This window comes from Podarcis bocagei (assembly GCF_964188305.1).
Source record: "Podarcis bocagei genome assembly, chromosome: 3".
Classification (NCBI taxonomy): Eukaryota; Metazoa; Chordata; class Lepidosauria; order Squamata; family Lacertidae; genus Podarcis; species Podarcis bocagei.
The window spans coordinates 40,206,021-40,268,391 of NC_138127.1; the positions used below are offsets into that span (position 1 = coordinate 40,206,021).

Here is a 62,371-nt window from a genome sequence, read left to right on the forward strand (position 1 = left end):
AATACACTCCATAAGAACGTGCCAAGAGAAATGCTACTCTGGAACACAGGGCACTGCCTTATACCAAATCATGCCATTGGTCCATCTAGCTCAACACTGACTGGCCACTCAGTGATACTACATAAGCCCACTGTAAAGGGGAGTAACCAGAGTGCACTTAGCCCTGGACCCTCTCTAACTAAAGGTTAACTGAGCCCCTGTTGGGTGACAGGTATGAAGGCTCGAGACAGAATTTGGGTACAAAGAAGCAACAATGACAATAATCTGCCAGGCCTCCCCAAGAGAAAATGTCTTGAGCGTTTTAGCCCCATGCCCACATTACCCACCTGCCTACCATGGCAATTTCTGATGCCTCAGATAAAAAGAGAGGAGGTGAAATCCTTACAAAAGGAGGCATGTTTGCTTAAGGCATACAGAATTGGAGAAAAGAGAGGCTTTGCAGAGTCTCACATTAACAACAACAGCAGCAAAATATTCAGCTTCTCAGCTTTATCATAGGCAGGTCAATACTTTCATATATTCACAGGAGTCGTGCTGGTAGCTTACAGCACCAGGAAAGTATGCCTGGATGAAAGCTTATACAGCATCAAGTATGCTTAACCATGCCACTGCTGTCAGTCCTTCACATTTCACAAGCGTATTGCTTCGGTAGCAGAGCTGGTGTTTCATTGCCCTTCCAATCCAGATACTAATATAACAGAAATGCTTTAACACTGCCTCGCCTCCCTGAATAGTGAAAGCATTGGAATACATGAGCAGGCTTTTCCTTTCCTTTTCGTAAAGAGCACTGGCCTCATTCATTCCCATCCTAAACACTGAGCTGTAATCAAAGTTTCAGAAAAATACAAGGTCCACTGCAAGGAGTTTGTCTTTCATGATGTTCTTCTGTAGAAACATTCCCACACTGTAAATATATGAGGCAACATAAAGCAAGTACCATAATACATTGTGTTAAGGGCAGTGTAAGCTAGGTGAGTGGTATATACAAACTCTGAAGTTTCACAGAACTTAGTTAATCTGAAGATGGTAAAAATATAGGACAACCGGGATGGTAAATGGTCTGAAAACTACAACTGCAAACATACCATATATTTCAAGTACATAACTCCCCCCAATAATCCAGGGAACTGTAGTTTGTTAAGGGTGCTGGGAATTGTACCTCTGTTCCCAGGATTCTTTGAGGGAAGCCACGAATTTTAAATATATGCAGCCACAGTTGAAAGAACTATGTATGTTTAGCTTGGAGAAGAGACAATTAAGGAGAGACATGAAGGCTGTCTTCAAATATCATTAGTAGTAGTAATAGTAGTATTTATTTCAATTTAATATCAGAAGGCTGTCGTGCATAAAACAGCACAGACTTGCTCTTTACTGTCCTCAGTGGGTGGAAATTTCAGTGAAGCATATTTGGGTTAAATATTGAGAGAAACTTCCTAATGATAACAGCATTGGGCATGCTTTGGGCAGGGTGGGTTCTCCTTCACTGGAGGTGTTTGAGCTGGGTGGTTATCTGAAATGGATGCTATAGTTGCATCTTGTGTTGTAGATGCTGCACTGAGCACAGGGATGGCCTCCAGGGATGGCCTCCAGATGTCTTAGACTTCGACTCCCATCAGCCCCAGCCAGCAAAGCCAAGGGCCAGGGATGATGGGCGTTGTAGTCCAACAGCTTCTGAAGGACCACAGGTTCCCTATCTCAGGACTAGATGACTTCCAACATTCCTTGGTTCAAGATTCTATAACTCTATTGTTTCACCTATTTTTGATATTTGTAGCCTGATAATCTACCTACTAGATAGCAACATATTTTCTAGCTGCTATTTCCCCAAAATTTTACCACATTGGAGCAGGGATGATGTAGGAACACTTGCTGATAGTTCTTGGGTGTAAGAAATGGGAGCAATGCAGTGTGACTTTATTCAAGCTATATGCTCTTGATTGATATTATTGTGGTCATACTTTTCTCTAAGGCAACCTTCTCTGGTGCTCCACAGATTTTTGAACTGCAACTCCTATCATCACTGACTATTGACTCTGCTATTTGGGGCTGATGGAAGATGGAATCTGAAGGTCATCAGGCTGGGGAAGGTAGGTGTAAACATAGGAATTTAAACAAATTTTCCTATTCTGGGGCAATAAGGCTTTCAGTAACAAGAGTTAGTTAGGCATTTTGGGGTGTTGACTGATGGCTATGGAACTGCACTGACCATGTGTTTGCTTATATACCTCCAATAACACTTCCTCAATCTGTACATATGGAAATTAATAGTTCACTACAAAGCCTTGCTTATATTTTCATTAATGAGCTCCAGCTACTGAGGGAAATGGGAGCTCTGGCAAAATGCCCTGTGTTGCCCAGAAACTTGCACAATCTAACACCAACCTAATGTGTGCCAATAGAAGATATTGTTGTACCTCTAGTCTGGGGACAATACAGCAGCCAACATTTCGTCAACATTCTTAAATGTGTCATTTTCTTCTGCTAACACAGGGTGCTATCCACAGTTAATTTAGCAAATCGTTAGCATCATTTATTTGAATTCCCTTATTCCAGAATAATTCACTGCTATGTAGGACACAACAAGAAGTCATAATTAAGGTTTAAAGCACTCTGGAATTCATGGTTTTGAATGTTCTGGTGAAACTCTGATTCTACTGGATTTTGAAGACTCCATTTGCCAAATATAAACCTTCTGCGCCATGCCATCTTCTCCACCCTCATTGTTCTACCCGGACACTGAGGTCCAGCACCGAGGGCCTTCTGGAAGTTCCCTCACTGCGAGAAGCCAAGTTACAGGGAACCAGGCAGAGGGCCTTCTCGGTAGTGGCGCCTTCCCTGTGGAACACCCTCCCACCAGATGTCAAAGAGAACAACAACTACCAGGCTTTTAGAAGACATCTGAAGGCAGCCCTGTTTCGGGAAGCTTTTAATGTTTGATGTATTATAGTATTTTAATATTCTTTTGGAAGCCGCCCAGAGTGGCTGGGGAAGCCCAGCCAGATGGGCGGGGTATAAATAATAAATTATTATTATTATTATTATTATTATTATTATTATTATTATTATTCACCATACAAACAGGCAGCAGCAGTATCAGTTCCCAACCAGATCCCAAAACCCTACTGCAATATTATAGATTTCTTCTTTCCAAAAATAAGGGTGCTCAAATGTGTTGACCAATGGTATTAAAAGGTAAAGGTAAAGGGATCCCTGAACGTTAGGTTCAGTCGCTGACAAACAATAAAATATTGATTTCTCCTAGAAAGCTAGTGACATTTTAAAAAATGAATGTTTTCATTACTATTACTAGGATTTGTATACATTCTCTTTATTATGCAAGAAGGTCCCGTCTCTATCGTTTTTAGCATTAAATTTTAAGCAGAATTTCTCATCGTCTCACAATGACTAGCTTTCCTAGGAAAATATTTTTGAGTCTTCTGTGGGTGAGCTACTGTGTCAGCGACCTACTTAAGCTATCTATGGAACGAGGGTGACACACTGTGGTCAGAATAAAACATGACTTCGCTTTAGTTCTGAATGTAGTATAAACACTGAAAACTGGGAAACACTGGCCTGTGAGCGCTCGAATTGGAGAACAGCCTTTACCAAAGGTGTCACAGATGCTCAAACTCAGGACAAAAGGGAGAAACATGCTAAGAGGAAGGCACGCTTAGCAAACCCTCACCATGATCAACTCCAGCCTGGAAACCTATGTCTCCCCTGTGGAAGGACGTGTGGATCCAGAATTGGCCTCCACAGTCACTTACGGACTCACTGTTAAGACAGTGTTCATGGAAGACAATCTGACTCGGCTATGAGTGACTGTCAAAGAAGATGGTTCTGTTCATATTCCATCCCTAGGAATGGCTAACATAAGTCAATGAGAGTTTTTGAACTGAATACAGTAGCCTCAAATAGGTTGCCCTAAGTTGATACAAATGGGCAGAATTCACCAGGAAACTCTCCCACAAATGCACCACAAAATGGATGGGAGGAATGAGCACAAATAGGCATGAGATATGGGTGGCGAATGATGTAGTTAGTGACTAATTTCTAAAATGCACTGATAATTGCCTAAACCAGAATTTTCCTCTACGCAGTGCCCAGCTGAATGATGGATTTGTTGAGGAGAAAGTTTGGTTTTTGCAGCTTAAAGGCTGTGAGCTCCCTTCCCCCAATGCAACCTGCTACACAGGGATGAGAAAATATGTGGCCCTCCAGATGCGGTTAGACTACAGCTTTAATCACCCCCAACTATTGTCCATACAACAACATTTGGAGGGCCATTTGGAGGGCCATAGACTCCCCACCCACAGCCTATTACTTTCCACCTTTCACCCAAATCTCTTGCTTTTTAAGGATATCTCTCCTGCCCATGTGAGCAAAGTGAGGCAAAGATGAACAGACAGACATACAGACTTGCAGTGGTGTGGGACATTATTATAGAAAATTTTGTCTGCAGTGCCATCTCATTGCCACGTTCTTGGTTTTATCGCCTTGAGTCTCGTCAGGGAAAAAGGCAATGAATGAATGAATAAAACAACTAGACCCATCAGAGACTTTCAGTTTATGAGAATTTTTTTCCTTACCAAGATATCAGCCAGATTCTTAAGTAACAATACAGTACAGTGGTACCTCGGGTTACATACACTTCAGGTTACAGACTCCGCTAACCCAGAAATAGTGCTTCAGGTTAAGAACTTTGCTTCAGGATGAGAACAGAAATCGTGCTTCAGCGGCGTGGCAGCAGCAGGAGGCCCCATTAGCTAAAGTGGTGCTTCAGGTTAAAAACAGTTTCAGGTTAAGAACGGACCTCCGGAAAGAATTAAGTACTTAACCCGAGGTACCACTGTAGTACAAATTAACTAGCTCAAAGGTTTCCCAAAACTTTGCTACAGACACCCTTGCTGCTGTCACATGGTGAGAAAGGAGTTCCTTACTTTTAAGGTCTTTATTGGCTTCAGAGGATAAATTTTCTCCCCTTGTCCTCTGCTCAAGTAATGTTCCTCAATCTTCTCTAGGGCCACTTTCCCCCACTCCCCTTGCAACACGCTCCTGCACCTGCAGGCTGTCAACCTCCTCTTCTAAGCAATCCCTTGGTGACACATTAAGGCAGAAAGGAAAAATGTGTAGTATTCATACTCAGGGGTCACCAAGTAAGTTAACACCCTTCCTTCCACAGGTCACAAAAATAGACAGACAGATTTTTTCCATAATATGAAACATATTAATCTCTCTGAGGATGATGTACAGCCGGTAATCTGCAATGCAACCCTACATCATAAGATGTGACATAAATTTAGCCTCTTGAAAGGCTCTTGGACTTATTATGGCATTTCCCTGGGCAGTGCTCCTCGGCAGGGACCTTAACCACATTGCATGCTCTGCTGCTCTGTAATAAACCACACACCTCACACGGTGCTTCCAGACATGGGTGATTTAGCAGCACCCATGGTTCAGGCTTTGCATTGCAAGAAATGGCTGGCTAGGGATCAGCTGTGTTGTCTGCACAGCTGGTGGGAATGCTTGAGATAGGTCTGTATGTGGCAGATTGCTAAAGATATATTTGGGAGAGATTACCATACAGGAACCACGTCTATCTTGGTTATTTTGTTTAGTTGCTAATGATGCTGTTTTGTACAGTGGTACCTCGGGTTACATACACTTCAGGTTACAGACGCTTCAGGTTACAGACTCCGCTAACCCAGAAATAGTGCTTCAGGTTAAGAACTTTGCTTCAGGATAAGAACAGAAATCATGCTCTGGCAGCGCAGCGGCAGCAGGAGGCCCCATTAGCTAAAGTGGTGCTTCAGGTTAAGAACAGTTTCAGGTTAAGAATGGACCTCCGGAATGAATTAAGTTCTTAACCCGAGCTACCACTGTATTTGGTTTTATGTTTAACAGAATATTTTACTTTTTTCATGTTGCATTAAATATGTATTTTGTATTTGACCCCTCATCTGTCATGTTTTATTTCATGTTGTTCTGGTAGCTTGTGATCCACTTTGAGATTTTAAGATTTTTGTAGTCTTAGCTATTCCCACCTGGACATTCCAGGAACTGAAATTGGGTCTTGTGTTGTACTACTGACCTATCTTCCTGACTTAATGAATAAAAGTGAACCCTCACACTTCTATCCACTGCAACTCACCTGGCCTTGGTTTCATAGCATCATACTATTGTTATAAACAATAAAAATCTGCCCTTTTCCCCTTATGTGGTATCCAAGAGCTCGTACAGAGTCCTTACGTGGGTTCCCTATTGGTAGGAGAAAATAACAGAGGCGAACCAGAGAATATTGAGAAGCAAAGCAGCTAGTAAGCCTGATCTTTGTTGATTTGTTGCAACAGGGTGCTCCCCTCACCCGCAGGAAAGGAGGAGGACCTAAAACAATGGCGTGCAAGGCCTTATATAGACATTTTAAATTCCCTCCCCCGGAGCTCAAGACCACCCCTCCATACATCATACATACATCACAGAAGGGGTGTAACCTAAGACCACGCCCCACAAACATCATACCTACATCACAGAAAAGGTGGTCTACAACAAAATTTGAATGTTGTTGTTTTTCCTGTCTGCCAGGTTATCTGATAATGCCTTATCTGATTGCCTTTCCTGATAGTCTTTTCCTGGTAGTCTGTCACCCTTTGAAATGGTGATCACTAAATTCCTGTAAGAAGGAAGGTTTTTTCCACCTCCTCCCTCCTTGCAGAGAAACATCTGGTCAGCTTGGGAGTCAAAATGGTTTCAGGACTGTCTTCCTGCACTGCTTCAGACATGTGGTTTATATATTTATGTACATGTTTGCTTGGTACATGAACATTTAATATATATCTAAGACCTTAAAATTCTTATTACACTATGACCTACTGAGTTAGCCGGCTCCACTAGCACCATCCTCCATCAATATCTGTGAGATTCAAAACCATACCTCTGTAATCATGAAACTAGCTGTGGCTGACAACCTGAGGCTGCAATCTCATGTCATGCTACTCTCAAGAATTTGTCCTACATACCAGTACTTAACTTATACCAGGCAACTCAAAAACCTGCAGTCAGAAACATCTGAAACTGGATAAGACATAGATGATGAAGCATTTTTCTTTTTTGAAAAAATGTGCTATGCAAACATAATCAATAATTCCAACAGCAGCCTCAGTGGGCTGTATGGATCCATCTTTTTCTTATAGGTCCTGCAGTTTTATTGATTTATTTTAGGGTCCTTGTACAAGACCACCCAGCTCGCAGAGGGTCAAGATAAAAGTTCCAGCTGTCTTTTGTAACAAGGAGCTGTTAGATAATTATTAACCTTTGAGTGACTATCAGCCCAAATGTTATCTTGGGGATGATTATTTTTCTTGGTTGTTTCATATGAGACTCCCTGGCTTCATTGCTACACACACACCTCTTGGTACTGGGTGGATCCCTTTCAAACTGTCACATGCAGTCTTAGCTAAAGATGCAGCACTAACCCCATTTACCTGGGAGTAAGCCCCACTGAATTCAGGAGGACTTATTTCTGAGCAGACATGGTTAGGACTTCAACCATAACCACGGGGAGTCAGCAATCTCTACCCTGGGAGCAAAATATATTTCTTTATACATATGAGCTCCTTTTTTCAGGGGACAGACTGAATTGTGGCATGCCCTTTCTTACCTACTTGTCTTATTCCCATCTTCTTCAAACCAACAAACTCTCTGGGTGTGAGCATGGGAGAAACACACAGAGTCACTCAGCAGTCTCTCATGCACCATATGTGGGGGCTAAACTCAGCAAGCTTCATGCTCATGTTTGAGATACACAGTTCAGTCATACACACTAAATGAAAATGATGGTGCTGACTTTTACACAAAACATTCTGATAGCCAGTCCAAGATTCTGTCTTTTGCACAATACATGAAATCTGGCAAAAGGGCCCAAAGGTTCCTTCCTTCCTTCCTTCCTTCCTTCCTTCCTTCCTTCCTTCCTTCCTTCCTTTCTTGTTTTTAAAAAAACTTGTTCTGATAGGCTAGCAACCAGCTTTCCACTTTTCATCATGCTTTCCACTAGGTGGCACTGTGATATGCCGCATGTTAAATTTTGGAATTGTAAACACCTTACAAATGCTGGATACTGTTTGGTCCTTTCTTTTATTGAATGCCAGGCATGCATAAAGAAAACATTCCCTGGACTCAGTGAAGTAGAAAGGGTAGTCATAAATCAGCTTTGTGCCAGGTACTAGTGGGAGTGTGCAGCCACTTATTGCTTAGTCTAGGTCTGCATTCATGAATTTCTGAACTCCTCACCTGGGCTGGCACATATTGGAATGTTTCTATTTAAATACAAGTTATATGATGCAGCAGAAGCCTGCACCATTTTTCCTGCAAGAGTGCAAATATAACGAACTGTGTCATTGCTTGAACTCCCTCTCAGACAGGTGAAGAACATTCAAATAATAGAAGGTACCTCAAAGGTCATCTTAGTCCAACTCCCTGCAATGCAGGAGTCTCACCTGCTACCTGGCTGCTTTGTCCTATGCTGCTGAGTACCTTCTAGGCTTGGGGCTCAAAAGACAGTGAGTGGACTGTCTGGCTCTTGTCTTTGTGAAACCCAAAGATGTCCAGAGAACAACCTGGATTTCCTCTGGGCTCAGGATTGGGGAGACTACAAGGATGGCAGCAGGAGAGCACATATTACACAGAAGGTCATGGTGTGTGTGTGCTGAGTCAGCATGGTTTGTCTGAATACAGGTGCAGTGCCAGCTATAATAAGAGCTTGCTGCGCCACCTTTCAACTAGCACGCCATGACAAACCATTGCTATGGACAAATGAAATGGAACACCTACAGAAAGGACACATTTCTAAATTGATAAGTGCCAAGTCAGCATGCCTCTGAATAGCAGGTGCTAGGGAACAGCCCACTTATCGTGTCCTTAATGTAGGTGTTTCATTTCACTGCACTCAGGTCCTGCTTGTGGGCGTCCCGTAGGCATTGCTCTGAGAAAAGGATATTGGACTAGACGGACCCCTGGACTGAACCAGCAGAGCTCTCCTTATGTTATTATGTGTGCTTGTTTTCAGTGGGTTGCAAATGCTCAGTGGTATATTGTTATATTACGCATCCCAGGGTTGAGAAGACATTAGATCCTGCTGGAAAGGAACAACAAAATCATTTCCTTGCAACCTTCCCTGTGAAATGTGAGGCAAGATATTAAAAGAAGCACCTCTTAAAAGCACTAAACTGGGTGTAGTTATGTTTTAAATAAGCAGTCAATATTGTCTCATTGCCTTTTCAAAGAAAGATTTCGCTGAAATGAATTGAGGAAAAAACCAAACCAAACCACAGGACCTTTAACCACATTTTATATATCCATGTAAACTGATTTGTTTTCTTTAAACACTCTTCACAATTCACTTCTAAAGCTGGAGAATTGTTTTTAACACACCACCTGAATATGTGAGTAGCATTTTTGTTTACAAAAAAAATTCACCGAAACTTGCATTTATACCTGAGCTGCTATTAAGCCGTTAAATGTTTACATCAGCCCAAGAAAGAATACCTAGAAAATGTAGTCTGGCATTTGGTGATGGCAGACTTTGCTCTCTATACAACTGTCTAGAAAGGCTCAGCAGGCCAATTCACTGTTAGAATTCTTGGGCAGAGTGGTTTGTTTTGCTTTCCCAGGCATTTTAAAACTTAAACTGATGCTGATGGCTCCTGCAGTTTAGGAGTGATTGGATGTTGTTGTTTTAGTGTTTAGGGGTTTTGTTTGTTTGCTTAGCTCTGATGAATTGGATGTCACCTTGGGAGCTTTTTAAGGTAGAATGGATGATTCATAAATTTTATAAACAAATATTTGCTGTCCAAGTCATTGTGCGATGCCTTCTGCTGGCTAGGCTGGGAAAACCTTTAGGCTTGCTGACACAGCTACTTTGACCCAGTTGGACTTGGCAGTGGACAGACGTAAGGCTGTGGGAACCTGTCAGGATTTGCACGCCCCTTGTTCCCTATTAAGAAACTTTGGAGAATGATAGCCTCCATTCATGAGGGTGCCTGTTACTGAATGTTGAACATGCCCCTAGCAAACTGCTTGCAGTTTGAGCCAGTGGAGGTTCCCTGCCCTAGGCTTGATGTCCTTTGCTCACTTAGCCCTGCCTGGTTAAGGTCACTTTAGGACTGGATCTCTTCACGGCAACCCATTTCAGAGCAAAGTTGACAGACAGCAGCCCAGCCAGCCCACTTTGCATATTCTTGATAACATTCTAGCTCCTTTGTCACATGGGATTGCTTAGGAAATGAATAGTAAAAAACAACAACACAACACCACAATCTGGGGGGTTGAAAGCTTTGCCAATGTTTCCTAAGGATCATGTAACTCCCTGCAGCAATGCTTCAGTTCCAAAAGTTCACACTGCAATAAATCACATCCAACAGTGCCATAGACTTTTTGTTGTTGTTGTCTTTGCTTAAAAAGATTAAGGAGGCTACTCCTTTGGAATCACTAATGTAGGCTGATTTAATGGCACAGTTTACCTGTAACATTAAATCAAAACATGACTTACTTAGCATGAAGCAAACATATAAGCTCCCGGAGAGATCGTGGCTGCTTTGCTCATTTTGCTGCTGTGCTGCACTGAGCTAAACCATGGTTTGGTTTAGCATGTTGTTCCAACCTGGGCTTGTGATTTAGGTCTCTCCAGGCAGACGATGAACAGAAACTGTAGGTTTTGGCTAAAGGCTTTCTTCTTGTTCACACTGAGATTTCACTATGTGATCTTGTATGGCAGAAGATGAGCTGGCTTGGCGAACTGACCCTTAAATACTTAGAGAATTTATGTGAAGAAAGTAAAAAAAAAATCCCTTGTGACTGCAAAACTCAAACTTAGTCTCTCTCTCACCCACACCCCCTCTGTCTTGCCTTGGTTTTGATAGACTCTGCCTGTTTGCAGGAACCATTCATTTAACATTGTTTTGTACATACAGGGAGAAAAATGAACACAAAAAACCCCAACAAGTTTGGCTCAAGACTGATATGTACCTTTGCAGATTACAGAAGAGCTTGTGAAAACAAGGCTGTTAAAGCTGGAACAAACTGGAAAGACAGTCACGCATGAGATACTAAACTGGTCATGAGACAGGGATTTGTTCTCACTGATGTAGAATAATAACCAAATAAAATGGTGTGTTAAGTCATCGTCAGCCATTTATTTCAGCACAGGGAAGTTCACACTGGAAACAATTGACAATGGCATGAACACTTTATACTACCAAGGGAATAATGAACATTTTGTTTATTTATTTACAACTAGTAGACTCAAAGCTGTCATTGCTCGGGAATTCTAAAAAACAACAAAAACAACCAGTGCACATTTGGAAATCAGTGGTTAAAATCAGTGCAGTTACAAAAATTTCAGTCTATCATCTTGACTCAAAATGGCTTCCAACTGTATTCAAACATCAGTGAAAACCCACTCCTTGATTTCAGGAAACATCATGCATTATTTGGTTACAAAATCTTAAGAGGCGTCCAAACACATAGTGAACAAACAACTTTGCAAAATATAAAGCAGATACTTACATCCTGCTTTATAGTCCTGAGATGCTCTCAAAGAAGCTTCCAAAAGATTCTCAAAATAAGATCACATTCAAACCTGGTACAGGAACCAAAACCACTCAGTATACATTAGGGACCAGGATTATTCAGGCAGCATTTCCTGCCCTCTTCCTTGTCCTTCCCTGATGTCAGACCAGGCAGCAGTTCCCACCAAAATCTTGAGTCAAGGGAGTATTCTTGAGCAGCTGCATCTTGCTCTGCTCATGATGGAATGGAAACAGACTCCCCCCCCCCTAGCAGTTGGCAAGCAGCAGATCCTCTGAGGCGCATGGGTGGGGAACCTGTGGCCCTCCAGATGTTGTTGGACTCCATCTTTCAGCAGCCTCAACTATCAAGGCTGATGGTCAAGGATAAGAGGGGCTGTAGTCCAGCAACATCTGGAAGGCTACAGGTCCCCCACCCGCTCCTGCTCTGAGGCAAGGAAGGGGGCTGAGCAGCTGGATCTCATTCAGCACATGATGGGACAATATGGCTCCAGAAACAAACTGATGTGCTGTTGCCCTGTATTACAACAGCAAGCAACCAAGAAATTAAACCCTGCATCCAAATCAAATATGGATAAATCTTTTCAACTTGTATATTTGGCTTCAAAAATTCCTCAGTTCAAGCAGTTGGAGCTTCGAAGGACAGCTGCTACAGGTTTGGTCCAGAGTACTGATGATTTACAGATGAATCCTAAATGTGTATGTGTGTGAGATGTCTAACACAGCCACTGCTAAACCATGGTAACACATAAGTGGAAACATGAGAGACAGAATTTATTGGTTCCCAACTTTAGAATTTTTGATCCTGCTCTCCCCCCAAACACACACACACATTGGGCTTCAGATACAAGGCTGCCTCTTACCTGCTGCTGAATGCTCTGTTTTGGGTCTGCCACTAGAACAAACATTGCAGGTGGTAGATCTAAGCCCAGCTCTGTGCACATCCCACAGCACATCCACATCACAGTGGATTCATGCCACTTTCCACAGGTGGAGCACCTTTTTGCAAGCAGAGGGGCACTTCTACCTCCTCCAGCCAGTGGCTCTGCAGGTCAGGACTGCACTCTTATGGCATTTTAGTACATAATCCATTTCTTTACAAATATACTAGATAAGCAAGAAAGAACCTAGACATGGAACTGCTAGTTTGCAAAGCAAATAAATTCCTCCAAAAGCAAATCTGCACTCACACTTGGAAACTCCCAACACTGTTTCTTGTTAGCCAGCTGCACAAACTCTGGCCTGATGTGCAGAAACAGCAGGGGAGGTGGCAAATTAATTATCATGGCATTTGGATGCTGCCCTGTAGCATAGAAGTTTTCTGGACAGTTTGTGTTAAATAAGAAAGCAACTAGAACACAAAGCAGACACAAAACCCAAAGCAACATAAATACAACCAAACAAAACCTCACCACATGCACAGATTTAAAAACTGAGCGGTCCACACTACTTCCAGTTGTTTAAAAGGCCTGGATGGTGAGAAAATATCACAAAGACAGTGCCAGGTGAACCTTCCTGGGAAGGAAGGCTGCTCTATAACTGGGTGGCCACTGCTGAAAAGGCCTTATCCCTGGTGTTTACTCACTTCATTCCTTAAGGGTCTCCAAAGAGCATCTTAAGGTTGGACTAGGTACATAGGATAGAAGGCAGTATTTCAGATGACCTGGTCACAAGCTATTCGGGGCATTAAGAACATAAGAAGAGCCCTGCTGGATCAGGTCAGTAACCCATCTAGTTCCACATCCTATTCTCAGTGGCCTACCAGATACCTGTGGGATGCCCAGAAGCACTTTCTCCAGCTTTAAGGCACAGTGTGGTATAGTGGTTAAGAGCGGTAGACTCGTAATCTGGGGAACCGGGTTCGCGTCTCCGCTCCTCCACATGCAGCTGCTGGGTGACCTTGGGCTAGTCACAGTTTTCTGAAGTCTCTCAGCCCCACTCACCTCACAGAGTGTTTGTTGTGGGGGAGGAAGGGAAAGGAGAATGTTAGCCGCTTTGAGACTCCTTCGGGTAGTGATAACGTGGGATATCAAATCCAAACTCTTCTTCTTCTTAAGTTGGGCAAAGAAAAGAACTGGGTGCCACTACAGTTGCCAAAGCACAGGGATAATATGGTCAAACCACCTTGTTCTCAATTGACAGCAGTTTCCATGCCATTTAAAAAAATATGTAGCACATTGCAATAATCGAAACAAGCGCATGGGTAATGAAGATTGACTGCAAGTTGCCTAGAGGCTGCCCCAGTTTAAGCGACTTACCAATTATAAATTACTGTTAATAACAACGATGGTGGACACGCGATATTCCTCCAAGTTAATGTATGCACAATATTTGACTTCAAGGTCATACGACTTAACCCACATGAAATCACCTGCATTTAGAAAAGAAGAGTGGATATCACAGAGTTCTAGCAGGCTCCTGTGCTAGTTTTCTGGGTGCTGCGATTTATTTTTCGAGGGCGAAGGTGTGTTCAGTGATGCCATCAGGGCAAGGCTTTGGGACAGAAATCTAGGGCGTCATTAGGCAAAAGGAGGAGTGTCCCCAAACCAAGGAGTCCTGGCATAGTGCAATAAAGTGAAGAAATACACTTTATATACACTAGAGAAGACAGGAGTTGCACCTGGGTACAGGCAGAGTGCCATTCCCTCACGTCCAGATGAGGGAAGAGGAGGGCTTCGGGGTAAATCCCCGCTGGCTTCCAGGCAGGCTCGAACCGAACCCCTCCAGGAGAGCCATCGCTGGGAAAGGAGCCGCCTGGGCGGGCGGACGCGCCTCCCTCGGCGCACGAGGGGAGGCCCGGGCCCGTTGGAGCCGCCCCTCCGCCGCGCCGTCCAATGGGAAGAGCCGCGCTTGCCTTCCTCGCTTCCTTTCTCCCGCGGGAGGCGGCCGGGCGCTGGGCAGACGGGGAGCCGCTTCTCCGGCGTCGCCGCCGTCGTCGAGGGGGCGTCCCGAGGAGGAGGCAGGCAGGCGAGCGGGAGAGGGCCGCCGCGGGCGTTTCAAAGCGGCGGGAAAAGGGCGAAGAGCGGCGGCTGGGCAGGCAGGCAGCCGCGAGTCCCGCGGGGCCATGGGTCGCTGCAGGCGGCGGCGGCTGCTGCCGGGGGCTCCGGCGCTCGCCCTCTTCCTGCTGCTGCTGCCCGCTTGGCTGCTCGGGAGCTGCGCGGAGAAGCTCGGTGAGTCGGGGCCGACGGGGCCATTTTTGAACGTTTCCTTTGAACTGGGAAAGTTTAGTGCCGAGCGCGGAAGGATTGTGTGAGAGAGTGACTGAGAGAGAGAGAGATTTTCTGTATGTGTAGAGAATGACTGAATGCGACAGCGCTGGAAAAGCTCGTGGTTTAGCGCTCTGAAAAAGATACCAGATGTTCTTTGCCTTCGAGGGATCAGATTCCTGGAGATTTAAAACAACCTTTGAGATTTCTTCCTTCACCGTCTTATAATAATAATAATAATAATAATAATAATAATAATAATAATAATAATAATAATAATAATAATAATAATAATAATAATAATATAATGTGTATATTGTGGCAGAGCGGGTGTTTTTCTCACCTTTCCAATAAGTAGTTTGTGGCTGGTCAGCTTGTGTTTAATAAATGGTTGAAAATGCAGGACTTAAAGGCTAGAAGGTATTTCGGATGAACTGGCACATATCAGGACCAAGGTATGATTTGCGGTGCTACTCTTGTCAGGGCCACCAGCAGATGTTGTTGAAGTCCAGACTCCATCACCTGCGACCATTGGCCAAACTGGCTGGGGGCTCATGGAGTTGCAGTCCCTAGAACATCTGGCACCCCAGCTAACCTTGTGCTAGATATATATTCTACTTTAGCCCAATTTCCACATGGAAGAGCCCTAGCTTAGCAGCAGAGCACATTCCTTGCATGCAAAAGGTCCCAGGTGCAGTCCCAGATATCTCTAGGTAGAACTGGGGGGGGGGGGGGACGGACTGCCTTGAAACCCAGGAGAGCTGCTGCCAGTCAGGGTTGACATTACTGCTCTGGATGGATCAATGGTCTGACTTGGTATAAGGTATTTGCCTTCCCAGTGTTGTTCGTCACAACAAAGCTTTGAAGGAGATGGAGTTTATTTGCAGATGGAGAACTGGGGTTGATGGACAGTAACTTGTCCTGCAGTGTTCAAATCAAATGTCAAGACTGCCCCATTCGCTTCCTTGAAGAGATTCCTCCTTTGTACACATATGGCTGCCTTCTTTTTTGAAGGGAATGAAGAAGCCTGATGCATGGTGTGTGTGCAGAGATGTAGATTGCGGGAGGCAGTAAAAGGCTGACTTGGGAAATTAATAAGGCCAGAGAATGCACACTTAATAGGACTGAAATGCAACATTACTCACATTTAATATAAGATAATTTTCCATATTTTGACAGTTGGTTAATTCACTTGCTTCTAAATAGCTTGGCATCTTGCTGGGAAGCTGAGCATCAAAAGCTTTCTGAAAATCCTATCTTGACCATTAATAATGTGATGAGAAGTGTGAAATTGAATGTTTGCTTTTTAAATATAAGACAGTCCTTTGATTTTTGTGCTTTCCATTTCATCAGTGCAGTTCTGCCTGTAAAACTTGTTTAGTTTGGCAATGCATTCCACAGGGGTGAAACTATGCTTTATTTCACTCCGGTTGAAGACTCAGCTTGGAACCCCCACACATATATTTGTGTACACACACACAGCCTAGGAGCCTCATCCAGGGCAAAAAGCCTGGCTAGCCCTGCCCCTGCCCCCCCCCCCCCCAATAGCTAAAGCTCTGCATTCCCTAAGGAATCTGAAGTAGACAACCTGTAAATCATGCAGTGGAAGATCACATATACTTTGTTCTCTGTTCTTAGATGCTTTGTTTGTGGTTTCAAAACTAGTTTTCCTTCGCTGGAATACTATGCATGTTTACTTGGAATTAAGTCATGCAGTGTGCTCATAGAGGTTCACTCCCAGGGTTCACCCCTGGTTTGTTAATCCTTTTATGTTTGGTATTCCATGCAATCTTATTTCATTAGCTATGTGTGCACTTCTTAGGTGAACTTTGCTTTCTGTAACTCTTTGTTCATGTAGGAATTTCCACTGCCGAAACCTAGGGCTGTCAATAATAACTTGAGAAAAGATGATGAATGAATGTAGGCTGCCAGGTGCAAGAGTCTTATCTAAGGGATGCTGTGGAGGTACATTGATTTTGCTGGCTGAAACAGCTGAGGTAGAAAGGAATCGCCATTACGTGCTGTGGAACTGTGACATCTGGCAGTTCTAGAGGGAGGACGGTCTAAATATTCTAATTAAAAAGAGATGTTTTAACTGCACACAAGAGCTTTCCTTAAGGGTATAGAATTGCCAAATAATTTTTGCTATGCCAGTTAAAAATAGAGGGGTTTTTCCTCTCCTTTTCGTCTTTGATCTCTTCCCCTACCACCCCCCCCCACACATTTGCTTTGTCTGTGCCAGTAGAACAATGAATTATGCTGTCTTAGCTGATTTTAGTGCTTTATATAGTTTGACCTGGTTAATCCATGCCTAGTTTAGCCATGTGTCTAAGTAGCAGCAAGATTATAACAGTAACCCATATTTTAAAGTCGATGCATGTGGACTGTTTTTTTTTTTAAAAAAAAAATCTTTTGATTTTTAATTTAGAATAGAAACACAAATTATGAAGTACAGCTTTATTACAAAGCATAGTTGATGCTATGTAGTGCAGTGGCTAAGAACCAGTGCCAGGAAGTCCCCCGTTTAAATCTCAGTTCTGCCATGAACATACTAGTTGGTCTTGCTGTTGTTTAGTCGTTTAGTTGGTCTTAGGCCAGCCATTACTCCTCTCTGTGTCAGCCCCGACAGCAGCAGCAACATGCAAGTAGGAGAGGATTCAGCTGGTAGAGCATGAGACCCCTGATCTCAGGGTCGTGGGCCCACGTTGGGTAAAAGATTCCAGCATTGCAGGGGGTTGATTCTCAGGTGTCCCTCCAACTTTACAGTCCTAAGCCTAAGCAAAGAAACTGATGATGGTAGATAATAATAATAATATTGGCCTGATTGTAAAGATTGTAAAATGAGAGGATGTGAAATCCTTCAAACATTCAAAGTACTATATAAATATTACGACATTAATCTTCTGCAAAAGTTTTTCTAATGCCTGTCTTGGTCTTGGGTATGTCAGAGGATAGGCATGGCCAGCAAAAGATTTAGTGTTAACCTTTGTATGTATTGATATTATCTGCTGTGATGTCGCTTGAACGACAGTGAATAATGAGAGTTGTGGTTATTCATTAGCTTGTTAAACAGGCCATAGCTGAATGAAATCGATACACAGGGGTCTCCATAAGATTTTAACAATTGGAATGGGTATCAGTTGAACTCATTGCTAACATAAACTCTTACTGTAAAATCTCATTTATGTACCTAGCGCATTTGCTTCCAAAACAATTGGAACATAGGAAGCTACCTTATTGGACCATTGCTCCACCTCTGCTGACAGACAGTGACTCTCCAGGGTTTCAGACAAGGTTTTCTCTCAGTCCTGCTTGGAGATGCTGGGTGTTGAAGATGGTTGTGGGCTTACTGTACAAGCTTAAACTGTGTGGTAATTATTTCTAGTGCGAGCAAAAGTTACATTCCTGGCAACCTCTGTGCTGCTCCTGTGAGAGACTTCTGGGCAGAGGTGTCACCCACAATTTCCTCCCAACAGCGTGCTAGACCTGTCTCCAACCTGTTCGGTGGAAAGTTTTTTGCTTTCTCTTTGCCCTCTCTTTCTCTCTTCATGGAGAGACAAGGAGTAGGGTTGATGCTCTTCTGTGTTCCACTAGCTGAGAGATAAAACGGGGGGGGGGGGGCACCAACCAAAGGAACAAAAGAAATGAGACACATCCAAGTTGCACAGGAAACAATGCAGTTTATTGAGGCCCCATACATTTTTTTATGCCACCTGGCCGGGGGGGGTGCAATTACACACACACACCACAACAACAACAACCTGGAGCTGCTTCCTTAAAATAACTGCTTGGAGACCATTGCACACTTCTCTGAAATAACTTGTAAGGCATCCTAGAGGGAGTTTTTATGCCTCTGGGCTTAAAAGCTGAAGTGCATTCCAACCATGGCAAACTGCTCCATTGCGCTGAGGGAAACAAAAGCAGTAGGGAGTTACTCGTGCATGAGTGCACACTTGTCTCCTGGCAGAGACATACTTTTTGTCAGTATGTGGGAGTGCTGCTGCTAGTATCCCAGTGGCGTTGGTATCTCCCATTTGAAACAACTTCACATGGTCAAGCTCCATGCCTGCAGAAGTAACAAGCTTTAGCTTCAAACCTTATTGCTAAACGAAGTTGACCTGCACAACATGGTGCTTTGTGGGATTTAACACATACACAGTCATTCCCTGAAAGAGTAATGCATTTCCAACAACATAGTGTTGACTGTATTATCTCAGTCCCATTGCAATCTGTGAGACATGTTTTGGGGGAGTTGTGTGAACTTAGGTTGGCAGATACTTCCATATACAGAAAATATAGTGTCAGCAAGGAAAGATCCTGTAGTAGATTAGGCAGTATGTCTGTGCTTGCATGTTGTATTTCCCAAATTCATCCTTGTGATCCAAAGTCCCGTCTCAACAGCAGCATAAAAATGTCTATGGAGTTGTAGAGTCTTAAAGAGAAAGGGCAATGGAGCAAAGGGTGAGAAGGTGGTGTTGTAATTATGTTTGCTTGTTTTCTTATTAAAAGAGCAGTGCAGGTGCTTAGTACCTCAGTAGGTAAAGGTAAAGGGACCCCTGACCATTAGGTCCAGTCGCAGACAACTCTGGGGTTGTGGCACTCATCTCGCTTTATTGGCCAAGGGAGCCGGCATACAGCTTCCGGGTCATGTGGCCAGCATGACTAAGCCGCTTCTGGTGAAACCAGAGCAGCGCACAGAAACGCCATTTACCTTCCCGCTGGAACGGTACCTATTTATCTACTTGCACTTGACGTGCTTTCGAACTGCTAGGTGGGCAGGAGCAGGGAGCAGAGGCTTTGACAAGTTCTTCTAGCCCCGTCCTAAATCCTAGGTAGAGCTGCTCTAGTTAGTTTGGTGTATCAGACTGGCTATAAATGATCAAAATGTGTTGGATCCTGAAGCGTTGTAGCAACATTTTAATGCCATATATGGATGGTTCACATGCACCCCAAATTTTAGCAAAGAACACGTACCTCCCACAACTGATTGACATCAGTCAATCAGTAATCCTGCTGAGTAAGTGTGCTTTCAGGATTCACATGCAAAAGCCTGTTTTACAGCCCTGACCACATTTGCATGTGAACTTTGACTCACATATCGGAGCCGGTTTCTTGCTTGCCAGGGCAGTCCTGGTTTTGTCTGGGTGTGGACAAATACAGTCTGCAGTGTAGTCAACCACGTATGCAGCTGATGCTGGCGACTGCCCACTCCCTTCTGTTGCTGGATAGGGAAGTTCTAGCCATTCAGCTCTGCAGCTGACGAGTTTTCATATTAAGCTTGGCTGTGCTAGTGTTCACCTGGCTGGGACAGGACTTCTCACATGTGAAATGGACTAAGGACTTGCAGAGCAGCATTTGTGGCTGTTACTGTCAGGGAGGACGCCAGCTCCCAACCCAGCTGTTCTGGCTTTGTGAAGTACCGTATTTTTCGCACCATAGGGCGCACCGGACCCTAGGGCACACCTAGTTTTTAGACGGGGAAATCAATAACCCCCCCCCAGCCCCAAAGAGCAGCGTACAGGCTGCGCACAACCTCTCCCTGCCAGAGGGGTTGCGCGCAGCTATGGCACAAGCCAAGGCAGCCAGCGGGATGGATCCCGCTTGCTGCTTTGGCTTCCTCTTTAGCCGCGCGCAACCCCTCCTGCCGGGAGAGGCTGCGCAGGGCTAAAGAAGCCATAGCCCCGTGCAGCCTCTCCCTGCCGGAGGGGTTCCGCGCGGCTATGGAACAAGCCTGCATTCGCTCCATAGGACGCACACACATTTCCCCTTCATTTTTGGAGAGGAAAAACTGCGTCCAATAGAGCGAAAAATACGGTATATGTTTCACAGCCCAATCCTATGTGTGTCTACTCAGAAATAAGTCCCACTGAGTTCAGGTTATTGTGCGTAGGATTGCAGCCTTTGATGTTTAATCACTGCACTTGTGACTTCTCCCCGCCCCACAAGCCCCTTGAGCCAGGTAACAAAGCTTGTGAAATTTATTTCAAAAAAAGGGAAGTTATTCAATGCTTCTATTTATTTATGAATGACTAGATTGTGAAATGTGAGTTTTTAAGCAGGGGCTTGTATACATCAGTTGTGAAACTTGTTAAGTTATTATGGAGACTTTTCAGTAGACTTTGTTGTTCAATGAATTCTGTGGAATTCAATCCCCCCTGCCAAACTCATTTCCCGTACATGCAGTACACAACTTTTTCAGTTCCTCAGGCTTCATGCTTTCGGGGAGCAGCTTCCTCACTGAGTCGCCTCCTGAGAACTTGGGCAAATTGTAAATTTTGAGGATGTTTGATTGCTGTTTTTGTCTTGTTATTCACTATTATAATTTGTGCTGCTTTGTTCACCACTTCATGAGGATTTCTTCATCTCCAGCCCCCCCAAAAAAGCAGGATATAAATCTTTTTATTATTATTTAAAAAATGCTTCAAAGTTCACAGTCTTTTCATGTAGAATACTGGCCAGGCCTTTTGCCTTCCTGAGTGAACAGAGAATGCAGCCAATGCTCTCCTCTACAATTTGCAGCAAAAACCAGTGGGCATACCCTCTTTCAGAAAAGTTTATCTTCTGAAGGGAGATCCCTGTTCTGGACCCGGATTCCTGATCTGGACCCTCCGAGTTCCTGGAACGCAGTTTGAAAACCACTCGCAACTGTATGTGATTTGGGTTATAAACATTGATGTTGGGTGAGCAGGAAGTCACTAGTTCTGTTGAATTGGAATATAATTGTTGAGTAACAAATGTAACTTTCTATATGGGAAAAAAAGAATGAAATATTATAAAAAAGAAAAGCACTAAAGTAGTATTTTGTTTTTAGAGTATCTTTTTGAAATATAAACACTTGAGAGAGACAGATTCATTGTGGCTAAGGTTCTTCTTTAAAATAAAAATTGAGCATCCTGGTATTTGTGTGTTTATCAATATTTTCCAAGTTTTGTGCCCAGTGTTTTATGCCAAGTTAAGTGGGATGAGCCCAGTAGCAGTAGATATGCGATGGGGCAGTTCAAGAAAACTGTGATGGTGGAGAAACGCTTCACTTTTTAATGTTTCCCCCTGAGAATCTGCTAAGGCCACTGCTGGAATTGTGCACAGCCAATGCTGCCAATCAGATCAGTGTCTCCCACCAGAAGAGAGCGAAAGAAAGAAAGAAAGAAAGAAAGAAAGAAAGAAAGAAAGACAAATGTGTCATTTTCATTCCCTTTGAGTTTGTTTGTGAAGGTCCCAAGCGCAGTGCGACGCTGGAAGGAATCAATTAAATGAAGAAAGGGAGGACACGGGTCTCCTTGATACACTGGTCTTTCTAAATCTAAGATCTACCCTGCCTTAAAGGATTTTAAAGGGTAGTCAATAAGTAGAGCTGAGAATTAAGTATCAGGTTTCTTTGTTTAATTCATGATGCATTTTAATAGCTCACTTCTTTTTGTCTTGCAATGGCACCTGGTTTCCTCCCTGAAAATTCTTGAGTACTGACACATCCTTGGCTTGGACCGGGGCAAACATTTTGGCTCCCTCTTCCCCCAACCCCAAAGCATCTTGTTTCTCTAACAAACCTTAGTAAATATTTAGCCACCCAGGATTGTCAAACCAGAAAAACTTGTGTGAGCTGTCCCAGACAAAGCCCTTCATAACCTTAAAAGTCCATATTGGGCAATGTAAACAGACACCTATGGGGAGGAGGGATTCCCGAAATTCATTCCCTTTGCATCCACCCTTGGATATCCCTGAAGGCTCCTCTGTTTGGAGCAAGAGGCTTTGGGACGGATTGAGACGCATGGTGTTCTCCAACTAAACAATCACTGATGTATTTTGAATAGGAATCACAACCCCAGTTATATTATCCTGGTTTTATATGTTCAAGTATCTGTGTCTAGAACAGCCTTCTCTAAACTGGTGTCTGCTAGCCATTTTAGAGTAGACTACAGCTTGCACTTTTACAAATGCCGCTCATTTTCCCATTCTGCTTTTGTGATAAGTTGTGCCTCTATCTGGTGTGGCAATGCCTATGCTATGGAACTCCTTGCCTGCTGTGTTAGATGCCTGCTGAAAATTTCCAGTTTCTGCAAGCCTGTCCAGTCACATTATTTAAAATCATAGAACTGTAGAGTTAGAAGAGACCACGAGGGTCGTCTAGTCCAACCTCCTGCAATGCAGGAATCTTTTGCCCAACGTGGGGCTTGAATCCATGACCCTGAAATTAAGAGTCTACCGACTGTTTTATCTCAGCTTAGTTACATTTGTTTTATATGTTTCTTATTTTATCATCTTACATTTTTTGAAATTGGATTTGTGTGGTTTTAACCATGCTTTATATATAGTTGTGCACCACTTGAATGTATATATTTTTAGCAAGTGGTCTACAACAGGGTGGATAAAAATCAATGATTTTTTAAAAAAATAAAATCTTTTTTTTGTTGTTACTTAAATCCGATTTTTAAAAATTTAAATTGGATTTTTAAAATAAAATGCTTTTGGAGGAAAAATCTTTATAAAGATAGTTTTCTGTTTAAGTTACATTACAGTCCAAAGGCTATTCATCAGGAAATAAGGATTTGTTTTTCGTGTGTGCTAAAACTCAGTCTAAGTTGATAGATAGATAGATAGATAGATAGATAGATAGATAGATAGATAGATGATAGATAGATAGATACACACACACACACCGTTTAACCACATCAGTTAACAAACATGGATACATATGCTATAATATTATTGTTTTAGTTAAATAAATGGTTTAAATTGTTACTAAGGAAATGTTTATTTTTCTCCTTCCAATAAAGTGCAGCAGAAAAGTTGTCCAAATATAAACAGTTAACTTATTAAATCTCACAATAATTTCATAATTATCTGTCTATGTATTTCTAATAGTATAACCAAATCAGTAATTTTTTATATAACTGTAAAAACTACTCTGAAAATTTATTATTCCAAAAATGAAACCTTCATCTGGTTGTAAATATTAAGATTATACCAGCAAGAATGAGTCATTCTGTAAAAAAAAAATGATTTAAATCAGTCTTACTGACTAGTGATTTAAATTGTGATTTAAATCGTGATTCAAATCGATTCAATTTAAATCAAATCCACTCTGGTCTACATGTTAATAAATAAATACAGCTCATACTACCCATCAGCCTCAGCCAGCATGACCAATGGGCACTAGATTTGGGAAGGCTGTTGAAGAATACTATATACTCTTCACACAGATACCGTTCTATAGAACTGCAAAAGGTGTTTCACTCTGGAACCAAGGAGGCAATTTTCAGAAAGTCTTGCACCTATTTACTCAGAATATTTTTACTTTGAAGTACGCCGAAGGCTGCAGTTCTGTACACTTACCTGGGAGTAAGCCACATTGAACTCGTTCGAACTTACTTTTGATTAGATGTGTATAGGATTGTGCTTTTATGTTGGCTCCTAAGGAAACTCTTCCCAGATCTATGAGACTGGTGGACTTTTACCGTATTTTTCGCTCTATAAGACGCACCAGAACACAAGACGCACCTAATTTTTGGAGGAGGAAAACAAGAAAAAAAATATTCTGAATCTCAGAAGCCAGAACAGCAAGAGGGATCGCTGTGCAGCGAAAGCAGCGATCCCTCTTGCTGGTCTGGCTTCTGGGATAGCTGCGCAGCCTGCATTCGCTCCATAAGACACACACACATTTCCCCTTACTTTTTAGGAGGGGAAAAGTGAGTCTTATAGAGCAAAAAATACGGTAGTTGCTGTATTTGTAAAGGGATGAGTGAAGAGGGGGAGGAGAAGCTTGATAAATAAAGCTACCCTCCCCCAGAAATCATTCTGTTACTTCTGAATGCAATTGCTTTTTCGGATGTGCTGTGAACAACTATCAGGGGACTGTGCAGGCAGTATGACAATTCACCATCATCCTGTTTCAGAATACAAAAGGGAACATCTGCCAGTAATGAAGCCCAAGGCTACATGTAGGTGGAGAAAAGAGGCTCCCAGCTTAGGTCATTCACTGTTAATGTCAGGATCATTTCCTCCTAAACCATTTTCTTCTAGGCAAAAAAAAAAAAAAAAAAAAAAAAATCCCATGGGTCAGAATGTAAGCACTGTATAGCGCTCGTGCGAAATCATGCCTTTGTGTAAACCAGACAGAGGTAATCCCACTTTCTTGTGTTTTCTGATTGTTTTCATGAAAAAAGTGGGTGGAGCGACAGAAGTGGTCGTGAGGAAAGGGGTGTGACCTGCACAGAGTCTCGAAGGCTGGATAGAGTGGTCTGGGGGGTTGCATTTGGCCGCTGGTTCTTAGGTTCCTTACCCCTGTTCTAATGGAATGGAATGTCTGTGTGGGGAGGAAGAAGACAAGATCCCCTACTTTTCTTTACAAGGAGCACAGTGTTTTGCAGAGTCTGTGTGAGGACATTATGTCTACCAGAGCGAGAGCAGTCACTTGGTGCAGATGAACATTTTACCACACCTTCTGCTGCTCACCTGCATTTGACTCTTCAGCAAGATGAGGTGAACCTTCCTTTCCCTTTATCCTGATGATACAGAAGATCATGTTATCCTGCGGTGAGAGAGCTCACCCAAAAGATAGTTGAGTGACCTGTTTGAGCAAGAAGGTCTGTATTCCTGATCCTGCCCCACTGTAAGGCAGAACAGGAGCATTTAAATAAGTTTGGTACATGATGGGTTTCCATGGTAAACATTAAGTGTGAGTCACACAGAAATTTGGTAATTTCTGAATTGGGGGCCCACGTACCGCCCCCCGTTCAGTCTGACCTGTTTCCGAGAGTTTATTGAGAACCTGCTTTAAATTTTAAAATGGAAAAAATAAAATAAGGAGGACTTGCATTTTGAAATAGTGTAGTGATTTGAAGTAGGTATGTGCCTATTGGTGAAAGCTTTGATGGTTTCTTAATTGCCGCCTTTCTGTGTCCTCCCCAGGAGATGGATGTGGGCCTATGATAATCTATCAAGACAGTGGAACACTGGCGTCTAAGAACTATCCGGGGACCTACCCCAACTACACTACCTGTGAGAGGAGAATTCAGGTGCCTCAGGGGAAACGTCTGATCTTAAAAATTGGAGACTTGGATATTGAATCCCAGCAATGTGAATCTAACTATCTTAGCATCCACAGTTCTACAACAGTGCATGGTATGTAACGATGTACCAGTAAGACTGGATTCATTAAAATACTTAGAGCTCAAATTAACTCATTGTTGAGCAAAGTAAGAAAAGGTACCCTGAAACCAGTCCTATTTAAGATTTGGTCTTGAGCATTGGATGCTCAAGGCTGGAAGGGCACTTTCCCCACCCAGCTAATGTGATTTGGTATGGTGATGCACAGGTGTTTAACATGTAGACATCCAGATGATGTGGGATTCCAGGTCTAACCATTTGCCATGTTGGATGGGGCTGTTGGAATTTGGAGGGCAACAGGTTAACTAGTCCTGTTTTAAGGTAATGTTCAAGGTAATGTTGTTGTTATATTGTTAAAAACTAACTTACGGATTGCCTTTCACTTAAGTTGCAATGTGTTTTATAACACATGTAATAAAAATATATATGGTATTAAAAACAACAAAAATAGATTTAATAAGATTTATTCTTTATGGCATTACTATACCTATTCCTATGTTTTGTACTTAATTATTTAGAAGCTGGTTACTTTTACCATTATGTCTGTATTCTGTAGAGCAGGAGTGGGTGGAAAGGTAGATGAAGATCTACTGTTTGATCTCTGAGTGATTCATAGTAGATCAACATGTGTTTCTGACTCCAAATTGTTTAACAATAACAACGACAAAATGACTCTTCCTTCCACCCTAAGTTATACGGGTGAAATGAAGAAGGCCAGGAGAGGGGAGCATATTTTTGTGTAGAACAACTGAGTTCAACCCTAGTACTCAAAGTTCTCTAGTTCTTTGACTGGTGGATCTTGGAATTCTTTTAAAATGCAAGAGTAGATCCTGCAGGCATGATGTCTGCCCTCCCCTGCTGTAAAGCACCAAACAACATTTCCTGTTCCGTCCCACTTGTTCTTTTTCTCTTAAGAGTCTACACACCCACCCACACTTTTTTTAAGGCCTTGAGACTTTCTGCTGACCTGTCTCTCTCTCATGCATGCATCTAGACTTTTAGCATAGGTTCTCATCGTCATTTGGACAGGTATGCTGCTTTGAAAGCCCCAGACCAGTCAGCCATAGGTTGAGTCAGCAGTCTTAATTACATCTGAGCAATAGACAGGTCATTGAGAAACGTAAGCAAGAGACAGCAGAAATATATCTGTGGGAAAATATGTGGAGGCAAATCTTGTGGGAAAATGTGGGAGTGGGTGGGAAGGTTAGGTGCAATGATCTCCAAATTATAAAACAGTATCCCCCCCCCCGCCAGCTTGTGTGGCACATGGCATAACATATTTAAGTATTAACATAAGTGATCTATCCTTGCTTGGCTAACAAATAATATTTCCTCCCTGTAGTTAAATTTGAAATCATTTGGTTAAGAAGCCCTATGTGGGGAGATGGATCTGATGGTGGAGGGTCAGTAAGGGGTTTCTGCACACTCTCACGCAGCCGTCTCTATCTCCATCCAAGCAAGAAAAAGAAATTACCAGAGTTCAGTGTGGTGCTCACATATTTAAAAGATGGCAAGAGTCCATCTGTGTTGGCTTTGTCTGGGCCTCCATTGCCAAACTACTCAGCTGGTGGCAAGGATGGTCTGGCTATCATGGATCAGAGCTAGACTCAGCTGGACTTGAGCCATTTTATTTTCCCTGCGATGTATGACAAATGGTAACTGATGGAATGTATCTAGCGTAGTGCAGTCACAAGCTAAGCATCAGTCTTCATGTAATGTTTCCTCTTTTTTGTAAAATTGTATGGGGAACAGCCTAAAGGGGGGAAATCACTGTATTTCTAAGGGTTGTAATATAGAGAGCATCATCTTAAATTAAAAAATCAATTAATGAAATAATTTCAAATGTAATGCCTTGTTTAGCTGATTGGTTCTAGAAGTTAACTGTAAAGGTGCTTTATAGCCAATAATTCATGTGAAAAAGTAGGACTGGTTCCAGGTTGACTTCTAATAGATTGTTTCCCTAAATTTTGATGGGTAGATGGGAATCTTAAGAAAACAATATGATTTATTTTTTAAAAACAGTTAAGTATTCAAATATAGAATTATTTTATATGCCTTTATTACAATGTGCCATCTCAAGAAAAATGTGTTTGTTTTCCCCCTGTGTTGTGATTGCATTTAAAACTTGTACCTGGTGATGCTATCTTGCTGAGTATATGCAATATTCAGTTGCCTTTGATTGTTGTACTCTTTCTGTAATGGATTGCTGCACTTTAAGAATGCTGTGCTTCAAAGGCTAGGGAGCCCCAGCCGTCTACGAAGCTAAAACAATTTGAAATGTTAATGCCAGCTTTTATCTTCTACTGAACACAGAATTGCAAGAATTTGGTGGTCTGAGTAACTTCAAAGATTACAAACAAAAATCAATTAATTATGCACATGGATAGATGAATACATTTGTACGCTTTATTGTTTCTAGGCCACAAACATGATTTCAAATACTATTTGTTCTACATTTAGGACCCTACTGTGGGAATGTGCCTGTCCCAGAAGAAATCATCTTAGATTCTAATGAAGCAACCATTCACTTTGAGAGCAGGTCCCATGTGTCTGGAAGAGGCTTCCTGTTGTCCTTTGCTAGTAGCGATCATCCAGGTAAAGTTCAATTCTGCACATCATCGTGGACTAAAGGTTTTGGGTTGGTGCTACGCTCCATCCAGCCTCTGTCCCTTCCTCCATGCCCCACGCTTCTGCCCTTTTCAGAGCAGATTTGTCAGGGATGAGTGCAATTATTCTCTCACCCCATCATCTTACCTGGTTGCATCTTTGCCTTGTCTGCTGTGGAAGTGGAAGGTAATACCCTGCCTGGTATTACCAGCAAATGTTTTAGAAAAGCCCCTGGCATAGATGAATGTGCTTAAGTTTTCTAAGTAGTTCAAACTGGTTTTATGGGTTTGGCCCCTTAGCCAACTGCTTGACCTGCTTGTTTTCCCTCTAGAAATCAAGGTCTGGATGCTATTTCAATAATGTGATAATTCATCTAATAGATGGCACTGATGAAATTTGGTTCTTTCATGCACCTGAACATCTAAGTGCATTGGCCACCATATAGAACTGGGAATCCTAATTTTGATCCCATTGTCTTATTTCTCATTGGTTAGGCCTTATTATCCCTGGGCTTCTTCATCTTCTCCAAGTATTTGAGCACCAGCTGATATAAACCAAGACTTCTCTTCAGACAAAGTTTTGATTCAGTTCCATAAAGAGAACTCTTTTTTTTCATGGTAGTTGAGACGCATCGCTTCGGCTGAAATCTTTTTGCTTCAGGCCTCCCTCTTGCCTTGGAACAAAATCCTCACTGTACAAAAATATTCCAAAAATGTCTGTTGGAATTCTTTCTACCACCCTCACTTGGCCATTGCTTCAGGATGTAGTAGGATGTGACTGATCTCTCAATGAAGTTGTTGCTTTGAGGGCAGATTCTGGAACAATTGCTCCTGTGCAGAAGAAAATGTGTATCCAGATGAACAAATTGGGCAGGTGGGGGGGGGGGGAGCCGGGAGCAGAAGGTCTCTGGCAGAAGGAAACACTGAAGAGGTGCTGTGGCTGCTGAGGGAGGTTTGAGAAAACAACAGTTCAGCCGGAATTGACTATCCACATCTTCTCTGTGTGATTCCCAAATAGCTTTCTTTTTTAACCTTTCGCAGATCTAATCACATGTCTGGAGAGAGCAAACCACCACGTGGAGAATGAATTCAGGTAAATATAGGTTTTGGTGGTGATACACTCTGGTTGTCATGTTGCATCTTGCAATTAACATACTTACAGCTGTAGCCGGATACAGTCCATGACCGTTTGTGCTGCGTTTGGAACCCTGTTGCCAACCACAGGAATGTGTTTTTCTGAAGATACTCGGAGGTACCTAAATCTGTGATTATCTCCTTACATGGGAGAGGCAATGAAGTCTTCCTTGGAGAGAGACTTTGCATTCCAGAGTAATTAAGGAATGCAGCTTCAGACCACTGAACAGCCGTTATCTGTAGCATAACCAGTAATGCCAAGGGAAATTAGGGCAGTGCTTTGGGTACTGAATACTCCTGTCTCGGGGGTGGTTGGGTTTTAAAGCTCTAAGCATCTTGCAGGATCAGGCTGGAGGATTGAAAGCTGATCCATGTCAGTTTAAATTGTTTCTCGGTTCTCTTGAATAAATATCCTTTGCAGTAAGTTTAAAGAGTAATGGCATGTAAGCCAGTTGCTCAAGGTGTGAACAGCTTTGTGCAAAATGCAGTTGTGCTGTGTTACCTTTCCTTCAATTACTATTGTTCCCTGAACATGTAAAATGGTAGAAGGAACTAAGCAGAACAAAATTCATTTCCATTGCTGTTTATGTGACTACCTGTGCCATTTGGAGCACATGAATATGCTAGAAATTAGAAGAAGAAAAACCTTTATTTTTACACTGTTTGCTTTACAAAGTGCATGTGTGCAAGCATTGTACACCAGTCACAACAAGATCCTCTCTTTTCTCCATGGCAGCAGGTACTGTCCAGCTGGTTGCAGAGACATAGCAGGTGATATTTCTGGGAATATAGTGGAAGGCTACAGAGATGTAAGTACATGGGATAAAGGAAAGGTCTAGCGCAGCCTTCCCAAACCTCCTGCCCTCCAGATGTTTTGAACTGCAACTCCCATCAACCCTGACTATTGGCCGCTCTACCTGGGACCGATGAGAGTTCTTGTCCAAAACATTTGGTGGGCACCAGGCTAGCAAACACTGGTCTACAGAAAGGTAGAGATAATGACAGCATTGCTTTCTGAAGAATTTTTTATTGCAGATAAGCACAACCTAAAAGTTTAATGTTGGGCTCAAAGACCAGTAGAACAACCAGTTGTGCACAGTGAAAGTTAGGGCATTTTGCTGAAGACTTGAGAACTGGAAGAACTAGTAAATTATTCTTAGGTTACCTCAGTTCATTGAAGATGTTGGCTAGAAAATCATTTATTCTACTACTGTGCAATCATAATTACAAAGTATAGAATCGGAAAAGAATTGTGCATAATTGATCTGTCCAACAAGTATTATGGTGGTCAGCTATTCTGTTAGTGCTAATAGTGTTACAGATTATATGTGCATATGCATTTCATACATGCACATTTCATGTGGGCTTGTAAACTCAGCCATTTATTTTTGTTCAGGTCACAGTATAATAAGTATAGTTCTTCAGGTACAACTTATTGTTGTTCAGTTTGCAAAATGGGCGTAGCTGATCTGCTTTTAATAGCAATAATCAAATTTAGGAACATTTTCCTCAGCCCTGCCCTGCATATAGTATAATATCTTCAGCATGTTATTTTACTCTTCTGCACATATGATGTGGAAATGACACTCAGTTAATTATTTTCTGAGGAAGCATGTGTGTGGGAGGATTACTACACTGTAAAATATTAACCTTAGAATATATTTGTCCAACAGGTAGATTTGTCTTAAGTCTCTTCAGCATGTTTTCACATTTAACTTAGGTAATTTAGCATACAGAAAATTGCTACTTCCTTTTGCATTTTTGACTTGAATTTTTTTAGGGCACCGCGTTTCTTCATTTTGTTTTGTTGTGTTGACTGTGAGTTTGTTTGAATACTAAAATCTTGCCTTACTTTTCACTTGATTTCTGCACCTAAGACTTCCTTATTGTGCAAATCTGCCATACACGCTGGAGTAATTGCAGACGAACTGGGTGGTCAGATTAGTGTGATTAAACTGAAAGGAACGAGCCGGTATCAAGGAATCCTAGCCAATGGCATCCTTTCTCAGGAGTAAGTATTGGTTGTGTTCGTGCATAATGTGTGTACTAGTCAGCCATGATACACACAAGCCTTTTTCCTGCACACAGAGCCCCTTCAGTCCTTCCTTTGTGTGAGTCGGAAACTCTTGTTAACCATTGTTTTGTCCAAACTATGTACTGAAATGGCCATGTTTGGAGCATCATATTTTCACTTAATCAGCCAAGATGTGAACAGGCATTGTGCATACAGCTGCTTTCATCCTCCCGTCACATGAGTAGGCAAACAAACCAAGAACTCTTCCATTACCCATAATTTCCCTTTGGATCGAATTAGAAAAACAATGGGTGGTATCCAGTTTAAGTGATCCATCAGCACAATGATACTTGCATGATCCATCCACTTGCACGATGATACTTCATTCTGCCTTCTGCCTTTGTGTACCCCATAAATCTGTTCTAGGGGTGACCCGAACCCTCCAGAGCAGATTCGGGGAAGATGTGGGCGAGGGGGAGGGAGGAGAGGTGGGGGAGCTCAATTGCACAATTGATTTCATTTTAGGTACTGTTAATAGTGACAGGCACTATCTATTCTCTTTGGGTGTTTTGAGTTAATAAACAGAGCTGTTTAGATTTAAAGTGCACTGAGTTATGCAGGCTTGTGATAAAATTGCAACTGTATCCTTGTTCCCCCCCCCCCCAATATTCATATGGCTCCCAGAGTTCACATATTGTACTAAAAAGCTCCAAAAACATGCAAGTTGCATGTCCCCTTCCCACAGAAAATAATGGGACACATTCAAGCCAGAGTTCAATGTATTGAAGCCTGGTTGATTTCAAGTGGGGAGTTAAGCACAAGTCAACTGCTTCTTGTTATACTGTACTTACATCCTGCTCTGTTTTGAGAAACCCCAGAGCACCTTAGATGAGGCTCCCTAATGGTCTGGTCATTGTTCGCCAGAGTTAGATGATCCACGACCAATCCCTGAACTGTATAGTTGTAGGATCAAAAGGCAGGGTAAGAATAATGCAGAACTATTTCAGCTTAAAATTTCTTGTACATGAGTAGCTAATCAAAATGATAATGTCATCTCTTTTTCTTACAGTGGCTCTCTGTCAGATAAGCGGATTATTTTTAACTCAAATGGTAAGGCTATTTTTTTGTTCATTTTAGACATTATTAATGCATAATCCAGGAAAAGCCAAAGCACTCTCCAATTAAAATAAATACAATTTGGGGCCGAATACAATGAACTACTTTATTTTGTTTGCTTGTTAACGGAGAATGTATATACCACTTACTTTACAGGAGATCTCCCAGTAGTTTACAAAGAACCTATCTAAAATATTCATTCAAAAATAATAATGATAACAGCAAATATTAAAAACAAGTTATTATAACATCTTTAAAGATCAAATTATTTTGTTTACAGGAGTTAGGCTAGGGCTCATGGGTGGGTAGAGAAAGAAAGCATTTTCAGAAACTCTTAATGATATTTGGGGGGAAATTAATCAAGTCTTCTAGGTTGTTGATTATAGTCATAGTTAATACCGTTATCTGAAAATACACTTTTCTCCCTTTTTTTCACTTTGGAAGGTTGCAATCAATCACTGAACCTAGAAGGACGAAATACATCCAATGGTCAGATCACGGCGTCATCATTCTGGGATCAAACCAATGACATTGGGGAGGTGGTTCCGTGGTCTCCTGTTAGGGCCTGGCTCAAAGTCCAAGGGCCTTCCTGGGCAGCAAACCAGAGCAACTCTCGGCAGTGGCTAGAAATTGACCTGGGAGAAAGGAGAAGAATAACAGGTCAGTTGTCTGTCATAGCAAGAGTACGTCTCTTAAGTTAGATTTGAGTTATGTCATTCAGTTATCGGTTGTGACCCTATGCAGCTTGCTTTACTGTTCTTGTAAGCTAGACTTCCTCAGGTTTTAAGTGAGGTTTCAAATAGTACTCCGATCAAGGGCTATTTACAAATGTCTATATGTCTCGTAACACTGCAATAATTACTTTCTGCCAAAAAACAACAACAATTAAGGGTTGTATCCAATGTTAATCCTACTTGGAGTAGACCTGTTGAAATTAATGGACATTGCTTACTTAGGAACATGAATTACAATGAGTCTACTCTGAGTAAAATGTAGGTACTTACAACATTGAGTAGTTAAAACTAGCAAAGACCAATTGAAATACACCCCACCCCCACCCCCAAAAGGCCTTTAGGCCAAATTTTACTGCCCACACAGCCGCAATTCAGGAGCAATATGCCTTTCCAGTAACCAAATGGGAAATGTTTTATGGTTCGATAAATTGCAGAAGGCCCAATGGGGCTGGGGTCCTCTTCTTATCAACAGCTAATAAGCCTTTATCATTGAAATGCAGAAAGGAATTCCTCATACTTGCATCTTCTATTGTCTTTTTGGAATCTTGTCGTTGGTTATAATTGTGTTCTTCTAAAGCTTTTAGACAAACAAAACTAAATATATATGAATCCTTTGTGGCTTCTGGGTTGTCAAGGAGGCTCCATTCTTCTCATATATCCCACAATTTGATCTTATCAGGAGCACCTTAGATGTTTTCCCTTCCGCCTGCCGTACTATGCTGGAAGTCTAGGACTTGCTGTTCTTGTAAATAATAGCTTAAGGCTGGGGGCAGGGGAGTAGGGCACCAATTGCTGCACCCAGATAACAGGTTGCACAACACTGGGTGAGAATTTATTTGCAGGGCCCTGATAAAGGACACTTAGTCCCATCCTGAAAATGGTTCTGGAAACGCTTTGAAACCGTACTTTTGCCACTATTCACACAAAGAGCCATGCTTACACAAATGCAATCACATCTGCCCATGCCGTGCCTTACACACTCTCACACGTGCCCCACCACCTCCCATTGTTCCACATCTCAAATCTTCTGCCGATACCCAACAACTAGGGACAACATTCACCGTTACCATGATTGGTGATGAGAGTGTAGTTCTAGTCTGGATTTGATGAAACTATGCATTGTGTTTTTACTACATAAGCTGCAGGCTGCAGCTGTGCATGTGCTCTTTTCTTTTGTGCATAGGGGGTGATGTGGATTAGGATTAGGTTTAATCCTTTCCTCCCCAACTGTGATGCTCCCCAAGACTCCCTCCCCCTTCCTCACACACACCTCCTAATAACACCAAGGGATTTTAAAGTTTCTTTTTTATTATCAGTAGCTGCTGAAAGGGGTCTGAACCTTTTGTGGGGAGGGTGGCATGGCTCTTTGTACCTCAGTCATGTTTTGGATTGGGTTCCCTTTGCTTGCTTTTGAGTAAGGAAAACCACACACACAATTGCAGGATAAGTGTTGAATGTAATTATAATTTGTACCCCAATTTCAGATGAGCCATTGCACACTTGGATATGGGGACCCTTTCCACATTACAGAAACTCCTGTGTAATTAGCTGGAGGCCTGTATTATTATTATTATTATTATTATTATTATTATTATTATTATTATTATTTGCTGAGATCCCACTCAGCAGCTTATCTGAATCTGATTCACCCGTCACATGGTAGCTATTCAGTGGTCAAAGAGGGGTGGGATGTGGCCTCACTTCTACTCCAGCAGACCTATAACCATCCCACTTCTTCTATGGACATAACTGAGTCTGACCTAACCACCCCGTTTCCTTTTTGTCCCATTTTCAGCCATTTCTTGAGTCCATGTTGCTGGCATGCTTTTGCAGTTTTGCTGGACAAATTGCCAATGCCAAAGGAGGGGAGGGCATGTCTGTTCAAATACTAATTAGTTTTCATTATCGGTTTTGTAGGTTGTGGTGTGCTCACTAGAGACACTTGCCTGTAAAAATGATTCCTGCGATCCACAGCCTGTGCAAGTGCGATGCTCCAGATGAGCTTCACAAGGGCAGGAGAGCCTTTCCCCTATTGCTATTGACAGTGGGAGAGCCCTAGCATGTACATTTGAGGATGCCTTTACAAATAATATAGTAGAAAATGAAAGGTTTTCAGGTGGTGACATTTCTTAATTTTGCTGCAGATATAAATGAGTGATTATTGTTTGAAGGAAATGTATGCTTATTTTACTATTATTAACCAACAGATCAGAACAGATCCCTTTTGTTTGCTTTTTCTTTCATTACAAGGAATCAGAACCACAGGGTCCACAATGCTCAATTTTAACTATTACGTTAAGACGTTTATTGTCAACTATAAAAATAACAACTCAAAATGGAGGACTTACAAAGGAATCCTAAGCAATCAAGAAAAGGTAACTGGGGAAGCGGGGAGATAAAGGGCAAGGGGGAAATGGTGGTTGCCCGGGGGGGGGGTGTTCTCCTGCAGCCCAACTTCCATCTTCCATCCTTTTCAGACAGCTGGAGCTATTGAACTGTTATACTCAAATCTTGTTTACTCCAGTGGGTTTTCAGCACCCTCATTGCACACGGGGTGCTGTCGAGGCTTAGTTGTGGCTTGGGTAATTTGCCCTGTCCCTTACATTAGGAAGGCTCCAGTCTAGTTTTGCCATGGAGAAATGATTTCATTTGAAAACATTTGTAAGGAAGCTAGAGATTCCTCTTCACTAGAGGAAGCTGGATGAGCAGTTTGGCAGGAAGAAATATTACAGTGGTACCTCGGGTTACATACGCTTCGGGTTACACACTCTGCTAACCCAGAAATAGTGCTTCAGGTTAAGAACTTTGCTTCAGGATAAGAACAGAAATCGGGCTCCGGCGGCACAGCGGCAGCAGGAGGCCCCATTAGCTAAAGTGGTGCTTCAGGTTAAGAACAGGTTCAGGTTAAGAACGGACCTCCGGAACGAATTAAGTACTTAACCCAAGCTACCACTGTATTTGGGCTATGAGAAGAAGCAGGGCAGTGTACTAAAGTGCCCTCTTTGCCATTTTCTTTTTTTATAGGTACAGTAAAATATGCTTTTGCATATACATACCCCCACCCACCCCACAGACAGAGCCTTCTTCCTTCTTCAAATTTCACTGTGGGGGAAGCAAATCGGATTGTTTTCAGGGAGACCTATATGTGATGCAACAGTTTCTTGCCCCTCAAATCTTAGACTGTTATTTGCCCTCCAGTAGATAACAATTTGTATTTTTAAAATCTTCACTCACAACCTACGGTGTGGGGGTGGGGAAGAGCTGCTTGTATTGTGAGCTGATTTTGCATATACTTTAACATTATTTGAGAACTATTTTCTGTGAAACTACTGCTTGTGGTGGAGCAGCTTTTTTCAAATCTATGTTTATAACTTTTAAGTGTTAGAAATCTTCCATTTTATTTCCCCTTCTCCCCTTGTCTTGAAAGTGGGGCTTTTCTGGTTTCTAGCACAAGGCTGTAATTGCACAAGGATCTGATAAGGTGTGGCAGGGATATATACAGAATATTTAGGCTGCAATCCTGAGCACACCATACAATAAACTAAGGGCCATTGAAAGCAGTGGGAATTACTTCCAAGGTGTGCTCTGTGATGGTGTGCACGACAAACATTTATAGCACATCTGCCCCCACAAAGAATCCTGGGAACTGTAGTTTAAGGGTGCTGGGAATTGTAGCTCTGTCAAGGTTAAACTACAGTTCCCATGATTCTTTACAGAGGTGTTGCACTTTAAATGTGGGTTGCGTTTTCAAGAGCACATCTACATTCCTATGCCCTTTTTCAGCTCCATGAATCAGTCTAGAAAGAGGCATGGACTCCTGCTCATTTGACCTACAATAGGAATTGGAGAAGCTCAGCCTTTATCAGTAGGAGATAAAGCAAACTCTCTGCAAGCAAACTCTGATAAAAGTCTCAGTTTGCTTGCAGCTTAGTGAGAGAAACTTACTTTTTTGCCCCTAAATACAAAGGGCAAGTTAGAGATCAAATCTGGAGAAGTTATTATCTCCTACCATCATATACTCGTTTTGGATATATATTTTTTATTACTAAGTTAGCTGCATTGCACAACATGGGAAATCCATCTGCACAGATACTTCAAAAGCGCTGTATTCCACATTGTTGTTGGGGGGGGGGAGAGAATTGTGCTAGAATTGTACAGGGCTAAAGCCTTCCCTTCAGTTGTTCAGGCTGAGACTGGCTCTACCGGTTGAATTAAAGTGGTATAGTGCTGACTCTGCAGCTTGCTGTGCGCCCAGCCTCAAACTCTGCCACAATCTGAAGGAGGAGGAAGAGCTAATTACTCCTTGATGGCCTTGGACTGTTTGGAGTTGAGCCTGGTTGCGCAACTAGCTGCTCAGCTGGTCACAAACCCTCTTTTTACTGCTGTACTGCTCCGGTTTAGGACTGCCTACATATTGGAGGAAGAGCTTTAAACTCTGGAGGGTTGAGGTCTTTCCCCGCCATCCCCCAGCGAATCAGCACAGGCTGCTGTTGATTTTTATCCTCTGTGATTTCAAGAGGAGAAGTTGTTATTCATTGGCTTTAAACCAAATAATGTGGTTCATTTTCCTTTCAAACGGCAGGTATTCAAAGCCAACTCTAATCATGGAGACATAGTCCGGAATAATTTCATTCCCCCCATAGTAGCCCGCTACGTGAGAATTATTCCACAGAGCTGGAACAAAAGAATAGCTCTGAAGGTGGAACTTATTGGTTGTCGCATAAACCAAGGTAAGCCGTTTTACCATTCGGGGGGGAAAGAGAGGTTTGATTGTCAGCAGGATCTGAATGCCCTTCAAATGTTTTGAGGTTCACTTAGTTCCACCTTTTGCCTTGCAGTTAACAGCTCCCTTACGCATCCTCTCTGGCAGAGACCAAGTCAAAGCACAGGTGTCTCGGTTAGAAAAGAAGACAGAACCATCACAGAGCCCATACCCTCAGAAGGCGGCAGCTTAGGTAGGAAACACCTTTCCTAACCTTAATGGAGGGTGAAGGTCTTAGCACAACTCCTACCACAGACTCTGACAACTTTTCAGAAGTGATAATGTGAACCTATTTCTAAACCACCTTTTTGAATCCCAGTTTTCAAATGCCTGTGAACAAAATGTAATTCATTGAGGTGAGGTTGGCAGAGCACATTCCTGTCTTTGCTACATGGTTTTTACTTTATGAGGGCCAAATGACCAGAAAGAGTGTCTTGTGTTCTGGATATATACAAGGCTTGATCGTATAACCTGAGAGGTATCCAATGCTTAATACCAATCTAATGTGGGTGCAGCTCTGAGCACACAGAGTGATATTCAACAAAGTGGAACACATAATCAAATCATAAGTTAAGCCTGTATATGGGCAAGCCTTCTGCACCCAGATGCAACCTCATTCCTCTTGCTGCACTCTTTTCCCTGTGCAAATGGGGAAAGAAACCAGTTAACCATGGCTTCCTGCTACATGCAAGCTAGAAACTGTGGTTAATGACTTTCAAAACTTGGCTTGTTTGGAATCCATTGTGCATAATTCCTGGCTTGTACGTATCAAGAAGCCATGGTTAACAGCAGCTACCTCCCCCCCCCCCCGATCATGTGAAGGGAGGAGTGAAATGGGAGCAAAGGGTGCAAGGAGGTCATGCATATCCTTGCTTGTTAAGCCAGGATTCAATAATGTGAATTAAGTCCCACTGTTTCCTAGGTTCTACATACTCCCCTCTTTATACCAGTACTATGTGATATGTAGTCCAGCCCTCAAGCTAGTTTTTCAGCTGGGTTTTCAGTATATTGTAACTTTTTATCTTCATTTCTTTTTAAGGACTGAATCTTACTACCATAATCGTTCCAGTAGTAGTGGTGCTTTTGCTGTTCCTGATATCTGGAATTGGTATCTATGCTGTTGTACGAAAGTATGTAACTCTCACTTTTCCCTCTTCAGAATTGAAAAGCATAAAAATTCCTGTGGTGGTTTTTGGACACATAACAGCTGTCAGAGCTGCTTGAAGATCCTAGCTCACAAAGGATCACGCTAGCCAGCGATCATTAAGTAAAAGTCTTTATTGAATTACAGTTTCCATTCTCACGCTGCTGCGCGCAAACTCTACGTCTAGTAGCTAGATCGGCGAAGCTCCGTCTGAATCTCCGCCCCTTGTGCACCAACTTAATATCCTAGCCTTGCTCCACCTTTTCCGCCTGACTGTCCTCCTCTGGGTCCCTCTACCCCCCGGGGCTTCTTCCTTCCGGGATTCTTCTGACGCTGACCCGGACCCTCCTGCCTCCTTGCGCCGGGCTTTAGGACCTGGTTCCCTTTCGGGGCTGCTTACTGCGCCGCCTTCCTCTGCATTTGAACTTGGCGCGCGCGCCCAACCTTCCACCTTCCTCTTAACCGTTTCTTCGCTCCCCGATGGAGGTGTGGCCACTCCTGACTCATGCCCTCCCTCCTGTGGCGAGCTGCCAGCGCTTCCCCCCTGGCTCCCTTCCTCTTCCCTGCTTCCTGGCGGTGACGCTGGTCCCGATTTCCAGCTGCTCCCCCCTGAGTCCCTTCTGGCTCTATCTTCCTGGGGTGCCCCCCTTGACTCCCCCCTTGCCCTGGCCACTGGTGCTCCTTTCTGTGAATCCTCTGATTCACTGGAAAGACTGGGAGATCTCGGGTCGTCGTCATCACTCATCTTTTCTTCTGCTTCCTCCCCTTCGCTCTCTGTTTCCTCCCTTGCCCGTGCCTCTGCTCCTAAACCCCTGACATCCATCCCCCCCTCGAAGCCCCCCATTCCCCCCTCCCCTCCTTCTGGAGCTGGGGGCTGCTGTTGCAAAGGGACGAACGTCGGATATCGGTCGCTTCCCGTGGCGGGCCTCCATCTGAAGTCTTCCGGTTCTTCCTCCCTGCTCTCGTCGACGACAGTCACCTCCGCTTCCATCTCTGTGCCGCCGTGCTCGAAACCCGGGTCGTCCCCGAAAATGTCCATGTCCGTCTCTCCCTCACTTCCTCCTGGCGGCGTTGCTCGTCCTGGACCCTCCAGCCACTTCCTGCGCCACTGCTCCTCTGGTCTATCGTCCCACCAATACGAGGGTTCTGAGGCAGATCCCGAGGGTGACCCCTCCGGGGAACGGACGTCTCGTGTCGGTTCCTCGTCCGAGTCGAACCCCCGGAACGTGCTGGCCGAAAGCGTGGGCGTGAAAAGCCAGTCGTCGAAAAAGTCTGCTGGCATAGGTCTATGTGGGAAGAGGGCATGAAACTCGTCTTTGAGCAGAGGTTCGTCTAAGGCGTAGCCCGGCACCCAGCTGTTCGCACTGGCCGGGGTGCCCTCCTTGGCGAGAAAGTATTCTACCCCCTCTTCCCCCCATCTGGAGTCCAAAATCTCCGTGACTTCGTTGATGCGCTCCTTCTGTGCCACTCCCGCGTGCCCTGTTCTGTCTCTGGCCGGACTCGGCGCCGTTCCGGGTTCCTGGAACCTGTGCGGTGCCTTGTAGGGAGTGAGCACCGATCTGTGGAATACCGGATGCATTCTGGAACCCTCCGGAAGTGCCAGTCTGAAAGCTACCGGGTTGACCTGCTCTTCGACTTGGTAGGGCCCCAGTTGCTTATGCCCTAGTTTCTTCTTGGCCAACGACCTGGCCGGCACTGCGTGGGCTGCTAACCAAACCCAGTCTCCCACGTGGAGCTCTTCTCCAACCCTTCTGTGCTTGTCTGCTTGTACCTTGTATGCATGCTTGGCCAGCTCCAGGTGGCGCCTCAGCTGATCGTGGACTTCCTGCAGCTCCGACGCGAACGCATCTGCTGTCTGCGGCTCCCCCTCCCCAATTCTTTCCAGTCCCGGGAAGGTTCTGGGGTGCCTCCCGTTGTTGGCGAAGAACGGCGTGACCCCCGTGGACACGTGCTTCGTGTTGTTGTAGGCGAACTCGGCAAGCGGCAGGTAATCCACCCACGTCGCAGGCTGTTGATTTGCATAACATCTCAGGTACTGCTGCATGATGGCATTGACCCGCTCCGCCTGCCCGTTGGTCTGCGGGTGTCTCGCCGACGCCAGGTTGATCTTGACGTTCAGGAAGCCCATCAGCTTCTGCCAGAAATTCGAGATGAACTGCCGCCCCCGGTCGGACAGAATAGACCGTGGCAGACCGTGAACCTTGAACACGTGGTCTATGAACAGTTTGGCGGTTTGCTCCGCCGTGGCCACCTTAGCACACGGAATGAAATGGGCCATCTTGGAAAACAGGTCCACCACCACCAGCACTGCCGTCTTGCCCCTTGAGCTGGGCAGATCCGTGACAAAGTCCAGGGCCACCCTTTCCCAAGGTTCGACCGGAGTTTGCAGCGGTTCCAACAGTCCGGCCGGCGGTCTGTGCACTGGCTTGGCCCTCTGGCAGGTGTCACACCTCGCCACGTAGTCTGCGACCTCCCCTCTCATTCCAGGCCACCAGAAATCCCTGGCTACTAATTCCACCGTCTTCTCCTTGCCAAAGTGCCCGGCCGTGGGCGCGTCGTGCAGCTGCTGCAGCACCTTGGCTCGAAGTTCGTCTCCCGGCACGTAGATGGCCCCTTTACGGATGAGCAATCCATCTCTTAGCTGGAAACCGTCGGCCGCTGCCTTGCCCCTTTGCACCTCTGCCATCTTTGCTTGTGCGAAGGAGTCCCCCTGCAACGCTCGTCGCACCGCCTCTAGGTCCACGGTCGCCGCGGCGCACGCCCACACTGTCGGTGCGAAGATGTGCATGGCGGCCGCTGGTGTTGCGTCCTCCAGATACTGCGGCTTACGGGAGAGAGCGTCTGCCATGATGTTGGTGTCCCCCGGGACATACTCTATTCGGAAGTCGAAGTTCGCAAAGAACTCAGCCCAACGTATCTGCCTCTGGTTCAGGAACTGTGCCGTGCGCCAGTGCTCTAGATTCTTGTGGTCCGTGCAAACCTGCACCGTGTGCTTGGCGCCGATTAGAAAGTGCCTCCACGCCTTGAACGCTGCGTGAATGGCCAGCAACTCCCTGTCCCATATGGTGTAGTTCTGCTCGGACTTGCTGAGCTTCCTGGAGTAAAACGCTCCCGGTCGCCACACCCCCTGCGGGTCTTTCTGCAGCAGGACCGCCCCCACGGCTCTGTCCGAAGCGTCTGTCTCCACCCTCATCGGCTTGCTGGGGTTGACATGAAGCAGCTGCTCTTCCGACGCGAAGAGACGCTTGAGTGCCTGGAAGGACTGCTCCGCCTGCTCTGTCCAAATGAACTTCTTTTTCTTGGAGCTAAGCGTGTCAGTGATGGCCGCCGTCTGCATCGCGAAGCCCTTGATAAACTTGCGATAGAAGTTCGCAAAGCCGACAAACCGTTGGACCTCCTTCCGGTTGCGCGGGCTCTTCCAATCCAACACCGCTCGAACCTTGGCGCTGTCCATGGCGAGCCCCTTGTCAGACAGCTTGTAGCCCAGAAAATCCACCTCCGTCACGTCGAATTGGCACTTCTCCAGCTTGGCGTAGAGCCTATGTTGCTTTAGCCTGCTCAGCACTTCCTTGACGTGTTTGTCATGCTCCTGCTGCGACTCCGAAAAGATCAGGATGTCATCTAAGAAACAGACGCACGTCTTGTAGAGAAGTCCCGCCAACACGTGATGCATAAATGCTTGAAAAACGTGGGAGCCATTTTGCAATCCAAAAGGCATAACTCTATATTCGTAGGTCCCCAGTGGCGTGAACATGGCTGTCTTCCACTCATCACCCTCCCGCATGCGAATGAGGTTGTACGCCCCCCGCAGGTCCAACTTGGTGAACACTCTGCCCTTCCGTACCTTTGCGAGGAGGTCGTCAATTCGGGGCATGGGGAAGTCCGATGGCCTAGTCACACTGTTCAAAATCCTGTAATCCACTACGAGTCTCTTTTGGGGCGTGTCCCGCTTCTTAACAAAGAATACGGGACTGCCCCCCACTGCCTTGGACTCCCGGATGAAGCCGCGCTGCAAATTATGATCAATGAACTCCTTGAGTTCTTGCAGTTCGTCCTCTGACATGGAATACAGTCTCCCTTTAGGCAGCGCCGCCCCCGGCAGCAGGTCAATTTTGCAGTCATATGGTCTGTGAGGGGGTAGCCTGTCTGCCTCCTTCTCGCAGAAAACTTCCAAAAATTCAGCGTACTTGTGGGGAATCGCTTGCAGCGTGCCTAGCAGCAGCTGTGACTCCTCTTCCTCTCCTTCCTGCCTGGGCACAATGCAGTGTTCAGCACAAAAGGAAGAGCCGAAGGTCAGCTGCCTCTGGTACCAAGCCATCGTTGGGCTGTGCTTGTCCAGCCAACTCATGCCCAATACAACGGGCGTGTCAGATAGTTGAGTGACGTTGAAGCTGATGATTTCTCTGTGATTCCCAAGTCGCATCACCATTGGTGGCGTCTGCTTCACCACTTGCCCCCCGAGCAGCTCCCTGCCATCCACCGTGACAACCTGCAGGGGCAGTGTGGCCGGCAGCAACTGCACAGCGTGCCTGTCGACAAAGTCCTGCCCTATAAAGTCCGCATTGCTGCCTGAGTCAATGGTGATTGGCACGTCTATGGTGATTCCATTGGGCAGCTGGAGAGATGCTGTGAGCCTCACTACTGGTTTGGGCGGGAGGGGGTTCACGGGCTGTAAAATCTCTGGGGACTGCGGCACTAACACGTCTGGCTGGGCCCCAGTGCCTCTTCCTCCAGCCAGACTGCGTCGTTTCCCTGCTGTGGTCCTCCTTGCTGCGTTGCTGCAGTCACCATTGCTGAGGCTGCAGTGAGCTTGTGGGGCCTCTGGGGACACTCTTTTGCCATATGCCCTGGTTCCTCACAGACGTAACACTTCCTGTTCCCTCTAGGAGGCTTCGCTTTCACTGCTGCCGGTGCTAGGGCTCTGGTTGCTGACTGAGCCCTTGCACCTCCAACCTCCATAGGTTCGGCTCCTCCTCCTGGCGGAGGCGTGGATTGCGCCCGCGCTGCTTCTCTGGGAAGGAAGGAGGGGCCCCCGGCTGGTTCGCGCCCTCCACGCCCTTCGTCCTTGCTCCACGGACGTCCTTCCAGCCTCACCCCCACTGCCAGTGCCCTCTGAACGACCTCCTGGGTGGTTCGGGGTCTCTCCCCCCTCGCGATCTCATCTTTAATCGAGTTGTGCAGCCCCTCCCAAAAGAGGTCTCTTACAGGAGCCGAATCTCTGTCCCATTCCAGGGCACTGACCAAGGCGAAAAAGCGGGCATGATACTGCCTGACGCTGGCCCTCCCTTGTCTCAGCCCATGCACCTCCTTCCGTGCCAGATCCACGTCAATACTTGATAAAAAGCACCCATCCATCGCTTTAATAAAGGCATCCGCATTCTGGAGCGCCGGATCCTTATCTCTCCATAAATTACGTAGCCATGCTTTCGCATCCCCATGCAGATGGGACATGATGAACCCCACTCTCTCTTGTTCATCTCTAAAGTCTTTATGCAGCAGTTGCAGTGCGCACAGTACGTCGGCTCTAAAGTTGGGATACTGTTGCAGGTTCCCATCGAAGTGAGAGACCAGCCCGCCTGTCCGTCTCGCCAACCCAATTCCCTCCTGCCGGGGTGTCTGCTTTGCCAGCACGTCTAACCTGACCTGGAGATCCCTGCAGGCGGCAGCTGCCTCCTCCTCTCTCTTCCTGGATGCGAGAACCTCGGCGTTCAGTTGTGCCACTGCTTTTCTGAGGTCCTCTATCTGCTGCTCAGCCGTCATGTCGTCTGCCGTTCGTGAGCTCGCTAGTAGGCACCTGTTTCTCTCCTCTCCTCGAGGCTGTAGATGCCCACAATGGAGAGACGGAGCTTACTGTCAGAGCTGCTTGAAGATCCTAGCTCACAGAGGATCACGCTAGCCAGCGATCATTAAGTAAAAGTCTTTATTGAATTACAGTTTCCATTCTCACGCTGCTGCGCGCAAACTCTACGTCTAGTAGCTAGATCGGCGAAGCTCCGTCTGAATCTCCGCCCCTTGTGCACCAACTTAATATCCTAGCCTTGCTCCACCTTTTCCGCCTGACTGTCCTCCTCTGGGTCCCTCTACCCCCCGGGGCTTCTTCTTTCCGGGATTCTTCTGACGCTGACCCGGACCCTCCTGCCTCCTTGCGCCGGGCTTTAGGACCTGGTTCCCTTTCGGGGCTGCTTACTGCGCCGCCTTCCTCTGCATTTGAACTTGGCGCGCGCGCCCAACCTTCCACCTTCCTCTTAACCGTTTCTTCGCTCCCCGATGGAGGTGTGGCCACTCCTGACTCATGCCCTCCCTCCTGTGGCGAGCTGCCAGCGCTTCCCCCCTGGCTCCCTTCCTCTTCCCTGCTTCCTGGCGGTGACGCTGGTCCCGATTTCCAGCTGCTCCCCCCTGAGTCCCTTCTGGCTCTATCTTCCTGGGGTGCCCCCCTTGACTCCCCCCTTGCCCTGGCCACTGGTGCTCCTTTCTGTGAATCCTCTGATTCACTGGAAAGACTGGGAGATCTCGGGTCGTCGTCATCACTCATCTTTTCTTCTGCTTCCTCCCCTTCGCTCTCTGTTTCCTCCCTTGCCCGTGCCTCTGCTCCTAAACCCCTGACAACAGCCTTTTCCTTAGCTGTTTAGTAGGTAAAGAGTAACTGGCAGATTTACCTGCTAACAGGACTACACCTGATGATTCCCTTCAGTGGTTTTACAGCAGAAGAGGAAAAATGCTATGACCAAAACCTATAACTGCATTTGCATTATTAATACAAAGTCCCAAGCTTAATCACTAGCATTTCAAATTCTGTCGCCTGGGCTTCCTCAAGTCCCCTCGCCAGCTCCTCATTGTGCTCCTGCTCATCCAATGAGCTCCGTCTCCCAGCTGATGTCCCCATGAATTGCAGGGAATGGAAAAGGGTGGCTCTCTTCACAGAAGGAGTCTTCTAGCCTTTTATAGACAAGCGAGCTAAAATAGGAAGTTCCATGAAAAACAGCAGAAAGATTTCCACAATGATTCATTCCTCACCTGAGGGCTTTTCTGATTGGGAAAGAGATGACCTATGCAAAAGGCTCAAGGGCAGTGTACTTTCTTTCTCTCTCTTTCTCTCTGTCACTCTTTCGAGTAACCAGTTGCAAAGTCCATTCCCACCATTTTATAAATATAAAACAAGGAAGAACTACAAGACTGTCTTGTAGTCGCACCCCAAAGAAAAGCAGTCCACTATTAGGGTGTTTTTGGATCAGTAGTTCATTGCTTTAAGTGTTTAAATACAATCTGCAATCCATTTAAGCCTGCATTTCTAAACATCCTTACTTAAGGATGAAATTGTAGTATGTTTGGTCTTTGTAGTTGGCCACCAGAAAAAAATGATTTGCTAGTTATTTTAGGCACAGTCTGTAGATTCCGATGGCATCTGTCAGGGGCATTACTGAGTGATTAGAAAGATTTGGAACACAAGTTCATGAAATAAATATGCCTATGTTAATGCATATTTACATTATACAAATTTAGTCTGATTTTCAAAGGGAAATGAATTTACTCTGGCTCTTGCCATCATTCTGTTTTATGTGGGTTGGTCTCTCTGCCCTATCTGGCAGGAATTTCTACTTAAGTATATATGGAAACTGAAAGAAGCCTTATCCAGTATAATATCTGTCTTGCCCAACTCATTCAGCAAATCAGGATGGTGAGTGGATGGGTCTCACCAGTATTCTGCTTTGCATTGTGCCTAGCTACCTGTAAGCATTTTCTTAAGTTTTCAAAAGAGGCGGTAGATCCAGGGTCTCCGTCTCCAAGGGACACCCGGTGCCTCTAGTAGCAAAGTTGGGGAAGATCAGTGCCTGAAAATCTAGCCTAGACAGTCAATAGGAGCTGACAGTCACTGGCTCAATGGAACTGACTGAAGCCAAGCGCTATTGTTGCTGTTCTTCATTATAGGAGAGGAAAGAAAGGAGGTGCTTATGGCTCATACGACACTGGAAAACCAGGTGGGTGGTAAAAATCGTGGTTTTGTTCATCGTCTGACAATAATGAGAAAGGGAAATGTTTATGTAGTTGTAACAATATCTTTGTGTGTCGTGAGACTAATTCCCCTTAAAGATCTTACGCACAAGAACTTTTAATACATGTAATGGATGGGTGGAACTGGAGCAGTCATTGACAGCAGCCAGCGACAGTTTCCTGTGCCTAGTATTTCCTGATCCTTGGAGTCGCTGTGGCTTAATCTGGATGGCTTGGATCACGCATCCATTATCCATGTCAATCTCTACCAGGGGGTAACTTAATAGAAAAGGGGTTTTGTGGAACCATTTTCATTAAAAGATTTAGATCAGGTTTTTTTTTTATATCACACTCTTGTTCCCTTCTCCCTTGCGGGCCTGTTTCCATGAGATGCTCAGCAAGTCCAAATTTAGCTTTGCTTTGAAATTCAACAGTGCACTGCTATTGAGATGGGTTGTTGGGGAGGGAGATCCAAAAATGATCAGCAAAGCAGCTGATTTAAAATTAAGTGTGTTCATGACTCCAAGAGAACGTCCAGATTGCTGGGATCCGAGAGTCCCTTGTGTGACCATACTAGATGAGCTTCTGCTGATTTTTTCACGCACGGACACACGCACACGCACTGCAGCTCTCACCCCCAATATCTCCCTTCGTTCCAACTCTCAAGGGTGACTTGTGAAGAACACAAGCAACTGCAGGATGGAAGGGAAGCTAGTTGTCAGGATTTAGCCCTATGTGGTCTGTATAGATAGACTGATCTCTGCTAATGCAAGCTTCTTTTAACATGTCACCCTTTCCAACACACACTCTGAATCAAACTGACAGTTTTAATTTTTTTTGTGCATGCAATGTTTTATATTGGATCACGTTTGAGATTTTTAACATTATTAGGACTTGAACTTCTAGGTTTCTGGAAACAAATCAAGCAACCCTTTGTCAGACATCAGTCTACTGAATTCACCATCAGTTATAATAATGAAAAGGATACGCCACAAAAGCTAGATCTCGTCACAAGAGAGATGGCAGGTAACTTCACTGTCTTCTGAAAACAATCCCTATGTAGCATGTAAGAAACGTAAAGAACAGGTTTAGTTTGACCATCCATAAGGAGAACTTGGCTGTTCTTTGATTGGCAGAATAGAACTTGTACCATTTTTTAATTTATTTATCATATTTCTATTATTGCCCTGCCAGTGTGTTCACATAAAACTGTTGGCATTCTTCTTCCATATACCTGTAGAGTAATGGCTTTGGCATTCCAACATTCTTCCTCATCAGGCTACCCATGTGCAATATCAAAGATGTTAAGAAGAGATTTCTCAGTCAGGCCCCTCTAGCCCAGCCTCCCATTCTCACAGTGGCCAATCAGATGCCTTTGCAAAGCCTGCAAGCTGGACATGAGGATTTTGCCTGACTATCTATTATTCCTAGCAATGTTTATTCAGAGGCATACTGCCTCTAACAGTGGGGGCAGAACATAGCTATCGTGACTAGTAGCTTTTCGGAGTTTAGCTGTAACTTGTGGTACCATTCTTTTAGATAGGATGGTGAATAAATTTGACAATTGTGTTCATGTTTTCTTGCTTAGTAACTCTAACATTATAGTGCACATTTTTTTCTTTCTTTTGCACATGGCTCATGCAGCTTGTATAATCAATAGCTATTCCTCTACTAAGGATCTAATGTAGGAATCTGTTTTTGACCTTTGATAAACTGAAGGCTGGGTTTGTCAGTAGAGCGAGAAGGGTGGTTTGATCTTGTGGCGAGAAGGCAGGGGAAAACCAAATGGTCTCTAATAAAATTTGTGCATGGAGGCAGGAGTACTCCAAGGAAAATCTTACGATCCTTATAAATATTTATTGCTTGTTGCCATAGGCCATTGCAAATAAGGAATTAAAAATGCCCATTGACACAAACATAAAACATGAGCCGGTATGCTTCCTATTTGTTCTTGTCTTGAACTTAAAATACATATTTGAAGCATCCTGGAAATGTGCTTAATTTTAGCTTATTCAAGTTAATTAATTGCCTTGACAGTCCACCGACATTCAATTCAAAATACTTGCTTGAATTTTCTTTGCTGCAGTTCAGAAATAATGTGACTTGGTCAGATGACTCAGGGATAACAGAAAAAATAGCTGTCTCCCGTAGGCACAATAACAATTTCTTTCTGGGAGAAGGCAAATAATATAGCAGATTGCTCAGCGCAAATGAAGGTGGCATCCAGTATTTGGTGTGATCTGAGATTCTGATGTGATTCTTTCTGTTTCCCATCTAGATTATCAACAGCCTCTCATGATAGGAACTGGGACAGTAACCCGAAAGGGATCCACTTTCAGACCCATGGACACAGAGAATGAGAAAAAAGGTAGCGCCGAGACCGGGAACCATTACCACTGCCCACAGAGAGCAAATCGGCACGATTATGCACTGCCTTTGACCAACCACGAGCCTGAATACGCCACTCCTATTATAGAGCGACACGTAGGAAGAGAAAACGCTTTTCCTTCGGAGAGCTGCTATAACATTCCTACTGCTTCTGCTGCGCATAAATGTTCCCTTTCCACAGGCACTTTCGCTGCCTTGTGCCAGACTGAAACGGGGAGTGAAGATTATCAAACACCACAAAGTCAGAAGGATTATGACAAGCCAAAAATGAAAGCCTTGCCCACACTTGACTACAATACTGGCTATCAGAAGCCCCAAACCAGTTTATTGACAGATGAGGGCTATTCGACACCCAGATATTGCCTAAAACCGGTAAATCAGACTGCAATGACAGCTCTTCTGTAACCTTAAGGACCAGCGGAAACTCACTGCCATAATGTTTAAAGCACTGGATTAGATTTAGAGCAAAACAAAATTTGCTCTTGGCTGAGGAGTGAAAGCTGTTCATTGCTGCCTTTGCGGTAGAGTCTTCAGGCAGTCGATTCTCTGCAGCTGCAATATTGGTGCTCCACTCTAACATTGTGCAATGTGTACATACATTTTTAATTTAATAAATATAACTTAAACTTTAATCCGTTTTGTCCTGTGTGGGCTGGGGGCTGTCAGTGAGAAGAACTGGTCACTGCACTGATTTCTAGACAAGGTAGGACAGTGTCCTAACAAAACAAAGCACGGCGTCTGAGGTTGTTTTCCTGTTGGTAGTTGTGCTAACTAGTTCTGACATGTTACACAGAAGTGGGAGCTAATTAAATTTAAAAGCTAATTTCCTCGGGTCATATCCTATGCTGCAGAACCCCTTGGTTTGAACAGTTTTAACTGTGTGGATAAATCTGTATTTGTTCTGGGCAAAATAAGTTTTGAAAAAATGAGAGATGGTGCATGGTATTGTAATGAGAAGTGATGTTAGTCAATTGCCACTGAGAAATAGCGGGCTCTTCTGTTTTATGGATTTAACTGTGCCTGTAAATGGTTCTTTAGCCCCAGATTAGGACAAGGGAAATTACCAGGACTAGAACACAGAGCTGAGTCCCTAAATATGCACCTCTTCTCCATCATAAATTGCTAATACAAAAACAGCACAGTTGAGATCAGGCAGCCAGTAGGTTTCTAGAAGTCATTTTTCAAACTCACCTCTAGTTTCATAATAGCATCTTCTGAAGAATTTCTAGACTATCAGTACATATACTGCCCACTCTGCAGTAAGCACCACTGAATAATGTGGATATTATAGTAACACAACCTAAGCCTAGCAGTAGTAGTTTGCTTCGGGTCTGCCATCTCATTAAAAATGGGCTCTGCAAGTTGCATTTGGAAATATTTTTTGCTAGTTTACTTGCAGATGCTTAGATATTTCAAATTCATTGTTCACAGGCTCCTTGTGGCAGGTTTGTGTTAAAAAATGTTTTTTTGTGACTTTGTCTTAAGGGTTTCTTTAAAAGGGGGGGGCAGGAAAGATGAACTGGATAGCTGTAAGGATCTCTGTTGTTATACTGACTTCCCCATCTGGTTCTCACGACTTTCCCCAAGCCGCCTACCTTGCTCTGTGCCCTTTTCCCATGCTTTTGCCTGGCTGGAATGAGTCCTTCAGCTCTGATGATGTTTCATTCTTACTTAGATGGGGGATGGAGAGATGTGTGTAGCCAACTGGGCAAAATTAAGAGTTCCATTTGCTGCCTTTTTCCTCTGGCTCTGCCCACTACTGGTATGCGACCCATGGAAGGTTGCTTAGGAAAACAGGTAGCACTCAGGTTCCCCCACCCCTGACCTGACCCCTTCCTGTCTTTCCTAGCTCTGTTGTCCAAGATTATCTAGGGACCAGTTCATGCGTATCTTTCCTACAAAGATGCACCCTGCCAAGTGTATAGCTGATTTGCATAATCTTCACACATTAGGGTATTCCTAACAAAATATTAAAAAATTCCTTCCAGTAGCACCTTAAGAGACCAAGTAAGTTTGCTATTGGTATGAGCTTTCATGTGCATGCACACATGAAAGCTTATACCAATAACAAACGTAGTTAGTCTCTAAGGTGCTACTGGAAGGATTTTTTTTCATTTTGTTTCGACTACGGCAGACCAACACGGCTACCTACCTGGTATTCCTATCCCTCTTGCATATTTTTCTTCCCCTACAGCAGTACACTTCTCAGCTAGAAGAAATACTCTGCAAGGGTGAAGCAGTCCCCTAACTGGATAGGTCAAGGATTGAATCTAGAACCTTGTACATGGAAAGCATTTGCTTTTTCATATACATTGTGGCCCCTGGCTTCCTTCCTGTGCAGTCTAGGAACCGTGTGTTTTCTGGGAGACAGGCTTTCAAATAAAACGTAATGCCAAGGCTCAGCTCTCTTGATAAGACGACTCCTTCTACTGAGTGCAAATCCTGGTATTGCAATAGCAGGGTGTCTGGTACAGCTGGCCTTGGCAAGGGTCCTAGTCAAAGCAAAGCCAGGGAGGAATATAAGAGAAGACTGCAGCCAAAACACCTTGGCTGAGAGCAGGCATTAGAGGTTGTGGTGAGACTTCTAACCATGTGTGGAGTTATTCGTATTAGTATCCATATATATTTATTTATCCATCCCCTGCGTTCTTCCCTGACAGAGACTCGGGAATGTTATCATTATCAAAACCCAGGAGTTTGTAAAAAGCTTTGATTTTAAACACCACCACCAAATGCTTCTAAGCATTTCTAAATCTTCACTCATTTAATGCATTGCTCCATTGTTTTGCAAATAGGGAACGATAGCAGTTTGCTTTCCTCTTAAAAGAATTCTGTATGTCTCTGGTTTCCACCAGAGGGCTCAGGCCATACAAAAGTTATTTAAAGGACATCTAGAAGACTGGACTACACCTCACAAATACATAACAATTATTATTTAGATTCATCCAGATTTGCTCATCCTTGTTTTTGATTTTTAATTAATCTACCACTATGTCTGTAAAGTGTTTAAGAGGAGCTTACAATATTATCTGGTCTTAAAGTGTGTTGGTGTTTGACTCACACTTGAGAGTTAATGTAGCAACGAGGCATTTGGGAGTATAATAGCACACATAGCTTTCCCCTCAGTCTTGGGGGGGAATCCGATCCAGGGCAGTAATGACCAAACATAATTAGCTGCACAGAGTTTGTTTATTGATCTAAATGTAACAACCTGATGTTCACATTCCAGTTTTTATGGACAGTTCTCGGCGAAATGCAGCTGTACTCTGAAAAGGAACCTATAAAGGGCAGTGCTACACTTTACCATAGCTTCCACTCTCCTCCCTGCTGAGAGCAACAAGGGTAACTGGTTGCAAGTATGAAGGCAGGCGAGGCTGGTGGCGCAGTGCCCATTTCCCTAAATGGACCTGCCGCCACCACCAAACAGGCCTCAGTTGAAAACCAATGATAGCTACCCACAGCTCCTGAAGGCTCTACAAGGCCAAGTCATGCACATTTGCTTGCAAGCTCTGCAAGGACAAGAAAAGAAATCAGATAAGTTTATGAGTTGTGATGGGGTGGGGTGGGGTGGAGATGCCAAAGTTCTGGATGCAGCCCTGTCATCTACTGTTTTATAGTTTAGAATAGTTTAGTCACCATTCATTTTCCTATCCTGCTAAAGCTTGTGTTTTCTAACTTGAAACAAGATCTGCAGGACCACACCACATACAGAAGCTGCAGTGTATCTCATGCCTGCTGGCTCTTTCACAGAGGAATTATATATTCATATCTCTCAACTGCTCACTAACTGCAGAATGCACTGCATCTTTATAAAAGCATTTGCTCTCTAGCACCTTATCTGTGCTCGCAAGCAACATAGGAGGCAACAGGATCCTATCAGGGGTCTGGCTGACTAGTGTGTGATCTCTTCGCCAACAGTTTCCCAGATTGGTTTCCTCTGAGTTTGGGAACTGTCTTCCCAAGAGCCAAGATTCATAAGCCTGCAGCAGCTTTTAAAAGTGACAACCCTTTGTCTTCAGAGAAATGGTGTGTGCTTGAAAGACGTGCAATATTTAAGCTCCCTGTTATTTTTTTTTAAAAAATGGGAAATAAGGTATTGTGTGGGTGGGCAGCAACATCACACCACATCAGGCAAACTTTCAGATGAACTGTCCTAGAACTGTAAAACTCCATGCAAAACCTTACAGTGACAAAACTACCTACACCCTAAACCCTATCAGCCCACAAACAGGATTGCATCAAAGACCAGCTAATGGAGATATAGTGCAGTCCAGGAACATTTCAAGAAACTCAGAAATGATTTCTGAATTATGATGCTGTAGACAGTGAGAGTCTCATTTTTCAGATGGCACAATAAGTGATAGCTGTGTAGAATCAGGCAACATATTAGAGAGATTGTGTATATCTCCTTGTTTTAAAATGCTGTTGGTTTTATTGGTCTTTTTTGATAAATATTGTGCACCATTTTATGTAAACCAATTAGGGATTTGTCATTTTCTATTAAGTGGTCTATACATTTTGTTAGATGAAATCAATCGATATTTTGTACACACAATTACTATGAGACGCGTGAAGGTTACGAACAAATATTTGTGCTCTCCATTCCTGCTGATAGCAGAAATGTAAGAAAGAAGACACCAGCAAATATCATAAGCAGATCTTCTTTAAGTCAGCTTTTCTCATTTATGGCTAAGCTGTTTATCCTTAAGTGACACCATCTGTTCTCATTGTCAGTTTTGTGAAGTGTGAACTGGCCAACAAGAAGAAATACTGTAAACTCAATGTAGTGCACATGTAAACGCCATACTGAGCTGAGAAACATAGGAAGTACAGAAATGAAAACTTTATAATTTTTATATAATTTTTATTGTAGACAATTAGTCAGCCTTAATACTCAGGTCTCCTATCTGGCCATTCAGAAAGATACAGAGATTTATGCACAGTAGTGCTAAATCCATCACATATTCCAAATAACATTGAAAGTTTTATAAATCTGCCACTATTACATTCATTGTAGTATGGCAAAGAATAGTAAATAACTATTTCAACCTAAAGTTACAACCTAGTTAGACTGAATAATTTTTATTTCAGTGGGATAGTCAGCCACGAAGCTGTGGTATTTATTGTATTCAAAACCCTTCCTCCACACCAAAGCCCAGCAAGCAGCAACAACAAAAACTCTTTTCAATCAGCATTACAGTGGTTATTGAACCACTTGCCTTCCATAGCTTATTTTGAAGCCCAAATGAGGTCACAGGAAAGCAGATAGGATTGTCTCATTCCTGTTTTGATATATCCCAGAACCAGACACAGCTACGTATGCTTCCAAAGCAATCTCTAGCCTTGGATAACAAAGGAAGTAGATGCAGCAGCCAATGTTTTTACCGTATACCCCACTTCCAGGATGGTACACAGCAGTAAAACACAATGCTCCTGTAATCACTTAAAAGGTGTAAGAACATAACAAGAAAAACTTGTTGGGAACAAAATGCACCTTTCAATGACCTGTCTGACCGGTAAGGTTTTTAAAAGAGGTCTGAAAGAATTCTAGGAGCTGTGTTCCCCCCTCAAAGAACTACTGTTTCCAGCACCCGTAACAAACTACAGCTCCCCGGGATGTGTCTGTGGGGAACCATATGCTTTAAATGTATGGTACATACACAGCCAGAGGGGTGTGTGTGTGTGTGTGTGTGCGCGCGCGCGCGCGCCTCAAGTACTTCCACTGGCAAATGGAGACTTCTAATGCTCACTTCTGGTTTTTGGACCCTCATGTTGCATCAGTTATGAATGACATCATAACCAATTATATATGCATTTCCATTTTTGTAGATTGTTACATTTTGCAACACAGGGGTTTGTGTTGTTCGTATGTTAAAATCTGGCTGGGAGGCCCTGCTTGGCATCCTGCAGCCAAGTGATATCTATTCTGCGGTGACTTCAGAGACAGACTTCTCTGGACTGGCCCCCTCCTTATGGAATGCTCTCCCCTCTGAGCTCTGATTGGCACCTTCTCTTTTGTCTTTCAGGGCCAGCTGAAAACACGGTGCTTTTCCTCCCCACTCAGGCTTTTGTAGGATGCTAGCTGTCGTTACCAGGTAATTTTAATGGGTTGTTGTAGTTATGTGCCTTATCTGTTCTTGTTTTATATTATGATGGATGTTCTATTCAAATTGCATTAGCATACCATGCCCTGGACCGCTTGTGATGAAAGGCAGGTTGAAAATATTTTACATAAGCACTGTGAGAAGCTAAGACTGAGAAGTACTTTGGATCCCACTCAAGGACTTAACACACTTTGTGAGAAGGAAATCTGAAGCATTTGCTGCCACCTTCTGACATTTTTTAAATATAGACACAGGCTTTGAATTTCCTGGAATTCAAAGCTACATGAGAAATGGGAAGAGGTTAAAAACCAAAACCAACATGCTAGATATATTTTGCTCTTCCTTCAAATAGGTTTTGTTTGCTGCTTAATGTCTGTGGCTTAATAAGACCTGTTACTTTAAGGGCCTCATGAGGTTGAAGATCTGTTCTATTAAATTCCCCCTTTTATTACAAGCAGCTCAAGGCTCTTCATTTCCCCAGGTTATCCTCACAACCATGTTGTGAGGTACGCAAATCTAAGCAACAATGATTGGCCCCAGGTCTCACCAGGAGTTTTATGGCAAATTTAATTCTGGGGTAGGAGTCACTGAGATTTCACCCCTCCCATATCCAAGAATCTCCTGAGGAGTCTGCTGATTCTCCAGAGAGGAGGAGGCGTGTTCTGCTCTCTACTTATTCTGCTCCTGCACCACATCAAAGAGTCAGTCAGTGTCGGAGAGAGAAAGAGAGACTGAGTGTTAGAGATCATGTGTATAGATAAGGTTGCTGCTAAGAGTAGCTGCAGACACTCAGTGCAGTTCAGCATTTTACATTTAGACCTCATTTAGCTCTGTATATAGTTGTATATTATAGTTGTAGATAGAATAAAGAAGATATTCTACAGAGCTGCTCTCCGAGTCGTTTATGCTCTGCTGTACTCTGCTGTGCGACGACTGTCTTCTTGTGGGAGTGAATCCGGTGCTCACAACTCTAAGCTGTGAGTCCACAGCACTTTGACCTGTTCCTGTGCAGAAGGTGGTCTCTGGAAGTGCTACCCAGCTCCCCTATCCCAGTCGGGGCTGAAGTGGATGAGTCCAGTTAGTGGCACTGGCTCAAGGGCGATGCTGACAGTCACATCACCAGCCGTGTCAGCAAAGCCCAGCACAAGGATTTCCATTTGCATAAGGCTTCCCCACCCTCCCCCAAATTTGGCAGTGAGGGTCTAGCAACCCCCCCCCCCCAGAACAGTACATGGGGAATGTCTTTGCCTCTGGAAAACTGGAATGTTTGCACAAATAGATGAATGGAAGAGTGTTGCACTGAATCCCATTCTTGGTCTCCCAGGCCTTAGGATACTTAATACCCCTCCACCTAATTCCACATTCGGGGGGCGGGGGGAGATGTAGAAGTCATGGAAAGGGAATTATTATTTCCCATGGGGCTGCAAATGTATGGGGATCCCTTGTTAGCACCTTTAAAACTAACCAACTTAGACTGCAGTCTACTTACCAGAGAGCAATTCCTATGGAAAAATCAGCGCAGCCTACTTGTTGAAAATGAAGATTAAAAATGCTCCTTCACAGGATTTTTAAAGTGCCTTTTGAAATTCATTTTCTCCAGTGAAAAAGAACTTCATCCTTTGGGGTGAATTCCTTTTTAAAATGAAAAGGAATTCACCCCAAAGGATGAAGTTCTTTTTCCTCAAGACTATATGGCCCAGAAAAATAAGAGGCCCAGAAGCTCAGACAATTATTAAGGGAAGGGGGGGGAAGGAATTCCAGAGTTGCCCAGCAGTCACACAATAACAATAATTCACAATAGCATCAGAGCAAAATTTCAGAGGTCTGGGCTTTCCCAAAGTGTGCCTAGACAAAACAATGATGGGAAGTGTCTGAGGGAATTTCTGTGCAGTTATTTATCAGTGCCGTTTACAACCGTTCACTGACTTGTGTGCAGTGATACAGTCACAAGGAGAACAAAGCAGTACCAGCAAACAGTGTTCAACAATAGCCTGATTTTAATAAATAGTGAAGTTGTGCAAATGCAACAGAGAAAAGTTGTCTGCATTATTGTCACTTCAGACAGAACAAAAGTATATCAAGCGGAGAACATGCTTCTTCGCTTGAGAGTGGAAAGTAACATTCTCTCACAGATAACACTGGGCAACAATTTTTTACTTCTTGAATGTTGTCTAGATTTCTACAATTGATTTAGGGTATTTTTGCACTGCTGAATCAGGAAATGGCATCCGTTTCTCTCCATCAGGTCAGGTTTTTGTGCTATGTTGATTTGAAAAAAATCAGATCTTGTGACAAAATCGATTACATTTTTGTGGCATTATCAGCTGATTTTTGTCAACACATATCATCCTAAATATGTTTTTAAGAGAAAAAAATGTTTTTCCAAAAACATATATTGATTACCTGATAGAAACATCAATTACTGTAAACTGAATGGTGGGCATTGATAAAGGTAAGTACACGTAAATTGCATGTTGCTTCACCATTTTTCAAACTTCAGGGCTTGAACTTCCATTTCTTGGAACTCCTGGAATGCTCAGCAGCAGGGAGGTCTCTCTTCAGAGTCCAACAGTAGTCAGCCATCATGACTGCGTCCCAGCGACCCTGATACCTTGTCTCCATCTCTTTCATGTCCTGATGGAATCTCTCCCCCTGCTCGTCACTCATTGAACCCAGGTTCTCAGGAAACTAGTCCATATGTGAAAATAGGTAGTGCATCTTGACACTCATGTTGCAGCCCAGGTTTCTGAAAGCAGTCAGCATGTTGTTGACAAGTTCTGCGTAGTTTCTAGCCTTATTGTTGCCAAGAAAGTTCTTCACTACCAGAACAAATGCCTTCCACGCTTCCAGTTCCACTTCGTTCATTGCGTTTCCGAACTCTGGATCTCTGATGAGCTGACGGATCTGAGGACCGTCAAAGATGCCAGCTTTCAACTTCTCCATGGTCAATCCTGGAAAAGCCTGGCACAAGTAAGTGAAGCAGTCACCATCCTTGCCCAGAGCCCTGGTGAACTGCTTGATTAAGCCGAGCTTGATGTGCAGCGGTGGGAAGAGTATTCTGTCTCTTTCCACCAGAGGGTCATTGATGACGTTCCTTTCTTTGCAAGGCACCAATTCCTCCCGCACAGGCCAGTCCTTCTTCGTGTAATGCTGAGCACGGTCCCTACTATCCCACATGCACAGAAAATATGGGTACTTGGTGAAGCCTGACTGTTGTCCCAACAAAAAGTTCACCATCTTCAGGTCAACACAAATAAACCACTTATGCTGATCATAACCAATTTTCTCCAGCACATACTTCACCGCTTCGTTCTCCTTCAGTGTACTCGAGTGAGCCAGGGGTATAGAGGCAAACTGTTTGCCGTTGTGTAGCAGAACACATTTCAGTGATCGCTTGCTGCTGTCAATGAACAGTCTCCAATCTTTGGGTTCGTACTGTGGCACTCCAAGCTTGAGCAGAAGCTGTGCAATATCTGCACAGTACACCAAGTCCTTCTCTTCCGAGAAAAAACGGAGGTACTCTTGATGCCTGTTGCGGAAGAAGCTGATGCGAGCACTGTCAGAGAGGAGGTTTTTTCCCTTCAATCTGGATGCCAACAGTTCAGCAGAGTCCTTTGACAAGCTGAGGTCACGAACTAGATCATTCAACTCCTTTTGGGAAAATGGATGTGGAGCATCATCTTCAAGAACCACTTCTTCTTCATGTCCTTCAACACTGGAGGCATCTTCGTCACTAATGTCAGGAAGTTCTCCGAAGATAGGCACTGGAATTTCATCACAATGAGCTACAGGACGACGTGCTGATTGAAGATCAGGATACTTGAGGCTGCTCCGGTTCTTTCTGTTGATCCCAGTCACATCAACAGCGCAGAAGCAGCAGTCAGTGACATGGTTTGTCGGCTCCCTCCAAACCATGGGAATTCCAAAGTTCAGACTCCTCTTGCCATTGGTCCACCCACATAAGAGTCTCGGTGCATGCCTTGCACACCATGTGTGGCGCCCAAGCTTTATCCTGGTCACCAAGTTTAATACCAAAATAAGCATGGTAAGCAACATTATGCTTTGCCGCACCAATTTATGGAAGATTTCGAGGTTTTGTGACTTCAAACTGATCCCTTTTCGACATAATCACCCAGAACTATCGGACCTGAATACTTCTTGTCATTAAAATAATCATTTCCAATCAAAAAAATTATTTGACATGGCATTTTACCCCCACCAACTTCTTCTAAAATGCTTCACACAAGCGTACATGTGAACAAAAACGTAAAAAAAAAACATGTGGCCATAGCTCAAAAACTTGATCTGATTGAGCAAAACCAATGTGATTTTGGGATTCAGCGCATCAGATTCGTCCTAAATGAACTGAAAAAACGCAGACAACAAATTTGTTGTTGACCAGTGTAATCCCTGGATTACTGTTAACAAGGGATATAGGAAAGATCTTTCGATAGACTAAGATTCAACATGCTCAGAAATAGTGCAAAATGGAGCAAACATTGAAGAGAGTTCATTCTAAAAAAGGGGGATACCAGGTAATTTATTTCGCACATGTCCTACTGACACAAACTGGCTTGTGTAGGAACACTGTGCTCCTATGTCAACTCTCCATTTTGCTCCCCTTTAGATTCCCTAATGAAAAGGAATATGCAGGGAATATTTTTGTAATATACACCAGAAAACATCATATGCTGCTTAACAGCCTCATATGGCAGGGCAAAGGCACATCCATCAACAACAGAAAATGCAGCCTTTCCAATTTCATGGCTTGCTTAAAATACTAGGCTTGCAATGGAGGCAGTATCATGGTTAAGATTACTTTAATATACAGTATTAAAGGAGCAGCTATAAAATTTTACTGCAAATCAAATACAGTTCCATGAGCAAAATGACACACAAAAATTATTTTATGAGCAACAGTTAAAGAATTTATAAATAGCAAAATCTTTGCATAAAGTATTTACATTTTAAAGATTTCTCTATAAACATATGTATATATATAGTGCACCTAGGAGAGACAAGTTTAACTGTGTTCTACAACACAATGGTTTTTTAACATTAAACATTAGGTTAACTGACATTACACTAAATGCCTTTCACTCGCTCTCAATTTATGTACATTCTATAAAAACACTTACAAAGCTGTCATTTTACATTATTTGCACTCTCAAAATACATCTTTACATGTTACATTTTAATGGCCCGCAGAACAATGAATGGAAAGCAGGCGTTTCATGCTTTATCCTATTATAATAAAAGCTATTACATGGTTTTTAACTGTTTGCATATGGAGAGTGTGCGCTCTAATAAGATATAGATACATACATACATATATATATATACATACATACACACATACACATAACTGAACAGCAACCTAGCCAAGACAACCCCCAATGGATTCTAAAAATGCCTTTGGCATTCAGGTGTAAAACTATTTTGCACATTTGGGGTTTAAAAAAATATACCGTAGTTCTGTAAAATACTAGGACTATTATACTGTAACAAATTTGGTACGTGATCCTGCACAGTCTTAAGTATCACCTGGCAAGATACAGGATGCACTCAATTCCCACTTGCTAAGGGCCAGTTGATCCAAACCTCTCAATGTAGCACAGCGTGGGTAACCAATGACACGGCAAGCACTGCATTTATGGATGGAAATGACGATCGCTATGAGACGATCATAACTGGAGAACACCTTCCACAAGGGATCTAATCACATGGAGTTCTGGTGGTCTACAGACTTTTAAACACACGACAGGCAACTGGGCAATCGCTTTCATGTTGCCTTACAACACTGCAATACATCTTAAAAAAACAGATGTAAAAATGGTACTGAAGCAATCAGATGACTATTTAGCCACAGATTAAATGATTTATTATGTATCCAACACCATCCTCCCATCTTACCATCCTAAGAGTGTCAAGTGAATCAGTTCCTATAGCAAAGGATTTAAATCAAAAATTTGAATTGCCCCTCTTAGCAACTCTTGTATAAAACCATGCCTACAGAGAATGTTTTGTAAACTTTTTGGACTGCATTAGAGGCACATTTTCATTCCAATGCACAGCAACCTTTACAGTTATCCATGTGGACGGGATATATGTGGAAATAGGTTGTTAAAGGATCTAAGGCATGATGCACTTCTGAGCTCCCATTCTGTGGATGAGCCACATTGTCAAAAGTGTAACAGTACTGTTAGCCTGTAGGGCACAGAGCTCCTTTAGACAGCCCAGGGTCACGTAGATGGCACTGTGTGGCAACTGTAAAACATACTATGCAGTGGAAAGAATGGTCATCTAACTCCATCCTAATTCAGTTCACATAGAATGGTAGCCTCCCAATGATACAATTCTGTAAGTTGAGCATGCTACACTTAAGGGCAGACATAATTCCAAGAGGCCAATTTTACACTTATTTTGCATTTTAAAATTAACAGTATTCTGTTTAATACCTTTGGAGAATACTTCACATCCAGCATTGATTGG

General features: G+C 43.8%; 1 protein-coding gene across 5 annotated transcripts; it reads left to right on the forward strand.

The window, feature by feature from the left end:
- The first annotated feature begins 2,041 nt into the window (after positions 1–2,041).
- DCBLD1 (discoidin, CUB and LCCL domain containing 1) lies at positions 2,042–50,407 on the forward strand. Of its 5 annotated transcripts, none has more exons than XM_081186778.1 (15): positions 2,042–2,087; positions 25,691–25,903; positions 28,349–28,483; positions 29,536–29,587; positions 30,365–30,437; positions 31,506–31,639; positions 32,712–32,752; positions 33,203–33,418; positions 35,743–35,867; positions 38,075–38,222; positions 38,331–38,447; positions 39,294–39,384; positions 47,325–47,374; positions 48,279–48,413; positions 49,666–50,407. In XM_081186778.1, the coding sequence occupies exons 1-15, from the start codon at positions 2,057–2,059 to the stop codon at positions 50,178–50,180; spliced, it is 2,076 nt and encodes a 691-aa protein (XP_081042904.1). In that variant the 5' UTR covers positions 2,042–2,056; the 3' UTR covers positions 50,181–50,407. The 5 variants fall into 5 exon arrangements, with proteins under 5 accessions (XP_081042904.1, XP_081042901.1, XP_081042902.1 ...); XM_081186775.1 differs by lacking the exon at positions 2,042–2,087 and adding an exon at positions 14,477–14,749; XM_081186776.1 differs by lacking the exon at positions 2,042–2,087 and adding an exon at positions 14,477–14,749 and having other exon boundaries at positions 30,368–30,437.
- Positions 50,408–62,371: the final 11,964 nt, after the last annotated feature.

What these genes read in the sequence shown, in the direction of transcription:
- DCBLD1 (XM_081186775.1), top strand. Translation starts at nt 14,644, where the DNA reads ATGGGTCGCTGCAGGCGGCGGCGGCTGCTGCCGGGGGCTCCGGCGCTC. An exon ending in TGCTAGTAGCGATCATCCAG is followed by an intron (nt 28,484 to 29,535) that starts GTAAAGTTCAAT and finishes AACCTTTCGCAG; the next exon opens with ATCTAATCACATGTCTGGAG. An exon ending in CTCAGAAGGCGGCAGCTTAG is followed by an intron (nt 38,448 to 39,293) that starts GTAGGAAACACC and finishes TTTCTTTTTAAG; the next exon opens with GACTGAATCTTACTACCATA.